The 71,798-nt window shown below is 42.6% G+C and overlaps 4 protein-coding genes across 12 annotated transcripts; 2 read left to right on the top strand and 2 right to left on the bottom strand.

Annotated features, from left to right (window-relative positions):
• Positions 1-27,921: 27,921 nt before the first annotated feature.
• LOC129828610 (catechol O-methyltransferase domain-containing protein 1-like) lies at positions 27,922-41,721 on the top strand. 4 transcript variants are annotated; one of them, XM_055889678.1, is made up of 9 exons: positions 30,591-30,677; positions 31,045-31,108; positions 31,182-31,249; positions 31,450-31,577; positions 36,380-36,485; positions 36,698-36,816; positions 39,064-39,118; positions 39,204-39,337; positions 40,878-41,721. In XM_055889678.1, the coding sequence occupies exons 4-9, from the start codon at positions 31,473-31,475 to the stop codon at positions 41,028-41,030; spliced, it is 672 nt and encodes a 223-aa protein (XP_055745653.1). In that variant the 5' UTR covers positions 30,591-30,677; positions 31,045-31,108; positions 31,182-31,249; positions 31,450-31,472; the 3' UTR covers positions 41,031-41,721. The 4 variants fall into 4 exon arrangements, with proteins under 4 accessions (XP_055745654.1, XP_055745652.1, XP_055745653.1 ...); XM_055889679.1 differs by lacking the exons at positions 30,591-30,677; positions 31,045-31,108; positions 31,182-31,249 and adding an exon at positions 27,922-28,018; XM_055889677.1 differs by lacking the exons at positions 31,045-31,108; positions 31,182-31,249 and having other exon boundaries at positions 30,571-30,677.
• Positions 41,722-41,786: 65 nt separating this feature from the next.
• On the bottom strand, positions 41,787-46,014 carry LOC129828609 (voltage-dependent anion-selective channel protein 2). The gene is made up of 9 exons (XM_055889675.1): positions 45,888-46,014; positions 44,960-45,031; positions 44,514-44,563; positions 44,265-44,417; positions 44,134-44,186; positions 43,684-43,911; positions 43,276-43,426; positions 42,998-43,055; positions 41,787-42,903 (listed from the first exon to the last, which is right to left on the bottom strand). The coding sequence occupies exons 2-9, from the start codon at positions 45,024-45,026 to the stop codon at positions 42,812-42,814; spliced, it is 852 nt and encodes a 283-aa protein (XP_055745650.1). The 5' UTR covers positions 45,027-45,031; positions 45,888-46,014; the 3' UTR covers positions 41,787-42,811.
• A 2,638-nt stretch (positions 46,015-48,652) lies between these two features.
• Positions 48,653-58,950, bottom strand: LOC129828611 (sphingomyelin synthase-related protein 1-like). 6 transcript variants are annotated; one of them, XM_055889680.1, is made up of 6 exons: positions 58,718-58,950; positions 56,482-57,063; positions 55,322-55,417; positions 54,806-54,923; positions 52,538-52,688; positions 48,653-52,284 (listed from the first exon to the last, which is right to left on the bottom strand). In XM_055889680.1, the coding sequence occupies exons 2-6, from the start codon at positions 57,042-57,044 to the stop codon at positions 51,977-51,979; spliced, it is 1,236 nt and encodes a 411-aa protein (XP_055745655.1). In that variant the 5' UTR covers positions 57,045-57,063; positions 58,718-58,950; the 3' UTR covers positions 48,653-51,976. The 6 variants fall into 6 exon arrangements, with proteins under 6 accessions (XP_055745655.1, XP_055745657.1, XP_055745656.1 ...); XM_055889682.1 differs by lacking the exon at positions 58,718-58,950 and adding an exon at positions 58,268-58,516; XM_055889681.1 differs by lacking the exon at positions 58,718-58,950 and adding an exon at positions 58,027-58,209.
• Positions 58,951-64,227: 5,277 nt separating this feature from the next.
• LOC129828614 (dual specificity protein phosphatase 13-like) lies at positions 64,228-67,168 on the top strand. The gene is made up of 3 exons (XM_055889696.1): positions 64,228-64,552; positions 64,863-65,080; positions 66,660-67,168. Exons 1-3 carry the CDS (start codon positions 64,416-64,418, stop codon positions 66,878-66,880), a joined length of 576 nt encoding a protein of 191 aa, XP_055745671.1. The 5' UTR covers positions 64,228-64,415; the 3' UTR covers positions 66,881-67,168.
• The last annotated feature ends 4,630 nt before the right edge of the window (positions 67,169-71,798 follow it).

Genomic DNA, 71,798 nt, shown 5'->3' on the forward strand with positions numbered 1-71,798 from the left:
TGTACGTTGCTATGGTTTACTGTATGACAGTGTGTTGCTTTACATATGAATGGGTTATCAGAATGACACATTTGACAAGTCATTAGACATCAGAGTGATGTACATTGTGAAACCGTTCTACAGCTAAGCTACAATGAACAAAAATATAAACGCAACATGTAACAATTTCAAAGATTTTACTTCAGTTACAGTTCATATAAGGAAATCAGTCAATTGAAATAAATAAATTAAGCCCTAATCTATGGATTTCACATGACTGAGAATACGGATATGCAAAAAAGTAGGAGTGTGGATTAGAAAACCAGTCTGTATCTTGTGTGACCACTTGCCTCATGCAGCTCCACACATCTCCTTCTTATAGAGGTGATCAGGCTGTTGATTGTGGCCTGTGGAATGTTGTCTCACTCCTTTTCAATGGCTGTGCAAAGTTACTGGACATTGGCAGGAATTGGAACACGCTGTCGCACACGTCGATCCAGAGCATCCCAAACATGCTCAATGGGTGACATGTCTGGTGAGTATGCAGGCCATGGAAGACCTGGGACATTTTCAGCTTCTAGGAATTGTGTACAGATCCTTGTGAAATGGGGCCATGTGTTATCATGCTGAAACATGAGGTGATGGCGGCAGATGAATGGCACGATGATGGGCCTCAGAATCTTGTCACGGTTCCCTCTGTTCACAGCATTGACATCAGTAAACCGCTATCTGCCCGGGAACAGTTGAAACCGGGATTTCATATGTGAAGAGCACACTTCTCCAGCGTGCCAGTGGCCATTGAAGGTGAGCATTTGCCCACTCAAGTCAGTTACGAAGTCAAACTGCAGTCAGGTCAAGACCGTGGTGAGGACGACGAGCACGCAGATGAGCTTCCCTGAGAAGGTAACTGACTGTTTTTGCAGAAATTATTTTGTTTGTAAAAAAAAACATAGTTCCATCAGCTGTCTAGGTGGCTAGTCTCAGACGATCCTGCAGGTGAAGAAGCTGGATGTGGAGGTCCTGGGCTGGCGTGGTTACACGTGGTCTGCAGCAGTGCTTAATTTGTAAATCGGGAGGCACCGGAAAACAGCGAGAGGGAGGTGACCAGGAAGCTCTGAGATACCGGAAAATCCCCTTTATAATAAATCACTGCATGCATATTATCCCATGTGCGTAGCAGTCTAGACTAGAGCAGAAGAGTAGAGGCGATTGTAGCCTAGGGTCCGGGAAAAACTGAGCCTTTCATAAACGCATTTCATGCAATTCTATGTCATTTTACATGACTGGAGACTTTCACAGAATTTTTTTTAATACCACACAAGTTATTTAAATGTCAAGCTACTTTGACACTGACAAACTAAGAATGTGAGATCACTTAAAAACGACCTGGTCTTGAATCCATCACTAGCCTGGACCAGGTGTGTGGAGACGCACATTGTACAATATGAGGAGGATATTATAGTCCTAAAAATGCTCTCCAGTTTCACCGACTCACCCAATGATTTGCAGCTCACTCACCAGCGATGGCCGATGTGCCAAAAGCCTCTTTCATTTTAGTTTGTAAAAACAATGTTGTTTGCTCCATCTATTTGGAAGTTAGGCCTATTTGGAAGTTAAGCCTATTTGGAAGTTAGGCCTATTTGGAATTTAGGCCTATTTGGAAGTTAGGCCTATTTGGAAGTTAGGCCTATTTGGAAGTTAGGCCTATTTGGAAGTTAGGCCTATTTGGAAGTTAGGCCTATTTGGAAGTTAGGCCTATTTGGAATTTGATCAACTAGCTTACAGACCCACAATTGTGTTTGAAATATTGCGAAAGGTCTGTTTTGGCAGCATGCTGTTCGCTGACAGCATTCTACCCGTGGCTATGATTCTATAAGGAAATAAATGATCAAGTGGAACGCAGGAGAGATGAGAGTTGCAGGCTCATGTCTATCAGACTAGAGAGAGGGAGAGAGATCCTAGAAGGTGAATCACATTCTGGTTCTGTGAGAGATACAGGCAAGCTTCTCTCTCACACCACAGCAACTGCCACGAGTTGGTCTCTAGGCTACAATGTTGTGTAAATCATAAACCGGGGCTGAATCAATTCTTAGAATATCAGGCTTGGGTTGAAAATCAACGTTTTCACATTAGGCCATGTTTTTAAAACTACTCATTTTAGAGTGGCCTTTTATTGTCCCCAGCACAAGGTGCACCTGTGTAATGATCATGCCCTTTAATCAGCTTCTTGATATATGACATATGTCAGGTGGATGGATTATCTTGGCGAAGGAGAAATTCTCACTAACAGAGATGTAAACACATTTGTGCACAACATTTTAGAGAAATAATTTTTTTGTGCAAATTTCTGAGATCTTTAATTTCAGCTCATGAAACATGGGACCAACATTTTACATGTTGCGCTATTATTCCAGACATTACGGTAAAATTGAATCTGTTTTCTGTGTTTACTTTGTTATCACAGACTAATAATACACACACACACACACACACACACACACACACACACACACACACACACACACACACACACACACACACACACACACACACACACACACACACACACACACACACACACACACACACACACACACACACACACACACACACTCCAGAAAATCTCTGACATCTTCTCCTCACATCTCACATGCACTCCATCATCACCAGCCCACAACAAAGAGAGATGCCCCAAGTCATCGTCCATCAAACCAAGCCTTTTATGGCTCATCAAAAGACAATGTACTGTCAAAGCCAGAGGAGTGTTTCAGACATGATATGACAGCAAATACTCCAGACGGAGATGAAACCGTCTGCTGTAAATGAAAGGGCTACATGATGTTTGGGTAATTTGAAAGAATTAGTCAATATTATCCGTCTTTATGAAGGAACAGGAGTGTGGGAAAGTTCTCTCCCTTGTTCCCGATTGCAGTTTGATCCTTTGCCTTGAAGATTATGCTTGGCTTCGGATCCACCATTTTGATGGGTTTAAGTGTTGAGTGTTTCATTGTTGACATATGTCAGCAGTGTTCTTTAGTTCTGAGGTGCATGCTGGGAATAAAAGCAGCATTCTCAAACAACATATCATTCAATGAACTCAAACGTTATTGTATTCAAACAAAACGTAGTGTAACACAGGGCAAGAAATGGTTGGAAAGATATATCAAGAGAACTATCGTTGGCTACTGGCATTGAAGAAGGCATATCAGTGTACAGTGAAGACTGGACGGAAGACTAGCACCCCTTAAGGAAAAACCACATGAATTTCACATGTGATCACGTGTTTCATGATTTATGTAACAGCAACATGTGATAACATGAAACTACACGTGACAACATTTGAAAGATTTTCACATGTGAAAGTGCCAATTCGAATTTCACATGTGGAAGTTAGATTTTTACATGTGGAAGTAAAACTGCAATTTTCACGTGACAGTTTTTCACATATAGAAATGCAATTCCATCAGTAGCGGCTCCTCAGAGGAGGAAGGGGAGGACCATTTTACTCAGTGAATTTCATACAAATCTAAATTGTGAAACACTAAAAAAGTTATATTTTTTGATAAACTATACTAAATATATTCACGTTACCAAATACCTGATTAAAACACACTGTTTTGCAATGAAGGTCTACAGTAGCCTCAGCAGCACTCTGTAGGGTAGCACCGTGGTGTAGCAGGAGGACGGCTAGCCTCAGCAGCACTCTGTAGGGTAGCACCGTGGTGTAGCAGGAGGACGGCTAGCCTCAGCAGCACTCTGTAGGGTAGCACCGTGCTGTAGAAGGAGGACGGCTAGCCTCAGCAGCACTCTGTAGGGTAGCACCGTGGTGTAGCAGGAGGACGGCTAGCCTCAGCAGCACTCTGTAGGGTAGCACCGTGGTGTAGCAGGAGGACGGCTAGCCTCAGCAGCACTCTGTAGGGTAGCACCGTGGTGTAGCAGGAGGACGGCTAGCCTCAGCAGCACTCTGTAGGGTAGCACCGTGGTGTAGCAGGAGGACGGCTAGCCTCAGCAGCACTCTGTAGGGTAGCACCGTGGTGTAGCAGGAGGACGGCTAGCCTCAGCAGCACTCTGTAGGGTAGCACCGTGGTGTAGCAGGAGGACGGCTAGCCTCAGCAGCACTCTGTAGGGTAGCACCGTGGTGTAGCAGGAGGACGGCTAGCCTCAGCAGCACTCTGTAGGGTAGCACAGTGGTGTAGCAGGAGGACGGCTAGCCTCAGCAGCACTCTGTAGGGTAGCACCGTGGTGTAGCAGGAGGACGGCTAGCCTCAGCAGCACTCTGTAGGGTAGCACCGTGGTGTAGCAGGAGGACGGCTAGCCTCAGCAGCACTCTGTAGGGTAGCACCGTGGTGTAGCAGGAGGACGGCTAGCCTCAGCAGCACTCTGTAGGGTAGCACCGTGGTGTAGCAGGAGGACGGCTAGCCTCAGCAGCACTCTGTAGGGTAGCACCGTGGTGTAGCAGGAGGACGGCTAGCCTCAGCAGCACTCTGTAGGGTAGCACCGTGGTGTAGCAGGAGGACGGCTAGCCTCAGCAGCACTCTGTAGGGTAGCACCGTGGTGTAGCAGGAGGACGGCTAGCCTCAGCAGCACTCTGTAGGGTAGCACCGTGGTGTAGCAGGAGGACGGCTAGCCTCAGCAGCACTCTGTAGGGTAGCACCGTGGTGTAGCAGGAGGACGGCTAGCCTCAGCAGCACTCTGTAGGGTAGCACCGTGGTGTAGCAGGAGGACGGCTAGCCTCAGCAGCACTCTGTAGGGTAGCACCGTGGTGTAGCAGGAGGACGGCTAGCCTCAGCAGCACTCTGTAGGGTAGCACCGTGGTGTAGCAGGAGGACGGCTAGCCTCAGCAGCACTCTGTAGGGTAGCACCGTGGTGTAGCAGGAGGACGGCTAGCCTCAGCAGCACTCTGTAGGGTAGCACCGTGGTGTAGCAGGAGGACGGCTAGCCTCAGCAGCACTCTGTAGGGTAGCACCGTGGTGTAGCAGGAGGACGGCTAGCCTCAGCAGCACTCTGTAGGGTAGCACCGTGGTGTAGCAGGAGGACGGCTAGCCTCAGCAGCACTCTGTAGGGTAGCACCGTGGTGTAGCAGGAGGACGGCTAGCCTCAGCAGCACTCTGTAGGGTAGCACCGTGGTGTAGCAGGAGGACGGCTAGCCTCAGCAGCACTCTGTAGGGTAGCACCGTGGTGTAGCAGGAGGACGGCTAGCCTCAGCAGCACTCTGTAGGGTAGCACCGTGGTGTAGCAGGAGGACGGCTAGCCTCAGCAGCACTCTGTAGTGTAGCACCGTGGTGTAGCAGGAGGACGGCTAGCCTCAGCAGCACTCTGTAGGGTAGCACCGTGGTGTAGCAGGAGGACGGCTAGCCTCAGCAGCACTCTGTAGGGTAGCACCGTGGTGTAGCAGGAGGACGGCTAGCCTCAGCAGCACTCTGTAGGGTAGCACCGTGGTGTAGCAGGAGGACGGCTAGCCTCAGCAGCACTCTGTAGGGTAGCACCGTGGTGTAGCAGGAGGACGGCTAGCCTCAGCAGCACTCTGTAGGGTAGCACCGTGGTGTAGCAGGAGGACGGCTAGCCTCAGCAGCACTCTGTAGGGTAGCACCGTGGTGTAGCAGGAGGACGGCTAGCCTCAGCAGCACTCTGTAGGGTAGCACCGTGGTGTAGCAGGAGGACGGCTAGCCTCAGCAGCACTCTGTAGGGTAGCACCGTGGTGTAGCAGGAGGACGGCTAGCCTATCCTCATCTGATTGCATCGACTTCCATACAAGACTTCTCATCCCCTTCCATGATGACTTCCCGGAGGATGTCTTCCAACCTATCAGAGCTCTTACAGCATGAACTGATGTGTTGTCCACCCAATCAAAGGATGAGAGAATGAATCTAGTACTGAAAGCATAAGCTACAGCTAGCTAGCACTGCAGTGTATAAAATGTGGACAAATTGAACAAATTAAACAAATTGAACAAATTAATTTCTTTAAAAATTAAGGAGAAGCAGGAAAGAGAGAGAGAAACAGATATATTTTGTTGTATTTATTTCACTTACTTGTTGCAGCTAGATAGTTTATCCTACTCAAACACCCGGCTCAAACAGAGAGGAATGCTATATATGTTAACTAGATGGCCAAGACTATCCAACACTGGAACTCTTCGCAAGTCAAGGTAAGCCTTTGGTTTTATTAATTTATTGTCACCGGGGCCCGCCGGTGTAACTGTTAAACCTTCATGCTGACTGTACACTGTACTGCATGATTGTAGCGGGTTTACTAACGAGTTAGATCTAGTAGCTATGTTGACTCTGATGTTAGCTAAAATGGTGACAATGATGTAGGCTGTTTGTAGTGGTTAGCGGTTATGGCATGAAGGTTTGGCTTGGAAAGGATTTTTCGCCTGGTCGCAGACAGCTGTTATGTTGTGCATTGAAGTGAGACAACAACATCAAACAACATTATGATGCTGTTTACATGTGGCTGCTATGAAAGTGGCTATGAAAAGCCAACTGACATGTACTCTTGAGGCACTGACCTGTTGCACCCTCTATAACAACTGTGATTATTATTTGACCCTGCTGGTCATCTATGAACGTTTGAAAATCTTGAAGAACAATCTGGCCTTAATGGCCATGTACTCTTATAATCTCCACCCTGCACAGCCAGAAGAGGACTGGCCAACCCTCAGAGCCAGGTTCCTCTCTAGGTTTCTTTAAAGGTTCCGGCCTTTCTAGGGAGTTTTTCCTAGTCACTTCTACATCTGTTATTGCTTGTTGTTTGGGGTTTTAGGCTGGGTTTCTGTATAGCACTTTGTGACATCTGCTGATGTAAAAAGGGCTTTATTAATACATTTAATTGAATTAAATACATTTGATTGATTGATGAAAGTGAACTGTGTTTGTGGGTGATCAGGGGTGTATTCATTCCAACGATTCTGTTGAAAAACTTTTCTTAAACGGAAGCAAACGGAATGGAGATAAACCTACCTGAATTTGTCCAATACAAACTCTTGTTTGCAACTGTTGGACTAATGATTACACCCTAGATCAGCTAGATTCAGGCAAGAGTGTGCAAGGTGGTATTGAATGTGTCACTGTCTGCCACCTTGATCACTCAAATTTCTCCAATTTGTCTCTCGACCTGTGCACGCATCTACGCTGTAAACTGTCATTCATAGGCTAGGTTGTAGCAAGCTCATGATGGGTATTACATTTACATTTTAGTCATTTAGCAGACGCTCTTATCCAGAGCGACTTACAGTAGAGTGCATACATTTTATTACATTTTACATACTGAGACAAGGATATCCCTACCGGCCAAACGCTCCCTAACCCGGACGACGCTATGCCAATTGTGCGTCGCCCCACGGACCTCCCGGTTGCGGCCGGCTGCGACAGAGCCTGGGCGCGAACCCAGCCCAGCCCAGCCTGGGCGCGAACCCAGAGACTCTGGTGGCGCAGCTAGCACTGCGATGCAGTGCCCTTGACCACTGCGCCACCCGGGAGGCGTATCATGTAGTAGCCTAAACCTATCCATGTTACATTGAACTTGGTGAATGGAATATGAATGACAGTCATCCAATATACCATACTAGAAACAAGGCCATGCTCATAAAAAACTAACTCGTCCTCCATAATCTTTATCAGCACCGACCGCCACTGAATTCCACATCTGAGAGTTTGTCACGGTGATACCGCAAATTCTGCAATTCACATGTGAGTTGAAAACATGTTATTCTCCTCACGTGTGAAGAGGTGGCGTAAACACGTGAACTCTAGATTGAACACATTGTGAACAACTGACCTCACACGTGTCTCTTCTTTCTACATGTGAAATGTTCAACTCAACATGTGAAATGTTCAACTCAACATGTGAAATGTTCAACTCAACATGTGAAATGTTCAACTCAACATGTGAAATGTTCAACTCAACATGTGAAATGTTCAACTCAACATGTGAAATGTTCAACTCAACATGTGAAAACAGTTATTTCAATTTTCCCAACTGCAAATTTAACATGTTTTTTAGGGGGTAAGAGAAGTAATGAAATTGTATGGGTGTTTTAAGGTAAATTGTTCGTTATTCAGCTAAAATAGTGTAAAAATCTTTAAATCAACAACAACATGATAACTTGTATTTTCAATATGACCACACCTGTGATTTGAACTCACGATCTCTGGATTCGGGGGTACGCCGATCATTCTGCTGCCAACACACTACCATCTCAGCAGTTTGAGGGTTTTCTCTATAGTTGTCTAATGTTGATGGGGCATATTATTCCCTTTTAATGTTACTCCTCAATCACTATGATAAATATAATAGTTGTCCTTGATTATACAAAGCTGAGATTGACGTTGAAGTCCAAAGTGTACGAATACAGGTGAAATCAGTTATTGACAGACATGTTGGTGTAGCAAGAAGACTGGACTGCCCGTGAATCAAGAGGTGTGCGACACAAATCCCTGGTGAGGACATGTTGAATAATAATTCAGGATCTCTGTATGATGACACTGTGTTGACTGTGTTATTGTAACAGCAGAAACTCCCTGCAGAACTCAGTCATCAGCTATTACTATGACTAGTGCCAGACCAGGGTTCAAATAGTATTTATTTTCTTTCAAACGCTTTTTTTTATCTGCGTTTGATTGAGCTTGCCTGGGGCAACTGAATCAATGCAATTGTCCAAAAAGTACAAACCCTACTCATCTGGAACTCTAGGCGGGCAGACACAATCAAATGCTCAAAGTATTTTGAAAGAAAACGAATATTATTTGAACCCAGTTCTGACTAATGTTCATTAGTGTATTAGGGTTCATGGTTTCAGTCCTGACTCTTCGGGGGGCCATATCCCTACGAGACGTTCTACTGAGGAAAACATAAACGCTTAATATCTAAATGTACAGTACAGCCACATGCATTCAGCTAGCATGATTGGGAAGCAAGGCCATCCCATCTGTAATCATTACTGTAACAGCTACTAATCTTGTGTTATGCTTTGTATATTACAACACAGTTGTTAGTACTTTTTTCACAAAACTATGCCCATGTCAGTAAAGACTTTAGGAGTATTGAGTACTATGTGTCAAACAGGGCTATTCCTATCTGTGTGTTTTGGATTACAGTACTATGTGTCAAACAGAGCTATTTCTCTCTGTATGTTTTGGATTACAGTACTATGTGTCAAACAGAGCTATTTCTCTCTGTGTGTTTTGGATTACAGTACTATGTGTCAAACAGGGCTATTCCTCTCTGTATGTTTTGGATTACAGTACTATGTCAAACAGGGCTATTCCTCTCTGTGTGTTTTGGATTACAGTACTATGTGTCAAACAGAGCTATTCCTCTCTGTGTGTTTTGGATTACAGTACTATGTGTCAAACAGAGCTATTCCTCTCTGTGTGTTTTGGATTACAGTACTATGTCAAACAGGGCTATTCCTCTCTGTGTGTTTTGGATTACAGTACTATGTGTCAAACAGGGCTATTCCTCTCCGTGTGTTTTGGATTACAGTACTATGTCAAACAGGGCTATTCCTATCTGTGTGTTTTGGATTACAGTACTATGTCAAACAGGGCTATTCCTCTCTGTGTGTTTTGGATTACAGTACTATGTGTCAAACAGAGCTATTCCTCTCTGTGTGTTTTGGATTACAGTACTATGTGTCAAACAGAGCTATTCCTCTCTGTGTGTTTTGGATTACAGTACTATGTCAAACAGGGCTATTCCTCTCTGTGTGTTTTGGATTACAGTACTATGTGTCAAACAGGGCTATTCCTCTCCGTGTGTTTTGGATTACAGTACTATGTCAAACAGGGCTATTCCTATCTGTGTGTTTTGGATTACAGTACTAACGCAAACAGAGCTATTCCTCTCTGTGTGTTTTGGATTACAGTACTATGTGTCAAACAGAGCTATTCCTCTCTGTGTGTTTTGGATTACAGTACTATGTGTCAAACAGGGCTATTCCTCTCTGTGTGTTTTGGATTACAGTACTATGTGTCAAACAGAGCTATTCCTCTCTGTGTGTTTTGGATTACAGTACTATGTGTCAAACAGAGCTATTCCTCTCTGTGTGTTTTGGATTACAGTACTATGTGTCAAACAGAGCTATTCCTCTCTGTGTGTTTTGGATTACAGTACTATGTGTCAAACAGAGCTATTCCTCTCTGTGTGTTTTGGATTACAGTACTATGTGTCAAACAGAGCTATTTCTCTCTGTATGTTTTGGCCTCAGTCCTCCAGTAAACTCTACAACACAATTAATCACTGAGCTGAGCTCAGTGTCAACATCGTTTGTCATCAGTGGTCCGTAGCCGTCACTCTTAAGTCGGGAGTGCAAGGATGTCGCTGACAGAACCACCTTAAAAAAATCTGCCAGAACTTTCCCGGCTGTAAACGAACACATTTTGACACTCCCTATCACTATCAGTGAGCTCAGGACTCAGTCAGTAGCTTCTTCCTGGGTGACTAGACAGGGGAAGATAATCCACAAGGCCCTGCCTGCCGCTCTGGCATTCCTGCCTGGTTCTCAGGACCCTTGGCAACAACCCAGAGGAGCAGATGCTCCGGCTGTCAGAGCCACTTCAAGAGGACTGGAAAGAAGGGATTTGTCCCACATGGCACCCTATTCCCTATTTAGTACACTACTTTAGCCCAGAACACTAAATAGGTAACAGGGTGCCGTTTTGGACGCAGAAGTATAAAGGGCTGAGGCTCGGCAGCCTTTGCATGTGATTAGTGATGTCAGCCGTGTGTATTACAATGGAAAACTTCATCACCACTTATCGTTTTCATGTCCCGTAGGCTCATGACGTTATGCACCACTACGACACCATCTTGGCGATGACTTCACGTGTAGAGGTTGTGGTGTTGTAAAATTAACCACCATTTTTTTTTTTTATGGAACTACTGTTTGTATATAAGGCGTCGTTGTAAATAAGAATATGTTCTTAACTGACTTGCCTAGTTAAATAAAGGTTCAATTAAAAAATTAAAAATAAATGTTTGTACTTTTCCTAAACAAGATCATAGAATTGAAACTGTACCAACGCACATTGATTTAAAAGTGTCCATAATATATAGATGAAAATGTACACAATTAAGTGTCCTACACCATGTTCAATGAATGGTACAAAGAAAATCAACTGTATTTATAAAGCCCTTCTTACATCAGCTGATGTCTCAAAGTGCTGTACAGAAACCCAGCCTAAAACCCCAAACAGCAAGCAATGCAGGTGTAGAAGCACTGGTTGGATGTGATCCACAGTGGGAGAGGCAACCCGCTTTCTAAGGTGGCTCTCCATTTAGTCGTGTTGACTACATTATCGCTAGAACATTATTCAGAATAAATGCATTATCAGGAAGTGGACACAAACGACTAAATACAAAATGTTAAGCAGACAACCCAATGGTCCCCAACAAGATTAACAGCAGGCATTCCTCCTTCGGGATTGGATTTATTTTCTATTTTTATTTCTCCGTTAATAACTTGCCGTGAACACCACTGTTAATATATCCACAATGTCTCCAGATTGGCAGTGAAACCCCAATGACTAAATTAGAATTCAAAATGGCCATTATCTACATTAATGTCTGTTCATTTAGAGAGTCAATACAGTGTCTGAGTTGGTGCGTGAGAGAGAAATGACGGAGAGCAATCTGGAGTAAAGTAATCCGTTATCAACGATCTCATTTAAAGTGTGTTTTTTTAAACACGTCATGTGAAGGTATTCTGGCTTCTATGTGGGTGTAGCTGGTACATTTGTATTAATGCATTTCCAGGGCTTGTTCGTATTACTCTTTTAGATAAGTGCAACATTTTCCAATCACATTTATCATCCACTAGGCCCAATTTAACTTTCATCAGTGTATGTATTATCACACCAACCAGATAAAAAATATTGAAAGCTTAATGATGTAAACTGATGTAGAGAATCTGTTGTAAGCTATTTTTTTTCCCACCGAGAATCAATGTTTTACATTAGTGGGATGAATGAAGTAACACCTTGCTGCCTTCAATGTATGTGTTTTCTCTCTGTAGGATGTACAGTGTATTCTACCAGACGTATGAGGTAAAGAAGGAGATATTAATCACAGGAGAGTCTAATGAAAGAGTCAAGCTTAGTAATGACTCCTCCTGTGATTCATAATGAAAGAGTCAAGCTTAGTAATGACTCCTCCTGTGATTCATAATGAAAGAGTCTATCTTAGTAATGACTCCTCCTGTGATTCATAATGAAAGAGTCTATCTTAGTAATGACTCCTCCTGTGATTCATAATGAAAGAGTCTATCTTAGTAATGACTCCTCCTGTGATTCATAATGAAAGAGTCTATCTTAGTAATGACTCCTCCTGTGATTCATAATGAAAGAGTCTATCTTAGTAATGACTCATCCTGTGATTCATAATGAAAGAGTCTATCTTAGTAATGACTCCTCCTGTGATTCATAATGAAAGAGTCTATCTTAGTAATGACTCCTCCTGTGATTCATAATGAAAGAGTATATCTTAGTAATGACTCCTCCTGTGATTCATAATGAAAGAGTCTAGCTTAGTAATGACTCCTCCTGTGATTCATACAGTAAAGGAAATCGACTTCACATTAGCCAACATGGGAAACGGGCATCTTTCAAAGCCCTTTAAATCCAAGCATTAGGGAAGATTCACTGCCACATGAAATTACATTAAAACCTACTGTTTCTCATCGACATACAGAATAAAGACAGATTGATATAATATACTGTGTATTCGGGTAAAATATAGCCTACAATAACTTGTTCTTAGCATGTTGTGCAATTCAAATGCGTAGGCCTTAGTCTTGACTGTTGTTTCGTTCATCTGTGATTTAGCATAGGGGGGGGGGGGGGGGGGGGGGGGGGTGACACTCCTAAGAGGATGTGATTGTCATGCATGCTCTTTCACACATGTCTAGGTGGTCATAAACGCAGAGGAATTATTAAAGAAACTGTTTATCCGCCTCCTGTATGGAGAAGCACGGCAATAGTCTTGATTAATGACAAACGGAACTCTTTGAAAAGACGCCACTGAGGATTTTGCAGTATCATCTGTTTTGTTATCCTACATCCAAACATAATATGTCTCTTATTTAATTGTTATTATTGAACTAGGCAAGTCAGTTCATTTCAAATTCTTATTTACAATGATAGCCTACCCCACACAACACTGGGCCAATTGTGCGCCGCCCAAACACAGCTGGTTGTAAGACAGCTTAGATTTGAACAAGGGTGTCTGTAGTGATGCCTCAAGCACAGTAGATGCAGTGCCTTAGACCACTGCGCCACTCGGGAGCCCAAGTAGACATGAATCTTCTGTTGAGAGACCACAGAGCTGGTTCAGAGAGCTGACCTAACCATATCCTGTAATCTAGCCAGGATCGTGAGGAGTTCACATTACTACCGCCTTGTGAGACGAAGAAGGCAGGAACCACATGGAAAGACACGTACACACGGCGCCCACATTTGTAAAGTGAAATAACAAAGAGTCATACAGGGGTAGCAGGTAGCCTAGTAGTAAAGAGTGTTGGGCCAGTAACTGAAAGGTTACTAGTTTGAATCCCCAAGCTGACTAGGTGAAAGATCTGTCAATGTGCCCCTGACCAAGGCTCTTAACCCTTGTGTTGTCTTAAGGGTCAGAAATGACACACCACTATGTTTAAATGACATGTTGGGGAAAAAAAGCCAACTCGGTTTCCATCGTTCATTGAATCAGATGGCTCATTCATCACAAAACCCACTGATCTTGCCAACTACTTTAATGACTTTTTCATTAGCAAGATAAGCAAACTTAGGGATGACATGACAACAACAAACGCTGACACTACACATCCAAGTATATCGGACCAAATTATGAAAGACAAGAATTGTACTTTTGAATTCCATAAAGTCAGTGTGGAAGAGATGAAAAAAAGTATTGTTGTTTATCAACAATGACAAGCCACCGGAGTCTGACAATCTGGATGGAAAATTACTGAGGACAATAGCAGACGATATTGCCACTCCTATTTGTTAATTTAAGCCTACTAGAGAGCGTGTGTCCTCAGGCCTGGAGGGAAGCTAAAGTCATTCCGCTACCCAAGGATAGTAAAGCCCCCTTTACTGGCTCAAACAGCCAACCAATCAGCCTGTTACGAACCCGTAGTAAACTTCAGGAAAAAATTGTGTTTGATCAGATGCAATGCTATTTTACAGACTTTCAGCACGCTTATAGGGAAGGATACTCAACAAGCACAGCACTTACACAAATGACTGATGATTGGCTGAGAGAAATTTATTATAAAATGACTGTGGAGTGGCAATATCGTCTTCTTAGACTTCATTGCAGCTTTTGACATTATTGATCATAGTCTGCTGCTGGAAAAAATGTATGTGTTATGGCTTTACACCCCCTGCTATAATGTGGACCAAGAGTTATTTGTCTGACAGAACACAGAGGGTGTTCTTTAATGGAAGCCTCTCAAATATAATCCAGTTAGAATCAGGAATTTCCCAGGGTAGCTGTCTAGGCCCCTTTTCTCAATTTTACTAACAACATGCCACTGACTTTGTGTAAAGCCAGAGTGTCTATGTATGCGGATGACTCAACACTATACATGTCAGCTACTTCAGCAACTGAAATGACTGCAACACTCAACAAAGAGCTGCAGTTAGTTTCAGAATGGGTAGCAGGGAATAGCAAGGAATAACTTTGTCCTAAATATTTCTAAAACTAAAAGCATTGTATTTGGAACAAAACACTCACTAAACCCTAAACCTCAACTAAATCTTCTAATAAATAATGTGGAAATTGAGCAAGTTGAGATGACTAAACTGCTTGGAGTAACCCTAGATTGTAAACTGTCACCGTCAAAACATATTGATGCAGTAGTAGCTAAGATGGGGAAATAATAATAATATAATAAATAATAAAGCGATGCTCTACCTTCTTAAAAACACTATCAACAAGGCAGGTCCTACAGGCCCTAAATTTGTCGCACCTTGACTACTGTTCAGTTGTGTGGTCATGTGCCACAAAAATGGACTTAGGAAAATTGCAATTGGCTCAGAACAGGGCAGTACGGCTGGCCCTTGAATGTACACAGAGAGCTAATATTAATAATATGCATGTCAATCTCTCCTGGCTGAAAGTGGAGGAGAGATTGACTTCACTACTTTTATTTACGAGGTATTGACATGTTGAATGTACCAAACTGTCTGTCTAAACTACTGCACACAGCTCGGACACCCATGCATACCCCACAAGACATGCCACAAGAGGTCTCTTCATAATCCCCAAGTCCCCCAGAACAGACTATGGGAGGCACACAGTACTACATAGAGCCATGACTACATGGAACTCTATTCCACATCAAGTAACTGACGTAAGCAGTAAAATTAGATTTAAAAAACAGATAATAAAACACCTTATGGAACAGCAGGGAATGTGAAGCAACACAAACATTGGCACAGACACACACACACGCACAATAAATACACATGGATTTAGTACTGTAGATACAGTGGCTTGCGAAAGTATTCACCCCCTTGGCATTTGTCCTATTTTGTTGCCTTACAACCTGGAATTAAAAAATATTTTTGAAGGGTTTGTATAATTTGATTTACACAACATGCCTACCACTTTGAAGAGGCAAAATATTTTTTCTTGTGAAACAAACAAGAAATAAGACAAAGAAACAGAACTTGAGCGTGCATAACTATTCACCCCCCCAAAGTCAATATTTTGTAGATCCACCTTTTGCAGCAATTACAGTTGCAAGTCTTTTGGGGTATGTCTCTATAAGCTTGGTACATCTAACCCCAGAGATTTTTGCCCATTCTTCAAGGCAAAATTGCTTCAGCTCATTCAAGTTGGATGGGTTCCGCTGGTGTACAGCAATGTGTAAGTCATACCACAGATTCTCAATTGGATTGAGGTCTGGGCTTTGACTAGGCCATTCCAAGACATTTAAATGTCCCCCTTAAACCACTCAAGTGTTGCTTTAGCAGTATGCTTAGGGTCATTGTCCTGCTGGAAGGTGAACCTCTGTCCCAGTCTCAAATCTCTGGAAGACTGAAACAGGTTTCCCCTCAAGAATTTACCTGTATTTAGCGCCATTCATCATTCCTTAAATTCTGACCAGTTTCCCAGTGCCTGCCGATGAAAATATCCCCACACCATGATGCTGCCTCCACCATGCTTCACTGTGGGGATGGGATTCTCGGGGTGATGAGAGGTGCTGGGTTTTCGCCAGACATAGCGTTTTCCTTGATGGCCAAAAAGCTCAATTTTAGTCTCATCTGAACAGAGTACCTTCTTCCATATGTTTGGGGAGTCTCCCACATGCCTTTTGGCGAACACCAAATATGTTTGCTTATTTATTTATTTCTTTAAGAAATGCCTTTTATCTGGCCAATCTTCCGTAAAGCCCAGCTCTGTGGAGTGTACGACTTAAAGTGTTCCTATGGACAGATACTTCGATCTCCATTGTGGAGCATTGCAGCTCCTCCAGGGTTATCTTTGGTCTCTTTGTTGCCTCTCTGATTAATGCCCTCCTTGCCTGGTCCATGAGTTTTGGTGGGCGGCCCTCTCTTGGCAGGTTTGTTGCGGTGCCATATTCTTTCAATTTTTAATAATGTATTTTTTGGTGCTCCGTGGGATGTTCAAAGTTTCGTTAATTTTTTTATAACACAACACCGATCTGTACTTCTCCACAACTTTGTCCCTGACCTGTTTGGAGAGCAGGTCAGGGACAAACTAGGCCTTCGCATTATACGTCTACCCATCCACACCAACCAACCGCCCTCCTTTCACTTTTGCCTTAAGTAACCATCTGTCTTATGTAACTATACCAAATGTAACATATACTAAATGAAGTGTCTCAGATTTACGTACAGAATAATATAAAATGCCCTGAGACCAGGTTGCGTCTTGACCTGGCTTAGTTCAGAGTGGCTACAATGGAAGGAATGCAACCGATGGGTGGTAAAGATGATAGTTGAAAATAACTAATGCTAACAACAACTTGACTTGAGCTTTGTCTATTCTGAGGTTTATACAAATGTGACCTAAGATGCTGTTTTAAAAAGTATTTTGGAAATAACAATTCTGAAATCAAATCTGGGGTCAATTGCTAGATCAAGACATTGCGTATTTGTGTACATAAAATTCTGTCTGAATCAAAGAACTAGCAGAGTACGGGGTAAACTGTAAGCCAATAGGGTACTCAATAAAAACACTGCTGCCCGTGGGGCTTCTCTGTTCGAAACATCAATATCCAGAGAGCAAAGAACCTATAGTCATCACTTAATTACCCTATCACTGTGATTTAGGGGACAAGGTGAATGTTAAATAGCTGTAAATTCTTATCTTTGACTTTGTGGGTGGTTTATGGCAGTTTCAACAGCAGCTCGGAGACAAAACGTCTATACCTGCAGCAGGATACACGATTTATAGCTTTATTACTCTTTGTCTAAAAGAGCAGAGAAACATATAATTGAAAGGAAGAGATAGAGGCTAGCTAGCGGCTCTGGGAGCTAGGGGGGACTGGAGGGGGAAAGGGGATTGAGTATCATCATTGGTAGAGACATATCTCGGTGACAGGTTAATAGCAGAAGGGGCTAGCTCTTTATTTTTGGAGCCGCTACTCTTTATGAAATGAGCAAGATCCAATTTTCTGATTCATCTGCAAACATTCCTAAGTTAGACACCACCCACCAGAAACACACACACACACACACCAGACACACACACCAGACACACACACACACACACCAGACACACACTCACACACCAGACACACACACACACACACACACACACACACACACACACACAAACACACACACACACACACACACACACACACACACACACACTCACTCACCAGACACACACACCAAACACACACACACACACACACCAGACACACACTCACACACCAGACACACACACACACACACTCACACACCAAACACACACCAGACACACACACACACACACACCAGACACACACACACACACACACCAGACACACACACACAATAGACACGCACACACAGACACACACACATACACTCACACACACACACGGACGTACACGTGCACACATGCACACAAGCATGCACCAACTCAACCTCATGTTTTCCCTCTTCACACACTATCCACCCATAGTTCCACCCTGAGTGACACAAGGCATATTGCTCTCACGGATAAGACCACAATGTACACGGTAATGGGAATTAGGGGAGGAGTAAGTCACACAGAAAGTGGGTGACACCGGACCAATAGATAGTCACGGCTTCCTCACCCTGAGGGGCCATTAGTGGAGAGGACTTCTTTGTTTGTCTAATGGTGAAAGGCCAGCCCATCCCAAATGGTACCCTATTCCCTATATAGTGCACTACTTCTGTCAAAAGTTTACTATAAAGGGAATAAGGTACCATAAGTTATGCAACCTGAGATTCTCTCTTCACCTGTGGACAAAGACATTTCTACTTTAGAAGTTGACCTGAAAGTCAAGTCAAGCTAAATTCTAAATAACATTTTTGTGAATTACTCTGAAAATTACATGACACTAAGACACTTTTTGCCGCCACTGCTTATCTTTATGAACCAACGGCCGTAGACATTTCCATCAGGAAATAGATTCTTAATGTGTTCGGTGGACTGTAGGAAAGGCCTCCGAACCCCATCAGAGCAGCCGTATAGGCCTGTAGCTCTGGCTGCGCGCTGCAGTCTAGCCGGAGGACGGAAAGGAATTATCTCTAATCTTCAACAGTGTTCAAACTGATTACCCCGAGCATATGACAAGTTCAATAGAAGAGATTCCACATTAAAGTACTTAAGGCAAATGCATATTGTAGCCATCACTGTGATGTGAGCCCCCCCCCCCCCCACCCCCCCATATCCCATCTAAACGTACAGATCAATTGTTGTTAGTCCTACCCCATAACTAAACCTAGCAGCTCCGACTACAGCTGAGCGAGCAATGTGCCAATCAAAACCAAATATATTAATTTGTGTATTATGATGGTGGCACATGCATTTTCAGAATTAATAAATTCCACCCCATCGAGTTGCGATTTAATTAGGAATTATGTAAATGGTATATGGCATGAATCATTTATGCTTTTTATTAGCTAAATGGGGGAACGGAATGTAAGCACATCACAATGATTTGAATTAACCCTCTCCAAATGTAGACAGCAGAAGTAACAAAATAATCAGAACGGCACACAGAACGGCGTTGCTAATGGCAAAACACATTTCAGATTACAGATTAATAATTGAGAAATAAAACTTGAATGGCTTTTAAAGGGCCAGATGTACTACACATTATATTTATCTGGTCTTCGAACCTGTTGCTGGATCCCAGGAAGAGTTTTTAGTTAGTTTTTATTTTATTTCACCTTTATTTAACCAGGTAGGCAAATTGAGAACACGTTCTCATTTACAATTGCGACCTGGCCAAGATAAAGCAAAGCAGTTCGACACATACAACAACACATAGTTACACATGGAGTAAAACAAACATACAGTCAATAATACAGTGAAAAATAAGTCTATATACAATATGAGCAAGTGAGGTGAGATAAGGGAGGTGAAGGCAAACAAAATATATATATAAATAAATAAAAATATAAAAAGGCCATGGTGGCGAAGTAAATACAATATAGCAAGTAAAAAAAGAAAAAAGTAGAGATAGTAGAGATAGAAAAAAAGTAGAGATAGAAATAATGGGGTGCAAAGGAGCAAAATGAATAAATAAATAAATACAGTAGGTAAAGAGGTAGTTGTTTGGGCTAAATTATAGATGGGCTATGTAAAGGTGCAGTAATCTATGAGCTGCTCTGACAGCTGGTGCTTAAAGCTAGTGAGGGAGATAAGTGTTTCCAGTTTCAGAGATTTTTGTAGTTCGTTCCAGTCATTGGCAGCAGAGAACTGGAAGGAGAGGCGGCCAAAGGAAGAATTGGTTTTGGGGGTGACCAGAGAGATATACCTGCTGGAGCGCGTGCTACAGGTAGGTGCTGCTATGGTGACCAGCGAGCTGAGATAAGGGGGGACTTTACCTAGCAGGGTCTTGTAGATGACCTGGAGCCAGTGGGTTTGGCGACGAGTATGAAGCGAGGGCCAGCCAACGAGAGTGCACAGGTCGCAGTGGTGGGTAGTATATGGGGCTTTGGTGACAAAACGGATGGCACTGTGATAGACTGCATCCAATTTATTGAGTAAGGTTTTGGAGGCTATTTTGTAAATGACATCACCGAAAAGAGTAGCTGCTGCCTTGGCAGGAACTAACGGGGATCCATAATAAACTCCAGGAAGAGTAGCTGCTGCCTCGACAGGAACTAATGGGGATCCATAATAAACTCCAGGAAGAGTAGCTGCTGCCTCGGCTGGAACTAATGGGGATCCATAGTTAACCCCAGGAAGAGTAGCTGCTGCCTTGACAGGAACTAATGGGGATCCATAATAAACCCCAGGAAGAGTAGCTGCTGCCTTGACAGGAACTAATGGAGATCCATAATAAACCCCAGGAAGAGTAGCTGCTGCCTCGACAGGAACTAATGGGGATCCATAATAAACCCCAGGAAGAGTAGCTGCTGCCTTGACAGGAACTAACGGGGATCCATAATAAACCCCAGGAAGAGTAGCTGCTGCCTTGACAGGAACTAATGGGGATCCATAATAGATACAAATAAAACAGTAATATTACATTTGATGCTATGGAATATATCATATAATATGTATGGATTTGACCGGCTAAAAAGAATGAAGCAGAATACTAGACTATCAACCTCCTCAACACTAGGTTTTGTCTCTCACTTCACTCTGTTGTCAAGATGATGCAATATGAGTATATTTAGCTTGAAGAGGGTTGTCAAATCGAACAGTCAAGACTGCACTTCTGGATGAAGCGTTATTGCTCGCTCATCTGTCAATCAAAAGAGAAAGACTCCTGTCAAAGGCAAATTGAAGAGTTGAGAGAAACGAAGTTGTCTGACAAGCTAACATTTCACAGTGAGAGCCGGGTGATAGGGAGGTATTTGAAGGGTATTTTTATATATTTAACGGATCCTCAGGAAAAGGGTTGTTTCTCAAATGGCACCCTATTCCCTACATAGTGCACTACGTTTGACCAGAGACCACTATGTAGAGAATAGGGTGCCGTTTTGGTAGCCGATGATAGGATATAACCTCTCTGGTATGAATGAGGAAGTATTACCACACCACACACATACTATAGATACATAGCATTTCAACAAAAGCACACTTGACTTGTAGGTTATGATTTACGCATGCCGTAGCAACTCAGCTAAACTACATACCGTACTGGTCAATATAGTCTTCCTGAATTTATTTGTATCGTTCATAACATATTGCGGTAAACCGTGGGGCGTTAGGTTGAGCGTGCAGTGATTAACACAGAGACCAGGAGGTTTTAGTCAGCAAACATGACTTTCCTAGGCCATAAAATAAACATAACAAAGAAAATCACATACGTTTGGCTCTCTGTCAGTCTCTCCCACGGTGTGCCACAGTGCTCCTTTTATGTGGCCTCCACAGCTGGTTGGCACTTTCCCCTAATTACCTCTACTTGGAGCCCTCCGTGTCAGGGTGCTCAGCTCGTGTACTGCCAGCAGAGGGAGCCAATGTCGCAGCACGTACCTCCCCTCTATTACCACCCCCCAGGGTAGATCTCCCGGGATACCACAATATCAACACATTAAGTTAGCTGGACATACACTATTTTACTTTTTTTTTTTTTTTTTTTACCTTTATTTAACTAGGCAAGTCAGTTAAAAACAAATAGTTATTTACAATGACAGCCTAGGAACAGTGGGTTAACTGTCTTGTTCAGGGGCAGAACAACAGATTTTTACCTTGTCAGCTCGGGGATTCAATCTAGCAACCTTTCGGTTACTGGCCCAACGTTCTAACCACTAGGCTACCTGCCGCCCCAAAGGCTGTTGAGGCCCTTCACTCCGCTAGGAGCTGAAAGGAATAAGTCAAGTCCAGTAAGTCAAAACAGCATCAGGCGGTATTCATGATGTTATCCTTCACAGTAGCCTAAGACTGTAGAGATCAGAGAAATAGAATGGTATTCATGATAATATCCTTCACAGTAGCCTAAGACTGTAGAGATCAGAGAAATAGAATGGTATTCATGATAATATCCTTCACAGTAGCCTAAGACTGTAGAGATCAGAGAAATAGAATGGTATTCATGATGATATCCTTCACAGTAGTCTAAGACTGTAGAGATCAGAGAAATAGAATGGTATTCATGATAATATCCTTCACAGTAGCCTAAGACTGTAGAGATCAGAGAAATAGAATGGTATTCATGATAATATCCTTCACAGTAGCCTAAGACTGTAGAGATCAGAGAAATAGAATGGTATTCATGATGATATCCTTTTCAGGGCCTTCCTCTGACACCGCCTGGTATAGAGGTCCTGGATGGCAGAAAGCTTGACCCCATTCCCGCTACCCTCTGTAGTGCCTTGCGGTTGGAGGTCGAGCAGTTGCCATACCAGGCAGTGATGCAACCAGTCAGGATGCTCTCGATGGTGCAGTTGTAGAACCTTTTGAGGATCTGAGGACCCATGTCAAATCTTTTTAGTCTCCTGAGGGGGAATAGGTTTTGTCGTGCCGCTTCACGACTGTCATGGTGTGCTTGGACCATGTTAGTTTGTTGGTGATGTGGACACCAAGGACCTTGAAGCTCTCAACCTGCTCCACTGTAGCCTGGCGATGAGAATGGGGGCCTGCTTGGTCCTCTTTTTCCTGTAGTCCACAAACATCTCCTTTGTCTTCATCACGTTGAGGGAGAGGCTGTTGCCCTGGCACCACACGGCCAGGTCTCTGACCTCCTCCCTATAGACTGTCTCGTTGTTGTCGGTGATCAGGCCTAACACTGTTGTGTCACCGGCAAATTTAATGATGGTGTTGGAGTCGTGCCTGGCCGTGCAGTCATGAGTGAACAGGGAGTACAGGAGGGGGCTGAGCACGAACCCCTGAGGGGCCCCTGTGTTGAGGATCAGTGTGGCGGATGTGTTGTTACCTACCCTTACCACCTGGGGCCGGCCAGTCAGGAAGTCCAGCATCCAGTTGCAGAGGGAGGTGTTTAGTCCCAGGGTCCTTAGCTTATTGATGAGCTTTGAGGGCACTATGGTGTTAAACGCTGAACTGTAGTCAATGAATAGCATTCTCACATAGGTGTTCCTTTTGTCCAGGTGGGAAAGGGCGGTGTGGAGTGCAATAGAGACTGCATCATCTGTGGATCTGTTGGGGCGATATGCAAATTGGAGTGGGTCTAGGGTTTCTGGGATGATGGTGTTGATGTGAACCATGACCAGCCTTTCAAAGCACTTCATGGCTTCAGACGCGAGTGCTACGGGTCAGTAGTCATTTAGGCAGGTTACCTTAGTGTTCTTGGGCACAGGCACTGTGGTGGTCTGCTTAAAACATGTTGGTATTACAGACTTGGACAGGGAGAGGTTGAATGACACTTGCTAGTTGGTCAGCGCATGCTCGCAGTATACGTCCTGGTAATCTGTCTGGCCCTGCGGCCTTGTGAATGTTGACCTGTCTAAAGGTCTTACATCGGCTGCGGAGAGCGTGATTACACAGTCTTCCGGAGGAGCCGGTGCTCTCATGCATGTTTCAGTGTTATTTGCCTCAAAGCCAGCATAGAAGTAGTTTAGCTCTTCCGGTAGTCTCGTGTCACTGGGCGGCTCTCGGCTGTGCTTCCCTTTTGTAGTCTTTAATGGTTTGCAGACCCTACCATATCCAACGAGCGTCAGAGCCGGTATAGTACGACTCGATCTTAGTCCTGTATTGATGCATTGCCTGTTTGATGGTTCGTCGGAGGGCATAGCACAATTTTTTATAAACTTTCGGGTTAGAGTCCCGCTCCTTGAAAGCGGCAGCTCTAGCCTTTAGCTCAGTGCGGATGCTGCCTGTAATCCATGGTTTCTGCTTGGGGTATGTACGTACAGTCACTGTGGGGACGACGTCATTGTTGCACTTATTGATGAAGCCAATGACAGATGTGGTGTACTCCTCAATGCCATTGGAGGAATCCCGGAACATATTCAAGTCCTGTAGCTTAGCATCTGCTTCATCTGACCACCTTTTTATTGATCTAGTCACTGGTGCTTCCTGCTTTCATTTTTGCTTGGAAGGAGGAATCAGGAGGATAGAATTATGGTCACATTTCCCAAATGGAGGGCGAGGGAGAGCTTTGTATGCATCTCTGTGAGTGGAGTAGAGGTGGTCCAGAGTTCTTTTCCCCTCTGGTTGCACATTTAACATGCTGATAGAAATTAGGTAAAACTGATTTAAGTTTCCCAGTATTAAAGTCCCCGGCTACTAGGAGCACCGTCTCTGGGTGAACGTTTTCTTGTTTGCTTATGGCGGAATACAACTCATTCAATGCTGTCTTAGTGCCAGGCTCTGACTGTGGTGGTATGTAAACAGCTACAAAGAATATAGCTGAAAACCCTCTCGGTAGGTAATGTTGTCTGCAGCTTATCATGAGAAACTCTACCTCAGGCGAGCAATGGCTCTAGACTTCCTTAGATATCATGCACCAGTTGTTGTTTACAAAAATACATAGACCGCCGCCCCTTGTCTTACCAGATGCCTCTGTTCTATTCTGCCGCTACATCGTATAACCAGTCAGCTGTATGTTGATATCGTAGTCGTTCAGCCAGGACTCCGTGGAGCATAAGATGTTACAGTTTTTAATGTCCCGTTGGTAGTTTAATCTTCCCAATAACTTGTCCGTTTATTGTCCAAAGATTGCATGTTTGCGAGCAGAATTAAGGGAGAGGGGGTTTATTCGATCGCCTCCTACACCTCAGAAGGCAGCCGCCCTCCGACCTCTCTTTCTCTGCCTCCTCTTCACGCAGATCCCGGGGTCGGGGCCTGTTCCCGAGAGAGCCGAAGATCCTCCGCCTCCGGCTCGTCAGAGTTGTGAAAGAAGAAAAATGATTCTGCTAGTCCGTGGTGAGTAATCGCAGTCCTGATGTCTAGAAGTTGTTTTCCGTCATAAGAGACGGTAGCGGCAACATTATGTACAAAAATGTATTCGTGATAATATCCTTCACAGTAGCCTAAGACTGTAGAGCTCAGAGAAATAGAATGGTATTCATGATGATATCCTTCACAGTAGCCCAAGACTGTAGAAGTCAGAGAAATACAATGGTATTCATGATGATATCCTTCACAGTAGCCTAAGACTGTAGAGCTCAGAGAAATAGAATGGTATTCATGATGATATCCTTCACAGTAGCCTAAGACTGTAGAGATCAGAGAAATAGAATGGCATTCATAATGATATCCTTTACAGTAGGCTAAGACTGTAGAGACCAGAGAAATAGAATGGTATTCATGATGATATCCTTCACAGTAGCCTAAAACTGTAGAGATCAGAGAAATAGAATGGCATTCATAATGATATCCTTTACAGTAGGCTAAGACTGTAGAGACCAGAGAAATAGAATGGTATTCATGATGATATCCTTCACAGTAGCCTAAGACTGTAGAGACCAGAGAAATAGAATGGTATTCATAATGATATCCTTCACAGTAGCCCAAGACTGTAGAGATCAGAGAAATATAATGGTATTCATGATGATATCCTTCACAGTAGCCTAAGACTGTAGAGGTCAGAGAAATAGAATGGTATTCATAATGATATCCTTCACAGTAGTCTAAGACTGTAGAGATCAGAGAAATAGAATGGTATTCATAATGATATCCTTCACAGTAGCCCAAGACTGTAGAGATCAGAGAAATAGAATGGTATTCATAATGATATCCTTTACAGTAGGCTAAGACTGTAGAGATCAGAGAAATAGAATGGTATTCATAATGATATCCTTCACACCACAGAAATTTCCCAGACATACGGAGGAGTAATGCACCCCATCTGGATTTGTTGTGTGATAGTGTGATATTGCCTTTACCTCCCTTATCAGGGGTGAGGGGTGCCCCTTGGCAGACTCCTCCAGTCTTTTCCTCACCTCAAGGGGCCAGCTGTGGCTGTGAGCTCCCATGTCTGGTCCCCATGGGGAAATACTCTCTCAGAGAGACAGATTCTGCATTCACAGTTCAACTGGACAGGATGGAACCTGCAGATACTCAGACAGACAGATTCTGTATTCACAGTTCAATTGAACATGATGGACACTCATAGAGACAGATTCTGTATGCACAGTTCAACTGGACAGGATGGAACCTGCAGATACTCAGACAGACAGATTCTGTATTCACAGTTCAATTGAACAGGATGGACACTCAGACAGACAGATTCTGTATGCACAGTTCAACTGGACAGGATGGAACCTGTAGACACTCAGACAGACAGATTCTGTATGCACGGTTCAACTGGACAGGATGGAACCTGTAGACACTCAGACAGACAGATTCTGTATGCACGGTTCAACTGGACAGGATGGAACCTGTAGACACTCAGACAGACAGATTCTGTATTCACAGTTCAATTGAACAGGATGGAACCTGGAGACACTCAGACAGACAGATTCTGGAACTGTGTATCACTTCACGTGATTTGTTTTTTATATTGGGAACTTTGTTACTCACCAGGTCTCTGAGATAATACTCTGCTATTCACAATCTATGCCGCTGAGGTCACAAAGTAGTATACTCTCTCTCTCTCTCTGTCAGTAAATTAATTGGTGCTATTTGCACCCCTCTAGTGGCACACCTGGCAGCTGCTTGCCCTGACCTTTCTCCTGGGGACGAGAAATAATAATATAATTGGTTAGTCACTGTGTTATCCTGTGTTTATTCTGCCCTATGCTTGTCAAAACTGAGGCATATCATCACCCAAAGCTCTTAAAACTGAGGCATATCATGAACTAATGCAGTCAATAATGAGTTTAGATTATGTAATGACATAGTCATGGAAGCACTGACATTTTCAGTGTCTCCTCTCTCTCTTCCTCTCTCCCCTCCTCTCTCATTCCCTTTCCCCCTCTCTCATCCCCTCTCGCCCCTCCTCCCCCTCTCTCCCCTCCTCTCGCCCCTCCTCTCTCATCCCCTCTCCCCTCCTCACTCCCATCCTCTCTCATCCCCCTCTTTCCCCTGAAGTTAATTATCTACACCATTTGTCTCTGACATAACGCCAGCTGCTCTTGACCTTGTGCTCATGTGTCTCAGAGCAGCAGATGAAAGGGAGTCGTCCCCTCATGACTGGATGAACCACTGATATGGGATGTGTGCATTCCAAATAGCACCCTATTCCCTACATAGTGCACTACTTTTGACCAGATCGAGCCCTATGGGCCCTGGTCAAAAGTGGTGCACTAAATAGGGAATAGGATGCCATTTGGGATGTAGCTATGGCGTGTGTCTGGCACTATTAGGATCCTACACAGGGCCCTGTGATGACGCCCCCCCGTCCTCCAGCCGTCTCTCCATGCAGAGCCTCTCGGTGGGAGCATGCTGTCCCCACACTATCACACGGCATGGTTGTGGAACTAAAAGGCCCTGAGGAGAAGACTTCAGCTACAGATCAGAGATATCAGCTCCCACTGGCCTGCTGATCACCACACCAACACATACTGTATGTAACTGGGTGTAAATACCACAGAGGCAGAGAGTTAGTCTATGTTACATTGTTCACATGGACTTCATTGTGTAGCCTCGTGAAAAATCATACTGCTTTTTAATATGATAGAAAATAACTCAACCAGCCGACATGCAAGAGCATATTGTAGATGCAATAACATGACATTTTTGTTAGGTGAAAGTAGCGGACCAATGGCCCAGTGGATATATATCTCCAACAATACAGTATACTGAACATTGAACATGACAACAGCGCCCCTCTCTGTACGAAAGTATGCATCACATGTTGATCACGTTACATGCGTCGCGGCTGCTCTAAAGAGGTATTTCAGACAGTCACAAACAGGCCAGATGAACAAGGGGTTGAGGTAGGTAGGGTTGACCTGGATTTTCTGTGATACAAAATCAACTGGAGGGTGACCGTGTCATTACCCTCGTAAGGTATCTGAAATTACATCAAAAGGTAAATAATAGTCCACGGTTACCATGGTTACCGACTGTGCTGTGGTAGAAAAGTAAATACTACATACGTGGGACACTGACTGTAGTCATTAAGACTATAGAATTTGCAATTCAACAATGACATTGCAAAATTATAGTAGTCTAGAATTATATGATTTTTTGGGACATGGACTTGCAAATATGCTATAGGCTAATGTTTTGGACATGGCCTATTCACATATTCCTGTTGGAACTATTGTCAGAGGAGTTTAACATTGAGTTCAAAATTAACACACTGCTCAACAAACTGACTGTCCTTGTTGGCCTCTGTGTTGTGATGACAACCAATGATCCACATTCTCTAAGTGTTCTAGGATACTCTGTTATTGTTTCTGTAACAGCAGAGTCCATGGAACTGTATGTTCCACAAACCAGTAATGGAATAGGATAGGGGGAACTGTCGTAATAGAATACAAAACTTTACAGCGACACAGAAGCCTCACAACGTTGGCAACTATTACAGTGTGTCTGGTGACGCTCCTACACAGCTAGGTCTTTGTGTAAAACTACCATGTGTCTGGTGACGCTCCTACACGCTAGGTCTTTGTGTAAAACTACCATGTGTCTGGTGACGCTCCTACACAGTTAGGTCTTTGGGTAAAACTTCCATGTGTCTGGTGACGCTCCTACACAGCTAGGTCTTTGTGTAAAACTACCATGTGTCTGGTGACCTCCTACACAGCTAGGTCTTTGTGTAAAACTACCATGTGTCTGGTGACGCTCCTACACAGCTAGGTCTTTGTGTAAAACTACCATGTGTCTGGTGACGCTCCTACACAGCTAGGTCTTTGTGTAAAACTACCATGTGTCTGGTGACGCTCCTACACAGCTAGGTCTTTGTGTAAAACTACCGTGTGTCTGGTGACGCTCCTACACAGCTAGGTCTTTGTGTAAAACTACCATGTGTCTGGTGACGCTCCTACACAGCTAGGTCTTTGTGTAAAACTACCATGTGTCTGGTGACGCTCCTACACAGCTAGGTCTTTGTGTAAAACTACCATGTGTCTGGTGACGCTCCTACACAGCTAGGTCTTTGTGTAAAACTACCATGTGTCTGGTGACGCTCCTACACAGCTAGGTCTTTGTGTAAAACTACCATGTGTCTGGTGACGCTCCTACACAGCTAGGTCTTTGTGTAAAACTACCGTGTGTCTGGTGACGCTCCTACACAGCTAGGTCTTTGTGTAAAACTACCATGTGTCTGGTGACGCTCCTACACAGCTAGTTCTTTGTGTAAAACTACCATGTGTCTGGTGACCTCCTACACAGCTAGGTCTTTGGGTAAAACTACCATGTGTCTGGTGACCTCCTACACAGCTAGGTCTTTGGGTAAAACTACCATGTGTCTGGTGACGCTCCTACACAGGTAGGTCTTTGTGTAAAACTACCATGTGTCTGGTGACGCTCCTACACAGCTAGGTCTTTGGGTAAAACTACCATGTGTCTGGTGACCTACACAGCTAGGTCTTTGTGTAAAACTACCATGTGTCTGGTGACGCTCCAACACAGCTAGGTCTTTGTGCAAAACTACCATGTGTCTGGTGACGCTCCTACACGGCTAGGTCTTTGTGTAAAACTACCATGTGTCTGGTGACGCTCCTACACGGCTAGGTCTTTGTGTAAAACTACCATGTGTCTGGTGACGCTCCTACACAGCTAGGTCTTTGTGTAAAACTACCATGTGTCTGGTGACGCTCCAACACAGCTAGGTCTTTGTGTAAAACTACCATGTGTCTGGTGACCTCCTACACAGCTAGGTCTTTGTGTAAAACTACCATGTGTCTGGTGACGCTCCTACACGGCTAGGTCTTTGTGTAAAACTACCATGTGTCTGGTGACGCTCCTACACAGCTAGGTCTTTGTGTAAAACTACCATGTGTCTGGTGACGCTCCTACACAGCTAGGTCTTTGTGTAAAACTACCATGTGTCTGGTGACGCTCCTACACGGCTAGGTCTTTGTGTAAAACTACCATGTGTCTGGTGACGCTCCTACACAGCTAGGTCTTTGTGTAAAACTACCATGTGTCTGGTGACGCTCCTACACAGCTAGGTCTTTGGGTAAAACTACCATGTGTCTGGTGACGCTCCTACACAGCTAGGTCTTTGTGTAAAACTACCATGTGTCTGGTGACGCTCCTACACAGCTAGGTCTTTGTGTAAAACTACCATGTGTCTGGTGACGCTCCTACACAGCTAGGTCTTTGTGTAAAACTACCATGTGTCTGGTGACGCTCCTACACAGCTAGGTCTTTGTGTAAAACTACCATGTGTCTGGTGACGCTCCAACACAGCTAGGTCTTTGTGTAAAACTACCATGTGTCTGGTGACGCTGCTACACAGCTAGGTCTTTGTGTAAAACTACCATGTGTCTGGTGACGCTCCTACACAGCTAGGTATTTGTGTAAAACTACCGTGGTTATGAGCACATGATAAAGCAATACCATTATCTAGATTTGGTGAAGCAAGTGTTAACTGGATTATTCATGAATCGGGGATCAGAGACCCTCCCTCCATCCCTCCCTGTTCTCAGAGGCCATTTTATACAGTGAATCACCTAACCGTACAACATAACTGGCACCACGCAGATTCATAGTTCGTCGAATTCATCTCTTTATACCCGGTAAGTAGGTTACTGTATGCATTACTATCGGTGCGTGCTCCATCGTTTGAAGATCAGGTTATTTGTTCATGTTGATGAGGAACTTTGTACAAATATTTCGGATAATTTTGCAGCCATAAGATATAATGGTACAAAATGTCAGTGTCTGAATGGAGTTGGATGACAAGTGAACAAGTCAACAGTATCTTGCTCAAAGTAAAATGGTGTTAAAATGCAGACCACTTGTGGCTATGGACGTTACAGCCGTTGGGGTGGTTTTAGCACATGAGCGGTCACGTGCACGCGTTTATTATTAATTTAACATAAAACATTGTAATAAAAGCGCAATATAATATATTGTCCGTTCATGTGTATGCATTATATTTAGGGTGCGCCACTATATTACAGCTCTGCGGTTACGTATAGCAAACGAGGAAACAGCTTGTTACACGGTAAGAAGTCATTGATATGTCAAACGGTCAATGAATAAGCGAGGAGAAACATTGTTACAATGTCTTTTCACAGTGTATCCAGAGAAGCATTGATCGGGTCCGCTACACTTGGAGTTGTCTTTGTGGCTGGTTATTACATTGGTAAGGGGGGGTAGAATCAACGTGGCCGCCTTATCAATTTCATCACATGTCAAGATGACGTTCAACAGTCAAATAAGACCGCTAGAGTCATCGTGTATTGTTTCCCATTATTGTTAAATGATTAAACACTTAAACCACAGTATCTGTACCATATAGCCATCTTGAGATTACTCATCAGTTGACATGATTGCTCCCTCCAGGCAAAAGAAGATCCACATTTTCCATGGACATCTTCAAGAGTCACTCTGGGGCGAAAGATAACCCCTTGATGCAGTATGTCCTCAATCATTCAATGAGGGAGCATCCGGCCCTGAAAAAACTCCGACTGGTAAGAAGGTCCGGATTTACTCATGTCTTCATTATCAAATATGTTCAGATATTTGCCTAGCAGTAGAAACTGTCCAAAGTCCATAGTGTCTGTCCAGTCCATAGTGTCTGTCTTTTGCCACAAGGGGGAACCATTTATTATGTTGTACAAATCACATCAAATCTAATTTTATTTGTCACATGCGCCGAATACAACAGGTGTAGGTAGACCTTACAGTGAAATGCTCACTATTAAGTCCTTAACCAACAATGCCGTTTTAAGAAAAATAAGTGTTAAGAAAGTATTTACAAAAATAAACTGAAGTTAAAAAAATAACAAAGACAAATAACAAATCATTAAAGAGTAACAATAAAATAACAGTAGTGAGGCTATATATTTTTATTTTTATTTTATTTCACATTTATTTAACCAGGTAGGCAAGTTGAGAACAAGTTCTCATTTACAATTGCGATCTGGCCAAGATAAAGCAAAGCAGTTCGACACATACAACAACACAGAGTTACACATGGAGTAAAACAAACATACAGTCAATAATACAGTAGGAAAATAAGTCGATATACAATATGAGCAAATGAGGTGAGATAAGGGAGGTGAAGGCAAATAAAGGCCACGGTGGCGAGGTAAATACAATATAGCAAGTAAAACACTGGAATGGTAGATTTGCAATGGAAGAATGTGCAAAGTAGAAATAATGGGGTGCAAAGGAGCAAAATAAATAAATACAGTAGGGGAAGAGGTAGTTGTTTGTGCTAAATTATAGATGGGCTATGTACAGGTGCAGTAATCTGTGAGCTGCTCTGACAGCTGGTGCTTAAAGCTAGTGAGGGAGATAAGTGTTTCCAATTTCAGAGATTTTTGTAGTTCGTTCCTGTCATTGGCAGCAGAGAACTGGGAGGAGAGGCGGCCAAAGGAGGAATTGGCTTTGGGGGTGACCAGAGAGATATACCTGCTGGAGCGCGTGCTACAGTTTACAGTCTAACCAGAGTTTAGAGTTTACAGTCTAACCAGACACCTAGGTATTTGTAGTTGTCCACATATTCTAAGTCAGAACCGTCCAGAGTAGTGATGCTGGACGGGCGGGCAGGTACAGGCAGCGATTGGTTGAAGAGCATGCAATTTAATTTTACTTGTATTTAAGAGCAGTTGGAGGCCACGGAAGGAGAGTTGTATGGCATTGAAGCTCGCCTGGAGGGTTGTTAACACAGTGTCCAAAGAAGGACCAGAAGTATACAGAATGGTGTCGTCTGCATAGAGGTGGGTCAGAGAATCACCAGCAGCAAGAGCGACATCATTGATGTATACAGAGAAAAGAGTCGGCCCAAGAATTGAACACCCTGTGGCACCTCCATAGAGACTGTCAGAGGCCCGGACAACATGCCCTCCGATTTGACACACTGAACTCTATCTGAGAAGTGTTGGCGAGGCAGTCATTTGAGAAGCCAAGGCTATTGAGTCTGCCGATGAAGATGTGGTGATTGACAGAGTCGAAAGCCTTGGCCAGGTCGATGAATACGGCTGCACAGTATTGTTTCTTATCGATGGCGGTTATGATATCGTTTAGGACCTTGAGCGTGGCTGAGGTGCACCCATGACCAGCTCTGAAACCAGATTGCATAGCGGAGAAGGTGCGGTGGGATTCGAAATGGTCGGTAATCTGTTTGTTAACTTGGCTTTCGAAGACCTTAGAAAGGCAGGGTAGGATAGATATAGGTCTGTAGCAGTTTGGGTCAAGAGTGTCCCCCCCCCCTTTGAAGGGGGGGATGACCGCAGCTGCTTTCCAATCTTTGGGAATCTCAGACGACACGAAAGAGAGGTTGAACAGGCTAGTAATAGGGGTTGCAACAATTTCGGCAGATCATTTTAGAAAGAAAGGGTCCAGATTGTCTAGCCCGGCTGATTTGTAGGGGTCCAGATTTTGCAGCTCTTTCAGAACATCAGCTGACTGGATTTGGGAGAAGGAGAAATGGTGGGGGCTTGGGTGAGTTGCTGTGGGGGGTGCAGTGCTGTTGACCGGGGTAGGGGTAGCCAGGTGGAAAGCATGGCCAGCCGTAGAAAAATGCTTATTGAAATTCTCAATTATAGTGGATTTATCGGTGGTGACAATTTCCTATCCTCAGTGCAGTGGGCAGGAGGAGTCGCCATGGACTTGACACTGTCCCAGAACTTTTTTGAGTTTGTGTTGCAGGAAGCAATTTTCTGCTTGAAAAAGCTAGCCTTGGCTTTTCTAACTGCCTGTGTATATTAGTTTCTAACTTCCCTGAAAAGTTGCATATCACGGGGGCTGTTCGATGCTAATGCAGAACGCCACAGGATGTTTTTGTGCTGGTCAAGGGCAGACAGGTCTGGAGAGAACCAAGGGCTATATCTGTTCCTGGTTCTACATTTCTTGAATGGGGCAAGCTTATTTAAGATGGTGAGTAAGGCATTTTTTTAAAATAACCAGGCATCCTCTACTGACAGGATGAGGTCAATATCCTTCCAGGATACCCGGGCCAGGTCGATTAGAAAGGCCTGCTCGCTGAAGTGTTTCACGGAGCGTTTGACAGTGATGGGTGGAGGTCGTTTGACCGCTAACCCATTACGGATGCAGGAAATAAGGCAGTGATCGCTGAGATCTTGGTTGAAGACAGCAGAGGTGTATTTAGAGGGCAAGTTGGTTAGGATGATATCTATGAGGGTGCCCGTGTTTACAGCTTGGGGTGGTACCTGGTAGGTTCATTGATAATTTGTGTGAGATTGCATCAAGCTTAGATTGTAGGATGGCTGGGGTGTTAAGCATGTCCCAGTTTAGGTCACCTAGCAGCACGAGCTCTAGATATATAGGGAGTACCAGTACAGAGTCAATGTGTGGGGGCACAGATTAGTCACAGGTTAGTTGATGCAATATGACAGTACCAGTGAAATATTTGTAGTTTTTCTTACTATTTTCTACATTGTAGAATAATAGTGAAGACATAAACTATGAAATAACACATGGAATCATGTAGTAACCAAAAAAAGTGTTAAACAAATCAAAATATATTTGAGATTTGAGATTCTTCAAAGTCGCCACCCTTTTCCTTTGCACACGCTTGGCATTCTCTAAACCAGCTTCACCTGGAATGCAGTCTTGAAGGAGTTCCCACATATGCTGAACACTTGTTGGCTGCTTTTCCTTCACTCTGCAGTCCAACTCATCTCAAACCATCTCAATTGGGTTGAGGTCAGGTGATTGTGGAGGTCAGGTCATCTGATGCAGCATTCCATCCTTCTTGGTCAAAAAGCCCTTCCACAGTCTGGAGGTGTGTTGGGTCATTGTCCTGTTGAAAAACAAATGATAGTCCCTCTAAGCCCAAACCAGATGGGATGGTGTATCGGTGTAGAATGCTGTTGTAGCCATGCTGGTTAAGTGTTCCTTGAATTCTACATAAATCACAGACAGTGTCACCAGCAAAGCACCCCCACACCATCACACCTCCCACTCCATGCTTCACGTTGGGAACCACACATGCATAGATCTTCCGTTCACCCACACCGCATCTCACAAAGACACATCGGTTGGAACCAAAATTCTCAAATTTGGACTCATCAGACCAAATTACAGATTTCCACTGGTCTAATGTCCATTGCTTGTGTTTCTTGGCCCACTCAAGTCTCTTCTTATTATTGGTGTCCTTTAGTAGTTGTTTCTTTGCAGCAATTCGACCAGGAAGGCCTGATTCACGCAGTCTCCTCTAAACAGTTTATGTTGAGATGTGTCTGTTACTTGAACTCTACGAAGCATTTATTTGGGCTGCAATTTCTGAGGCTGATAACTCTAATGAACATTTCCTCTGCAGCAGAGTTAACTCTGGGTCTTCCTTTCCTGTGGCGGTCCTCATGAAATCCAGTTTCATCATAGCGCTTGATGGTTTTTACGACTGCACAATGCAAATAGTCTGGGTAGCTATTTGATTAGCTGTTCATGAGTCTTATGGCTTAGGGGTAGAAGCTGTTAAGAAGCCTTTTGGACCTAGACTTGGCACTCCGGTATCGCGCTGTAGCAGAGAGAACAGTCTATGACTAGGGTGACTGGAGTCTGACAATTTTTAGAACCTTCCTCTGACACCGCCTGGTATAGAGGTCCTCGATGACAGGAAGCTTGGCCCCAGTGATGTACTGGGCTGTACACACTACCCTCTGTAGTGCCTTGCGGTCGAATGCCAAGCAGTTGCCATGCCAGGCAGTGATGCAACCAGTCAGCATGCTCTTGATGTTGCAGCTGTAGAACTTTTTGAGGATAGGAGGACCAATGCCACATTTTTTCAGTCTCCTGAGGGGGAATAGGCATTGTCGTGCCCTCTTCACGACTGTCGTGGTGTGTTTGGACCATGATAGTTTGTTGGTGGACACCAAGGTACTTAAAGCTCTCAACCTGCTCCACTACTGACCTGTGGATGAGAGTGGGGGTGGCGTACTCAGTCATCGTTTTCTTGTAGTCCACAATCATCTCCTTTGTGTTGAACACATTGCGGGAGAGGTTGTTGTCCTGGCACCACACGGCCAGGTCTCTGATAGCCTATAGGGAGGAGATCTCATTGTTGTCGGCCTACCACATCGCCAAACTTAATGATGGTGTTGGAGTCGTGCTTGGCCATGCAGTCGTAGGTGAACAGGGAGTACAGGAGGGGACTGAGCACACACTCTCTGTTCACAAGTGTCTGGGTCTGGGACTTGTAAATATAAATGTACACTTAGTAAACAGGCTGTTTATCATGTTAACTTTTCTATTTTTGGAGAAAATCAAAACATGAACATCTCCTTTCTTCTGTTTTATCTTCCAGAGGACGATGGATGATTCCTGGAACTTCATCATGGTTGCCGCTGAGCAGTCTCAGCTGATGGCTAACCTGGCAAGACTCATCAAAACCAAGAAGGCTATAGAAATCGGTAAACATTATTCACATTATACTCTTTATCACATGTAATAATCTCTTCTCACTAGTTTCTGTAGCCTAGGGTTTTATTTAATGTTGCTATCACCACCAATAACGTAGTGTAATTCTAGTCTATATTGGCTCGCAAAAATAAATACTGTTTTTATGTAAAACATTTATTGTATACGAGTCTCATAATACTTGTTTTATTTGTCTTCCCTGTAGGAGTATACACAGGGTACAACACTCTGAGCATAGCGCTGGTTCTGCCAGACGACGGGAAGATGGTGGCCTGTGACATCAAAGACGAATACCCCAACATCGGCAAACCCTTCTGGAAAGAGGTGATATGTGGATTTGTGTTTGATTTCTCTGACACACCAGTGCTACGCGACCTACTGTTGATGTAACTCTTTTAGACAGGAATTTCAGCTGGCAGAATCATTTGATTGACTATATGTCATCTCACACCATTGTAGTGATTCTGGTGTGTACAGGCCAGACATGGGTGTATTTGTAAGGGATAGCACCACTAGCCTTGTCAAGCTCCCCAGGTAACAAGTTATATTCTGAAACTATTTTATTCACATTAGCCTCGTCCCAGATCTGTTGTCTCCTTCTATAGCCTGGTCCCAGATCTGTTGTCTCCTTCTATAGCCTGGTCCCAGATCTGTTTGTGCTCTTGCCAACTCCTTTGCTGTAATTTTTGGCATGATGGCATGATGAAACAAACAGACTGGCACTCAAGCTACATTTTCAAGTAAAACTAAATGTATGCTCTTCAACCGATCGCTGCCTGTAAAATCCAAAATTAAATCTAGAATCGGCTTCCTATTTCGCAACAAAGCTTCCTTAACTCATGCTGCCAAACATGCCCTCGTAAAAGACTATCCTACCGATCCTTGACTTTGGCGATGTCGTTTACAAAATAGCCTCTAACACTCTACTCAACAAATTGGATGTAGTCTATCACAGTGCCATATACTAACCACCACTGCGACCTGTATGCTCTCGCTGGCTGGCCCTCGCTTCATATTCGGCCTCAAACCCACTGGCTCCAGGTCATCTATAAGTCTTTGCTAGGTAAAGCCCCGCCTTATCTCAGTTCACTGGTCACCACAGCAGCACCCACCCGTAGCACGCGCTCCAGCAGATATATCTCACTGGTCACCCCCAAAGCCAATTCCTCTTTTGGCTGCCTTTCCTTCCAGTTCTCTGCTGCCAATGACTGGAACGAACTGCAAAAATCACTGAAGCTGGAGACTCATATCTTCCTCACTAACTTTAAGCACAGCTGTTAGAGCAGCTCACAGATCACTGCACCTGTACATAGCCCATCTGTAAATAGCCCATCTAACTACCTCATCCCCATATTGTTATTTATTTTGCTCCTTTGCACCCCAGTATCTCTACTTGCACATTCATCTTCTGCACATCTATCACTCCAGTGTTCAATTGCTATATTGTAATTATTTCGCCTCTATGGCCTATTTATTGCCTCACCTCCCTAATCTTACCTCATTTGCACACACTGTATATATATTTTGTCTACTGTATTATTGGTATGTTTGTTTATTCCATGTGTAACTCTGTGTTGTTGTATGTGTCGAACTGCTTTGCTTTATCTTGGCCAGGTCGCAGTTGTAAATAAGAACTTGTTCTCAACTAGCCTACCTGGTTAAATAAAGGTGAAATAAAAAATAAAACAATTTTTAAAAACATTTGCATGGCATCAGAAAAGCTGTCTCACTGGGCTAAGAACTAGCTGCGACTCGATGGGTGAGCGCCTCGACGGGTGAGCGCCTCGACGGGTGAGCGCCTCGAAGGGTGAGCGCCTCGAAGGGTGAGCGCCTCGATGGGTGAGCGCCTCGATGGGTGAGCGGCTCGATGGGTGAGCGGCTCGATGGGTGAGCGCCTCGATGGGTGAGCGCCTCGATGGGTGTGCGGCTCGATGGGTGAGCGGCTCGATGGGTGTGCGCCTCGATGGGTGTGCGCCTCGATGGGTGAGCGGCTCGATGGGTGAGCGGCTCGATGGGTGAGCGGCTCGATGGGTGAGCGGCTCGATGGGTGAGCGCCTCGATGGGTGAGCGCCTCGATGGGTGTGCGCCTCGATGGGTGTGCGCCTCGATGGGTGTGCAGCTTGTTATGGTTGTTGCTTTTATGGAGCTAAGATACCAAGCACAAAACACTGTTATGAAAAGAAGACCTTTAAGTTCATCATTATTCCCATAGCTGTGAACCTGTAGATGTGCAGTACACTGCTGATATTCTGGACTTTACAAAAATATATATAAACTCAGACATGCTTTTTCACAGTCCCTCCTCAAAATCAATTCAAGCTTTTGAGAGACTGGCTGTGGTTGTATGATAGATTGATGGGAATGTGAAAGTAATCTGATCCATCATAGAGAGTCTGTCAGAGCATCCATTACTAATGGACTCACCTTATAACAGACGTTTTTCTCACCTACCACCTTCAAGAAAAGCCCTTATTGTCGACATTGTAAGCAGAGCACAAAATTGGTGTCAGAAAGTCATGTGTAACCATGCATAACTCAACCACTAGGTCTACTTCTGTGCTTTCTTTGCAGGCTGGAGTGGAACATAAAATAGATCTACGCATCCAGCCGGCATTGAAAACTCTAGGTATAGTAATAACATGTTTATAACAGATCCATTACAAACAAGACCATGAACAAATGTATTCACACTCACTCCTCTTCCTCCTCAGATGACCTCCTGGCCAATGGCGAGGCCGAGACATTTGACTTCGTCTTCATCGATGCAGACAAAGCAAACTATGACAACTACTATGAAAAATCCCTCCAGCTAGTGAGGAAAGGAGGCATTATTGCCATTGATAACGTAAGTGTTTCAATATGAGGACTGTAGTCTCAAATCACATGGACAGCCGTAAGCAACTAAAAGATATCGCTTAGAAATGTCCTTGTTTTTTAAAGAAAATCCCATTTTTTTTGTCTAGTAAAATAACATCCAATTGATCAGAAATACAGTGTAGACATTGTTAATGTTGTAAATGACTATTGTAGCTGGAAACGGCTGATTTTTAATGGAATATCTACATAGGCGTACAGAGGCCCATTATCAGCAACCATCACTCCTGTGTTTCAATGCCACGTTGTGTTAGCTAATCCAAGTTTATCATTTTAAAAGGCTAATTGATCATTAGAAAACCCTTTTGCAATTATGTTAGGACAGCTGAAAACTGTTGTCCTGATTTAAAGAAGCAATAAAACTGGCCTTTAGAATAGTTGAGTATTTGGAGCATCAGCGTTTGTGCGTTCGATTACAGGCTCAAAATGGCCAGAAACAAAGACCTTTCTTCTGAAACTCGTCAGTCTATTCTCGTTCTGAGAAATTAAGGCTATTCCATGCGAGAAAATGCCAAGAAACTGAAGATCTCGTACAACGCTGTATACTACTCCCTTTAAAGAACAGCGCAAACTGGCTCTAACCAGAATAGAAAAAAGAGTGCGAGGCCCCGGTGCACAATTGAGCAAGAGGACAAGTACATGAGTGTCTAGTTTGAGAAACGGACGCCTCACAAGTCCTCAACTGGCAGCTTCATTAAATAGTACCCGCAAAACACCAGTCTCAACGTCAACAGTGAAGAGGCGACTCTGGGATGCTGGCCTTCTAGACAGAGTTCCTCTGTCCAGTGTCTGTGTTCTTTTGCCCATCTTAATCTTTTATTTTTATTGGCCAGCCTAAGATATGGCTTTTTGTTTGCAACTCTGCCTAGAAGACCAGCATCCCGGAGTCATCTCTTCTCTGTTGAGACTGGTGTTTTGTGGTTACTTTTTAATGAAGCTGCCAGTTGAGGACTTGTGAGGCGTCTGTTAATCAAACTAGACGCTCTAATGTACCTCTTTCTCAGTTGTGTACCGGGGCCTCCCACTCTTTCTATTCTGGTTAGAGATCATTTCTAAGTTTTGTTTCTGGCCATTTTGAGCCTGTAATCGAACCCACAAATGTTGATGCTCCAAATACTCAACTAGTCTAAAGAAGGCCAGTTTTATTGCTTCTTTAATCAGAACAGTTTTCAGCTGTGCTAACATAATTGTAAAAGGGTTTTCTAAGGATCAATTAGCCTTTTTAAAATTATAAACTTGGATTAGCTAACACAACGTGGCATTGGAACACAAGAGTGATGGTTGCTGATAATGGGCCTCTGTACATATTCCATTCAAAATCAGCCGTTTCCAGCTACAATAGTCATTTACAACATTAACACTGTATTTCTGATCAATTTGATGTTATTTTAACTGCAATGTTTTTTTTTTTGCTTTTCTTTCAAAAACAAGGACATTTAAGTCACCCCAAACTTTTGAATGGTAATATACGTATACACACATTATAATGATGCTGCTGCTCTGTGCTTTAGGTTCTGTGGAGTGGGAAGGTGGTAAACCCTGCAGCTGATGACATTGACACCCAGGCCATTGACAAGCTGAACAAGAAGTTGTACCGGGATGTCAGGATCAACATCAGCATGCTCACTGTGGGAGACGGCGTGACACTGGCCTTCAAACTCTAACACTATGTAGGAGACAGGTCTTAAAACTATAGTACTAAATGGGAGATTGGCCAACACTGGTCTGTACTGTAGTATCAAATACCTTTGGGTTATGATTGACCAACACTGGCCTTTACTGTGGTAAACTGTAGTACCCAATTACTGAGAAGTAGCTTTACGTTATGATAATCAGATAGTACTTGCCATCTTTTTGGTACAAGTGCTGACTTTAAGTTGTTTGTCATTAAATCCATGTGTGTAATGCTGCCCTTGAATATATGTGACCTGAAAAGGATTAAATGAAAGAACTAGGACTGTCAGAATCAGGTAACTTTGTAATTTTAGTGCCCGTTTTTTTTTATCATGATTAATATCATTGTCTGAAAGCTTTCAAAAATATACTGAAAACAAGTCGGGTGTCTGCTTTCTCAATTTACATAATTTTGCCAACTGTTACTTTAGATCAAATTAAGATGTCAATATTCTTGTTTTTTTATGAAGAATCTTAAATCACACCTTAATTTTAGCAAATTCTGAAGTTGCGATAATTCACAGCAAACCCTGAGATTAAATAAAACTTGATGGTCCTAGAAAGGACCAAAGTAATGTTTACAGTTCTACACATACTGTACTCAGGTGAGTCATACTTTCACTGTTACGGTTGTTTTAACTGTTCATTATGGTTGAGCTGTACATTAAATTGTAAAACAAGTGACTTGTCATGTACAGTTTCATGTTGTGAAGCCGCCATGACTTATCCAAGAACAAAGGACTGACTTGTTTAAAGACTTTATTGTAAAGGTAGACAGACAAGTGGACTTGGTTTCTGGTTTCCCAGTCATATCATTTATACACAGCTAGGGGAAGGGGAGGTGGAGGATTCGCTCAGTTATAGTTTCCCCGTTTCCTTTCTAATGACACCCAGAAAATCCCATTTGGCAATGTCGTGCAATTTATATTACCATGTTCAACTAGGAAACAGGTTAGGTAATCAAGATCGTATGGGTCTGCCAAAGACCGCAGAATGGGTGGCGAAGCAGTAAGCATAATTAATTAACATGTCCTCAAGAATATTAGCTAAGTAGATCACCCAATAGAATAGAGGTTTAAGGTCTCTAGAATACGTGATGAACATTCTGAGTAGGAGCCGTCCTGACAACAGGCAAAGCGTTGCTAACCGAAGGCTACTACATGTGCAAATGAAACAGGGAAAGAAAGGATATAAATTAAGGTATAATATAATACGCTAGTGTGAAAAACAACAGTTCAGGATTGTCACACAATGACAACATAATAACATTGTTATTATATATAGAACTAAATGAAAGTATACATCTTAATATAACCCTCCTCGGATTGTCCGAGCCAAACCAAGAAAACAAACGTCAAACATGCAGAATGAACGCGCTCTTTGAGAAGGAGGATGTATTTCACTAGTGGTACAGGAATACATGACTGAATACATAACAGGCTTAGTGGTACTGGGCTACTGTTCATAGGACACACAGGATGACTGACTACAAACCAATACATAACAGGCTTAGTGGTACTGGGCTACTGTTCATAGGACACACAGGATGACTGACTACAAACCAACTGAAAGGAAATGACAGTGGCTGATAGGTCAGGGATCCATCTAACTGACAGAACCGAGGGCTATGTTGTTGATGTTTTAGATTCATCACTTTCCTTTGAGACATCCCTTACTGGTTGTTGGGTTGGAAATAAATAAGGCCAAATTCTTCTGATATTCCCTCAAATATTAAAATATGAAGACTTCACTAGAAAGGATAGCTAGATACTTATGCCTCTAGCTCCAAGCCCAGTCCCAGTTTGTGGCCACCGGCGTTGATGCTCTTACCATCGACCAGTGCAGACAGGACAAGTTTCATACCTGCAGAACGGGAAAAATAAATAACTTAGCTACAACAACGCACTTTGGTGATGGCTGGCAGTGCTATTGCAAAGTAGTGAGAGACAGTTCTTACCTGGTCGCAGCGTCTGGGTATAGCCCACTCCCACTAAGCTGGCATTGTTAACTTTAGCCTGGAAAATATAACACATACAATTAAACAAAAGAATACAACGGGTTATGATAAGTATTGGCATTGCGTAAGAACGTCACTATTGTCCAGTTACTTCCTAAAATATCTCATTTGACACAACCTATTCCCATTTAATAAACTGCTAATCCTGCAGAACGAGTCCATGAATAGTAAACAGCCGTCAGGCTGATAAACAAGACAAGCAAAAGAGCAGCACTCACAGATATGGAGGCACTGGAGTCCAGCTGATACTTGGCAGCGATGCCAAAGCGCGTGCTGTTGCTGCCTGCTGTCCAGGCCAGGTTCACAGCAGTCTCCAGCTTGTCATTTACCTTCTGGTAAATGGACCCTCCAAACTCTGTGCCATCATTACTGGGATTTAGGACATAAACATACATTGTGTTATCCTTGTCTGACGAAGAGCTCTTTTTGTTTAATAATAACTCAATAAAAGATGAACTGAAACACTCAAATCAACCTACAACTTATTCAAAATCGATGTAACTTGGTAAGACCATAGTTACCAAATAAGCACAAAAGGAGACCATCTTTCTAGTAGAAACAGTCATACTTTTCACTTCACTGCTGAGACATAAGTCCTCCAAAAATACAATCGATATGAAGCTTACACATTGGTGTGCAGCTGGAAATCTCCCGTCTTGTAGCCAACGGCGAAGTTGCTCTGGGTCATTTTGGACTTGGCCGTGTCGAAGGTCATCTGGTAGCCAGCCAGCCATCCCTCATATCCGGCCACCGCTGCCCCATGGATGGCCGGGCCGGCAAAGTCAAAGTCTACATCCACGCCCAAGTTGACATATTCACGCTTATACGCAGTCTTCACCTTCCCACTCTTCTTGCTGTTTGAAGGAGAATAGAGGAGGAAGATAGAATGAATAAACATCAGTCTGATATTTCTGTTGTTCTAGTTCAGTCGTCACTGATTATTTTCAATAAAGGAAGATTGGTGGTGGATTATGCAGTGCTGAACATGCACAATAAATGTTATCCACATCAGGGTTTCAAAAGACTGGTGAGAAACATTTAGTTGTGCTTGAAATTAAAAAAGCCACAAACCTTACCCAGAATTTGGTGAGAACTGGGTGTCGAACGTAAGTTTCAGTCCTTTGGTGATCTATGGAAGAAAAAAAATATAAGCATAACTGAATAGAATGCTCACAGATTACAGTATAGACTGGTTTCTCCTCTCTACCTGGTCTTCAACGGTGATCTCAGTCCCCAGAGTGTTGTCTGTGGTCCACTTCTCTGTAAACGTCAGACCGTATTCAGCCCATTTGTACTTGGTCTCCAGGTTCCCGTTGACTTTGCTGGTGTCAGTGTTGGATGAGCCAGAGGTTTTGAATTCCTAAATAACAATAATGACAGACTTAGCACACCTATATCTTGCTATGGAGAACCAGAATGTACAGTAATCCTGGCAGGATTGAAAAGCCAAACTCACCACTCCACTTGAAGACTTGGTCTTGACATCAAGTTTCACCAATCCAAAACCTAATAAAAGAACAAACCAATACATTCAGAACACCACGTTCCATTACATATTAAGGTAGTGGCATTAACCTTGTTTTGATTGGCGTCTCATGAACATTTAAATACTTGCCAAATGGACTTCTACATGGAGAATACTGATCCATTCGGCCCAATTGTGACATGTCTTGAACAAATTGCATGCCCGGGTGTTATGTTAACTTCCTTGTAAAATGTCATGTCAGTGTGAAATGTGTTCTGTGCATTGATGGAAACATTCCCTTACGGGCTCAAGAGAGGACAAACGAAAGTGATATGAACGTTTAAGTTGTCAGAAGAGGCCCCTGTTACATTAAGGTCAATGCGTGTCCTGCTCATCATTCCTACAGGGGTAAACCAACCCGTTTCAAAGACATTTACCATATCCTTTGTTGAAGATGTCCTTTGCAGATTTACCAAGGTCACCATATGATGGAGGGACAGCCATTCTACCTGTGACAAGAAGGAAAATGGCAGATGACAAATTAATGCTGTCGTAGTACTACTGACCGAGTTCAGCATGGAGCCTATTACAGCAAATGTAGGACAAAGATGGTATTGCCACAAAGGGATAGTCCTAACATGCATGTTGTTCGCCATTTATTCACTAGTAACAGTGTACTCCACCTCCAAGTAACTGATCAGATAATAGGGAATGTACGGATCATCTCCTCGTAGGACTGTGAACACGTTTTAAGGGATATAGCCAGGCCTACACAACCATTTCTACGCACGTAAAGCTTTGAAGAACAAGGTTATCTGCAAGCAGCCATCTTGACGTCGATATTAGCACGTCAAAGCCCCTGCCAAGTCTCAGGTTGTTTGCTTGCCTAGCTAGCTACAGTAGATCGTTACAACATGCAATATCAATGTGACCGGCGGCTGGTTCAATGAAAGTCAAGTTAACTAGCTAGTAGCCGTTAACAAAATAGCTAGCCGGCGAGCAAGTTAACAAGCCATTACATCACAGACAGGGATTTGCTCACAACAGCAATCTGTTCTCTCAACTTGAACTAGACAATAAGAAGACGTAACTAACTAACTAGGCAATGGCACATATTTCCACCTCGAATAAAAGTCCAAATGTAATTAGTTATACTGTAGTTAATGTCAAAGATCGGGACATGTATTTACCCTTGACAATGAACTAACGTTAGCTATCCATGTAACGTTAGCTAACTAGCTATCTGGCTACAGATTTCTCAGCGCTGGATCCCGGCCATGTCCCCTACCTAGCTAACATTTAGCTAGTTAGCTGGCAAGCAAGGTACCTAATTAGATAGCAAACAAAACTATGGCAATTACTTACTGGAAGTTTTGCGTTGGTGCAGATAGTTGGTTCGTTGTTCAAGCAGTTTCCAACACCGCGTCGCGACAGTCCTATCCAGCTGGAGGGCGATGAAGGAGAAACAGCAAAAGCAAAACAACCTCTCATGACCCCATGATCGCAGGACCCTATAAATATAGGTGTTCGTTTCTTTGCCTGTCTAAATCAAAGTAGGATGACTGAGTTCTGGGTTTATTTGAGTATTTCTATGCCCATATTTAATAATTTTGTTAATACAAGACTGTTAAACTTTAACATTTGTGTATTAATTAACTTAATACAATTGTCTTTACAAATAATATACCTGGCAACTGGAAGACGTCTTTATCACCATAGAAACCACGGTGCTTTACCTAACACGATAGGTCTAGCAGTCAGCTAATGTCAAATCGTATTTGTCACATGCGTCGAATACAACAGGTGTAGGTAGACCTTACAGTGAAATGCTCACTATCAAGCCCTTAACCAACAATGCCGTTTTAAGAAAAAATAAGTGTTAAGTAAAAAAAATGTTTTTTTAATTTAAGAGCAGCAGTAAAAATAACAGTAGAGAGGGTCAATATGCGGGGGCATAGGTTAGTCGAGATAATTGAGGTAATATGTACATGTAGGTAGAGTTAAAGTGACTATGCATAGATAATAAACAGAGAGTAGTAGCAGCAGCGTAAAGTGGGGGGGGGGGGGGGCAATGCAAATTGTCTGGGTAGCAATTTGATTAGCTGTTCATGAGTCTTTTGTCTTGGGGGTAGAAGCTGTTAAGAAGCCTTTTGGACCTAGACTTGGCGCTCCGGTACCGCTTGCCGTGCGGTAGCAGAGGGAACAGTCTAAGACTAGGGTGGCTGGAGTCGAACAATTTTTAGAGCCTTCCTCTGACACTGCCTGGTATAGAGGTCCTGGATGGCAGGAAGCTTGGCCCCAGTGATGTACTGGGCTGTACGCCCTACCCTCTGTAGTGCCTTGTGGTCGGAAGCTGAGCAGTTCCATACCAGTCAGGATGCTCTCGATAGTGCAGCTGTATAACTTTTTGAGGATCTGAGGACCCACGCCAAATCTTTTCAGTCTCCTGAGGGGGAATAGGCGTTTGTCGCGCCCTCTTCACGACTGTCTTGGTTTGTTTGAACCATGATAGTTTGTTTGTGATGTGGACACCAAGGAACTTGAAGCACTCAACCTGCTCCATCGATGAGAATTGGGGTGTGCTCGGTCCTCTTTTTCCTGTAGTCCACAATCATCTCCTTTGTCTTGATCACGTTGAGGAAGAGCTTGTCATCCTGGCACCACATGGCCAGGTCTCTGACCTCCCTATAGGCTCTCGCATCGTTGTCGGTGATCAGGCCTAACACTTGTATCATCGGAAAACTTGGTGTTGGAGTTGTGCCTGGCCGTGCAGTCATGAGTAAACAGGGAGTACAGGAGGGGACTGAGCACACACCCCTGAGGGGCCCCCGTGTTGAGGATCAGCGTGGTGAATGTGTTGTTACCTCCCCTTTACACCTCAGGGTGGCCCATCAGGAAGTCCAGGACCCAGTTGCAGAGGGAGGTGTTTAGTCCCAGGGTCCTTAGCTTAGTGATGAGCTTTGAGGGTACTATCGTGTTGAATGCAGAGCTGTAGTCAATAAATAGCATTCTCACATAAGTGTTCCTTTTATCCAGGTGGTAAAGGGCAGTGTAGAGTGCAATAGAGATTGCATCACCTGTGGATCTGTTGGGGCGGTATGCAAATTGGAGTGTGTCTAGGTTTTCTGCGATAATGATGTTGATATGATCCATGACCAGCCTTTCATGGCTACAGACGTGAGTGCTACAGGTCAGTAGTCATTTAGGGAGGTTACCTTAGTATTCTTGGGCACAGGGACTATGGTGGTCTGCTTGAAACATGTTGGTATTACACACTCAGTCAGGGACAGGTTGAAAATGTCAGTTAAGACACTTGCCAGTTGGTCAGCACATGCTCAGAGTACACATCCTGGTAATATGTTGAGCAGTCATATTTTCTCTGCACAGTTTCAGGAGGTTTGCATTTTGTTGACAGCTGGATTAGCAACTATAACAGGCTGTCAGAAACACTTCAAGAAACCTTAACTGGAAGAATTCTGCATGGTAAGGAATTACACTAACTGAGCTGTGATTAAATAAACATTTGCTGGAGCTGATCACTGTGCTGCTAGCAGAGGGCTGCAGTGTGGTTGAAGAAAGCTTTTGATGGTCAAAACAGAAACCGGTGGTCTAGCTAACTAAAAACAGTAAACACTGAATCAGCATCGTCAGAGGTCTTGACCTAAAGTGGGACTAACTAAGCTAACAAGATCAGGCTGAACAGACATGCTGGTTTTCCATAGCAGACAGACCTGGCATGTAAACTCAGTAGTAGGTTAAATCCATGATTAGACACTGGACCTCAGACACAGTGGGAACCATGGCCATCAACTGGATGGGATTTCAAAAATGTCAACTGCTCAGGATAGCTCTGAGCCGATTCCCAGAATCCGCTTAAATCCACTGCACTCTGGCTCTATCCCGTGCAGATGTGTCACCATGTCCTCTAACCGTGTAGCTAACTGAATTACAGTCTTGCCCACAGTGCTCCAGGGTGACTTTTCACTAGGTAAAGATTTAGGATCCACTTCCCCTCCCCAATACTAACTTTAACGACTTGTAGGGAACCTGCAACAAGATCAGCATATCGGGACAATGTCACACTACACTCAAACCCTTCTCTTCTGAAGAATCACATCCAAGTCACAGCATTGATGTCAACTGTTTAATGATGGTAAAGACATGTCATTTGCAGGACATTAATCAATTAACCCAATACAACCACACTGTGTGATCGCTACATTTCAAAATGGTAGCCAATTACTGCATCTTGGAGGTATGTAACATACCATTATAACCACACCAGTGATAAGGATTAGTAACAATTTATTAGAGGGGGTTAAAAGTGACAAGAACAAATACATGAAGTCATAATTCTCCTGTATATATCAAAAAAATAAAAATCATCTTAGCAGTAAATGATAGATTTGCAGTTAGCACGAGCTGGCATTAGTCAGAAGTTCGTCATTACTTTATTAGGGAGGGGGGGGGAAATAAGACTCATAGCATGTAAGGGATCTAGTAACTATTCCACAGCTGAAATTCCAAATAAAACATGGGATGGAGATGAGACTTGACACAAACCGGTAGAATCAACATAAAAAAATCTATGACGTAGAAACAAATTTGATTAAGATGAATCAAGGTGGATAACTGATTAGATTCAAGAAGTCATCAACATAAGATGAATTTGGAAAATGTGTCCTTTTTTCACCCGACTTAAATCCAATGACATAGTTCAAATCTATATTTTCTTACATTGAGTTGCCAACTTGCGTGAATTCAAATCAATTGTAGGATACATTTAAAAACTAGACGTTGAATTGACGTCTCTGCCCAGTAAAGTAACCCTTAATTGTCTTACAAAAGTGGGTTGTAACCAATACCATTAATGGCCATTTCAGATCTGATTTGAGTGACGGGGGTTTGTGTTGGTCCGAATTTGTTTTTAATGATTTGGGTGAGAGGATGATTCTGAAAAATCAATCTATACATAAAAGCACATTGTGTTTTAAACAAATATATTTCCCCACAACTGTAAACATATTCCTGTTCAAGTGTATATTGCAATATCCTTTCTGTACATCAAATATTGAATTAAATAAAACAATTCTATTGACATATACAAAATTAAATAAATTAAGACAGTCCAAGGGATCTGTGGAAGTAGTAAAACTATTTTTGTAAGAATTTATATCCTTGTATGTTAATCGCGAAGCCTGGGCATTTACTAAATTACAAGCGAGTACGCAACATCTGAGATATACAGTTCTTATAAAAAAGACAATGTTACTATAAACACCTAAAGTTATTGGCAAATGGAATGATATTTAAAAACGATTGTTCACCATTTTCCATTCCATAGTTTTGGCTGCTTTTTGCGATCTCCTTGGGGGTAACATCCCCGTTTACGGCAAGGTATAGTTCGGAAAAAGGTAGGATTAACTGAACAATACAAATATTATAAAAGGAAACCAAATATATTATATACACGTATGTGGACACCTCTTCAAATTAGTGGATTCGGCGTTTTCAGCCACACTCGTTGCTGACAGGTGTATAAAAAAAGACCACCGCCACGCAAGCTCCATAGACAAACATTGGCAGTGGAATGGCCTTATTGAGGAGCTCAGATGCCACCTTCCCAACAAGCCAGTTCGTTACATTTCTGTCCTGCTAGAGCTGCCATGGTCAACTGTAAGTGTGGTTATTATGAAGTGGAAACATCTAGGAGCAACAACGGCTCAGCCGCAAAGTGGTAGGCCACACAAGCTCACAGAACGGGACCGCCGAGTGCTGAAGCGCATACATTATAATTATTATTATTATTTTTTTTAAATGTCTGTCCTCGGTTGCAACACTCACTACTGAGGTCTGGGGCTGTTTTTCATGGTTTGGGCTAGGCCGCTTAGTTCCAGTGAAGGGAAATCTTAACGCTACAGCATACAATGACATTCTACACAATTCTGTTCTTCCAACTTTGTGGAAGGCCCTTCCCTGTTTCAGCATGACACTGCCCCCGCCCACAAAGCGACGTCCATACAGAAATGGTTTGTCGAGATCGGTGTGGAAGAGCTTGACTGGCCTACACAGAGACATTGACCGCAACCCCATCGAACAGCTTTGTGATGAATTGAAATACCAACGGCGAGCCCAGCTTAATTGCCTAACATCAATGCCCGACCTCTAATGCTTGTGGCTGAAAGGAATTAAGTCCCAGCAGCAATGTTCCAACATCTAGTGGAAAGACTTCCCAGAAGAGTAGAGGCTGTTATTGCAGCAAGAGGGCAGGGACCAACTCCATATTAACACCCATGATTTTGGAATGAGATGTTCGACAAGCAGATGTCCACATACTTTTGGTCATGTAGTTCATGTCAACATGACTAATTCAGCATTCTAGTAAAACAGCCAAAACCCACAGTAGTGTCTTAAGGAATGCAGAAGCTTTTCACACTACCCAAATTAATAAAGATAAACAAGTAACAAGACCGGTCACAACATCTGGAACTTAGATATTGTTATACAGAAATTCAGGAACAGTATCATTTGACATTTTGAAAATTTATTTAAAAAAAAAAAAAGAAGTGGGCCATACCTGTATTAGAGCCAGATAAAACCACAATAATATTATACCCTAATTTCTCAGGATATATAAATGAAGATTTTTTAAATATAATACTGTTGAATTTTAGATTAACAAATTCTATTGGACTTAAAAAATATTTTTTTTTGGTTACAATAGGCTGCCTGAGAATTCCGCTTTCATGTTTTTCCCCAAACCTCTAGCTTGCTTATTACCTTCAACGTTCCCTCAGACTGCAAGTTAAGAGCTGTTAAGCGTGGAAATGCAAGCCTGGCAGTAGCAGGTCAGTTTGTGCTTTAGCCAACTCGTCTGTTGAGTTCGCTGTCATGCCTTACACCGTAAGGCATAACAAGAGATGAGTTGACTAAAGCACTTACATCATATCTGTTACCTGGTTATTGATCATGGCAAAAGGTGTGGGAAATATCTTCAAAAATCTCAATCCCTTTTCAAATTAAGATAATTAGTCTTTAGCATGTATCCAAAACGGCACCCTATTCCCTACGTAGTGCATTATTTTTGACGAGAGGCCATAGGGCTCTGGTCTAAAGTAGTGCATTATAAAATGAGTTGTGTGTCATTTTGGACACATAGTTTAATCCCTTTCAACAGGCTGCCGTGGGACAAACGCCAGCCGACCACTAAGTCACAGAATATGAGTAGTCAAGTCTCCCGTACCCTGTCGCACCGTGGCACCGATAGGATCCTACAAGCATTCTCAGCTTGCAGTCTCTGCAGACATTGGAATATAAAGTCAATATCACACAACCACAGTTGGCAACTCCTTGAAGGCAGCGGCAGCAGCAAAAGAACACAACGGGTCTCAGAGTAAACAGTGTTAGAAGAGATCAACGTCGCGGTGGCTGCATCGCAGACCAGTGTACTCCACCTAGTACCCAATCATGCTCCTGATCATGGTGGGTTTAGAGAAGGGCCACCCGTACTCGTTGGGCACGGGGCCGTTGACGTTGCATTCGAAGAAGGAGAACATGGGGAACCAAATGCGGGCCCTGCGACTCTGCTGGTAGGCCCTGGTGTTAGCCAGCGTGTGGTAGTACAGGAACAGCCTGGTCGTGATGTAGAAGGCGATGAAGACGTCGATGGAATAGTGTTCATGGGCCGCCAGGATAAAGAAGATGCCAAACAAGTTCAGGACCCAGGACAAGGTGTGGATGAAGTTCCATCCCCGCGGGGTGTCTGTTAGTGAATACATACAAGCAGAACATTGAACAATGTGTTAGGATGGTTGAGTTTCAGTTATGTTCTGTTCCAAATCAGGAATTGAATGACAACTTCAAGTGATCCTGTAGATTGAGACAACAGTTTAAAGCTGTCAGTGGTCAGGTCTTCATGTAGTTATAGCTGATTGACACACTATGTACAGAAGTTCTTCCCACTACAGTCAATTACATCTTATAGTCTGCACCAATAAATGATATGGAACACTTACATTCTGTCACAAAGAAGTTGAGCATGGTGATGACCACCGTGTGACCACTGAACATGTAGTCCCCACACGTATGGACCCCTGTGAGGGACATTCCAAATCCACTCCATATGGCCAGAGCTCGATGCAGTTTGGCCCACATATCACCATACACCTCGGGGAAAGAGAAGGGAGTGTCACGTTTGATATTCTAGCCTGTTGAGAGACGTGTAAATTGCCATCCATAGCCTGTGTACAGCAAAGGGGGGGGGGGGGGGGGGGGGTCAGAATGTACAGCAGAGGGGGGGTCTCAGAATGTACAGCAGAGGGGGGTCTCAGAATGTACAGCAGAGGGGGGGGTCAGAGAATGTACAGCAGGGGGGGGGGTCAGAGAATGTACAGCAGGGGGGGGGTCAGAGAATGTACAGCAGGGGGGGGGTCAGAGAATGTACAGCAGGGGGGGGGGGTCAGAGAATGTACAGCAGGGGGGGGGGGGTCATAGAATGTACAGTGTTAGGAATTTTGTTAATAAATAGTTAAAACAAATTCTAGCTTTAGATAAAACTATAACAAATTGAACTCTGCATGCCTGGTGAAAAGAGATTTGTGTTGTGGGTCATAAAATAAGCAGAAAGGGTCGTTAAACTATGGTTGAACTGACCCAACTTAGCCCTGAGGTGTTTAGATAAGGCTGTGGGTAACTTTTTAGGTCTTCCATTATCTTGAGTTGTCTGCTAAAGTGGTAATAAATTATAGTGAGCCTTCAGGATAATTGATTATATGTGTCATGTGTGTGCGCTGTGAAGTTGGAATGAACTTTTGAACCTGTTTTCTATTTGTCAGGACAATGAGACTTATTCTGTAACCTATGACGTCATATCTTGTATATAATCCTGTGTTTATGATCAAATGGCAGCGTGCTCCGAGAATAAACACTAATATCTAATTTTAAAAAGACTGTATCCTGTCTATTTTATGTTAATAAGTATCTTACAAATTCTTATAAATAGACAGATTGAATTTAATTAATGAGTATATTGGAGGAATTATTTAATTCCACTAACAACAGCAGGGGGGGGTCATGTACACTAGGGGGGGTCATATAATGTACACTAGGGGGGGTCATATAATGTACACTAGGGGGGGTCATATAATGTACACTAGGGGGGGTCATATAATGTACACTAGGGGGGGTCATATAATGTACACTAGGGGGGGTCATATAATGTACACTAGGGGGGGTCATATAATGTACACTAGGGGGGGTCATATAATGTACACTAGGGGGGGTCATATAATGTACACTAGGGGGGGGTCATATAATGTACACTAGGGGGGGGTCATATAATGTACTCTATTGGGGGGTCATATAATGTACACTAGTGGGGGGTCATATAATGTACACTAGGGGGGGGGGTCATATAATGTACACTAGGGGGGGGGGTCATATAATGTACACTAGGGGGGGGTCATATAATGTACACTAGGGGGGGGTCATATAATGTACACTAGGGGGGGGTCATATAATGTACACTAGGGGGGGGTCATATAATGTACACTAGGGGGGGGTCATATAATGTACACTAGGGGGGGGTCATATAATGTACACTAGGGGGGGGTCATATAATGTACACGAGGGGGGGGTCATATAATGTACACTAGGGGGGGGTCATATAATGTACACTAGGGGGGGTCATATAATGTACACTAGGGGGGGTCATATAATGTACAGCAGCGGGGGGGGGGGTCATAGAATTTACAGCAGGGGGGGGGTCATAGAATGTACAGCAGGGGGGGGGGTCATAGAATGTACAGCAGGGGGGGGGTCATAGAATGTACAGCAGGGGGGGGGTCATAGAATGTACAGCAGGGGGGGGTCATAGAATGTACAGCAGGGGGGGGGTCATAGAATGTACAGCAGGGGGGGGGGGTCATAGAATGTACAGCAGGGGGGGGTCATAGAATGTACAGTAGGGGGGGTCATAGAATGTACAGTGGGGGGGGGGTCAACTATCCCCCCTGCGGATCGCATTCAGTTTTAACCGAGGTCCAGAGGGACACATTTAAAATTGGTTACATTTGACCGACGTCAAAATTTGCAAAAATGAATGATACGACCATCACTTTTGGAATTTGCGATGCTCTCCGACCGTCTAGCTTTCGTTTACTGTTAGCAAGCTGGACAGAGTGAAAAGACTATAGATGACTTATCAAGCTGGACAGAGTGAAGACTATAAAATGTAGGTTCATCATATCTACACAGTGTTGATTTAGTCAGTGGAGAGGTGGTACCTTTCCTGAGCACTGCAGGTGCTGTCCTGGCACTGACAGGGAGGTCACGAACATGGTGATGCAACGCAGCATAAACACTGTCCCCATGAGGCTGCACAGCCGCCGCAGCAGGATGGACCTTAAGCAGAGCAAACATTACACACATTAACATAGCACTTACCACAACTTCAATAACTAGGCCAATGGTTTTCAAACCTCTCCTCAGTGACCCTTAGAAGTTTCACAATTTTGTTGTAGCCTTAACTAGCTCACCTGATTCATGTAGTCAAAAGCCTAATGATTAGTTGACAAGTTGAATCAGGTGTGATAGTTCTGGAATAGATTGAAAACATGAAACCGTTTCCCTGGATGAGAAGCTTGAAAACTCCTGGACAATAAACTTCTATTCTACACGAATCCTCTATTCTAGTCAGGTAGACATCCTAGACACTAGCTTTCAAAAAATAAATAATAATAATGTCTAGGCTGTGTGATGAACATGTTTCCCTATGGACCAGTCAGTAGCCAGTACTCTACCTGTGCTTGTGCAGCAGCAGAACTAGCAGCCAGATATTACACAGGATGACTCCACATGCCTCTGCCATGGCAAAGGCCCATGGTATTCTAGGTACACTGTTAAAGAAAGAAAAATGGTTATAGGCTGATCTTTAAGCTGTCTGCTACAGAGCACTGTGGGTTATTCTCCCAGGCTTAGCCAACTTTATTTAAAAAAAAGGGTCACTGAAGCCTAATCGCTAATAACCTGATGAAAAGTATTAACCTATATTCAACATTACTTAACTGGAACAAACTAAAATTGCCTAGAAGATTTCTTTCCCAATTAAAGGATGCGAAGGGACACGCAGTGCAAGCGGGATAACACCTGACAAACCGGAATTAGATTCTCACAAAAGGCTAACCCTTTTACTATTTCACTACGCTGCGTCTCGACCTCAACCTCTAGTCCTGCTAGACCCTAAACATAGGGAGCTACATTTAGCCCAGTTACTGCTTAGTCATTTCGCCAACAATAATCTGCCACATTATCACACCATGAGTAAGTGGGAACTCAGCACTCGGTAAGAACAAGCCGGACATTTAAGCGCCGCCCAATGGAATTCATTGTGAACAGAAGATTAGACAATCCAAGAACACTTGATGGCACCCCATTCCTATATAGTGTACAACTTTCAACCAGGGCCTATAGAGTAGTACACTTCTTGTGAGCAATTTGGGACACACCCCGTGTCAAGCTTATAATAGACTGTTGCTATCAGAAAGTAGGGCAAGTATCACAATGTCCATCCAACAGCTTGATTGCTTGTTTTAACAGGTCACAAGATGCTGCAGGTGCACCATCATGTTTAATTTCACTATCGAGACAAACTTTCACTGTTGCTCTGAGAGCCTAATCAGGGCTGTATTCATTAAAATCGGACACTGACTAATGAATATATTTTACAACGGAAGCCATTTACACCAAACGGAAAACATTTTGCTACAAAAAATAGTTTATATTAATGAAATTCAGATTAGTTCCTCCCTGTTTGCTTGTATTTGGTTCCTTGTAACGTGTCGTCAAAGCATCAGTTATGTTGACAATCGGAAAGAGGTACTTGCTGGAAAGTCACAAGATCAAGTCGGTCTAAATGTACATACATTGCTTAGGTTGTAGGGGAACAGCATGAGCAACCCACCTGTCTAAGAAAATGTCTGGCAAGGGAGGGTAAGTGCGCATGTCCGGCACCCTCTCGTGCACGATCACCATAACGAAAGAGGTAAATCCGAACACAAACACCACATAGATGGCACTAAGCGCCGTCTTCCAGTACTCAGGGTCCAGCCTCCCGCTCCCTCCATGCTTGTACTTCCCATTCCTATACTCAAGATACTGCTCTCCAACCGGTGCTGTGTCTGTGTTAGAGTTATCGCACTCTCTACTGGAGTCTCCGTTGCAGTGCCAGTCCCCACCCGGAGGCGAGTGTCCGTCGAATGGGACCCCCAGCTCCTCCAGGATATCCAGGTTTTGTTTCTGCAGCTTGCGGAGGGACACCATCAGCCTCTTGATGTCCCCCAGCACCTTGAGTTCCAGTGGGGGAGAGCGGAGGTCGTATTCACTTAGGGTGAGTAAGGACATGCCATCCAGACGGTGCTTGTTGCACAGTAGGTCTACATAGTGGCAGAAGCCCTCGTCCTTCAGCCACTTGGCAACGTGCTTGGTGGTCCAATGCCGGATGCTCAGCTGGGTACTACTAGACATCTCCCCTTCACTCTGTAAACTGTAGAAGACAAAAAGGACAAGATTAATCTCGACTCCAAAACCAAACCTGCTCTTAAAAAGGGCGACTGCATTCCCGATTTGACCTCGTTTTAGATTTGATTCATTTAAGAAATTCTAGTGGCCGTGACTGAATTCAAACATGAGTTTGTGTCTGGGGTGTGGTTTGATGTGAGTCTCTCGCAGGTGGGAAGAGTTAGCCAAATTATTTCACCAATTAGCTTCAGCAGGCTGGTGTTTGACCGTGGCAAAGTTGGTTACCTCATTTCTGGGGATAGTCCGGGACCGTCAAATTACACAAGAAAATATTTTCATGCCGCACATCTTTTAGTTGTCTCATTAAATGCTTTCAATATTTGTATTTCTACAATTTATAATTGGTTAAGTCATTACATTTGGAGCTATTGAACTTCTAAAATATTGTCCCATGTGCATTGTGCAATTTACTGATGGTCTCTAACTAGCAGGGTTCGGTTGTTCAGCGACAAAACCGAATTGATGATTACTTGGGTGCTGCCAGCTGGATTGAAAGAAACACAAGGATAACTTACTGTACCCTTCATCCGTGACGTAACATTTTATTCCCCATCTTGCAAATCTCTGTTTTGGACGAGACTGACTTTACACTTTGTAGTCAATCTTGACACTAGAATAAATGTGTCTAACTCATGACGATGCCACATAGGCCATTTTCAAAATCAGAAACTTTTTAAAGGGTAGTCGCTCTTTAAGTTTGTCACAGGAAACATGCATATCACATTAAAAGATATGCACTGTGTGGAATAGACAAAAAGTTCCCATATCGATTGGAGGAGCCAGTACCATTTCAAAAGAGAAAACACTGCAACACTGTCATTACACAAGCCACAGAGAACTAGGCATTCACCATTTCACTGAATCAGCATTTCAGCAATACTGTCTGGTTCACTGTCTAGCATACAATATTTCTACATCAGGCACTGACTTTCCAATGCTTCAAGACAATCTTCTCCATTTCTTCCAGTCTGGTTAAATTGAAGAAAAAAGAAAAAAGCATTTTTCCGCTGAAACTTCTAAGCACTAACGTTAAGTCTAGCCTACAGTACACTGTCAGACAAACCTCTGTATATACCGAGTAATTGTGTAATACAGCCTAGTTAAAGCAAACTACTTAGAGGTCAGTGTCCCTGGCAAAACAAACTGTCCCATGTCATGTCCCCACTCACCTCTTGCAACCAGTAAAACGCAATACAGAGAACTAGTGTTGGGTGCTAATAGCACAGTCACTCATTATACTAAACAAGACAGACAGAGAAGGGTGGTGACATCTCTGGCATTAGCCAAGGAACGCTGAACTCCGTTCTCGTATATCCGCTACTCTGGCAAAAGCCTACTGTCTCCAGTAGGCCAGACAGGGGTTAGCTAGCTAGTTAGCCATACACATCTGAGAGCTTTGGCTTTAACTACATAACTAGCTAAGTGCACGAGTGACTGATATACCACCAAGCCCAGTTAGCTAGCTATCCACACAGCAAGCTATGCAAAACACATTTCAATGCTCAGAATACATTAGCTATCAGCAACGTGTACATTCCGGCATAACGTCACCAGCTTCCTGGTATGCAAACGTTAGCCTGATATGTTAGCTAGTTAGCAATCTAGCAGTAAATACTCACCGGAATTCAGACTCAACTGTTAGTTAGCTGCCGCGGAGAGTAAATTGACTATATGGCATCTCACATGAGTCTGACGAAGCTATATTTACGTTTAGTGTGATAAAACTATTGAAGCAAATCATTTCGTCCGCTGCTGGTTAGCATCTGCTTTGCTGTTGACAATACTGAAGGAGCTCCGTAAACACTGGAAGAGCCGCGCACCAGGTAGTTTTCTCGTACTGAGTCGAACGTTGCTCATAGCTGAATTTATAGCCAATACACTGACCTCTACTGGTGAAATGACAGTATCGGTATGCAGAGACAGCACAGTATGTACTCTGAAACAATGTATTGTTCATGACCAGTAAAGGAACCTAACGTCATGTCAGCCTGGTCTCAGAAACTAGACGTAACATAGTAAATGTAAATCCAGGATACTTATATTAATGTGGTATGTTATGTTTAATATGGATACATAAGACAGAAAGATATGTCGAGCAACCAAAAGGTTGTGTGTTTGAATCTCATCACGGACAACTTTAGCATTTTAGCTAATTAGCAACTAGTTACTACTTTTTTTTACTCCTAACCCTTTAACCCAACTCCTAACCTTAACTTTACCCCTAGCCTAGCTAACGTTAGCCAACTAGCTAACATTAGCCACAACAAATTGGAATTTGCTATTTTGTAACTATTTGTAAGAATTACAATTCATAATATATTGAACGAATTGCAATTTGTAACATATACTAATTGTTATTTGTAACATATACAAAATGGTTGATGACACCCACAAATTAATACATACCATACCAGACGTAACATTTTATACCATTTGGTGGATTTACGTTTACTTTGTTACATCTAACCCTGAGTCCAGGTTGCATAACGGAGCCTATATTTAAATTAGGTGAGTCACTGTTGCCAACATTAGCTCTATGTAAAGTTGCAAGACACATGTAAGATTTAAGACATAGGTCTAAGTTCAATTACACAAACAGACATCAATCAGGTCATTTTTAATTTTAGACTGAGGCGAAGGAACAACACCTGTTCCTGCCACTATACATAAGCCTAAAGCCTCAACTAGGCTAATTACCATCCTACAACATCAGAAAATGAAAAGGAAAGATAGCTGATGTCTCATGAGAGCCATTTATACCACACTGTATGTGTGTTCTTGTCTTTATCAATGTATTCTATTGAATATCATGTACAGCTGTTGCATTGTTTGACAGAAGAGCTTGCAAGTAAGCATTTATTTGTACTGTATATTATACTACACTGTATCCTGTGCATATGACAAATACACTTTTATTTGATTTGTATGTTGGAAGTACACTTTAAAAAGTTATAGTTGTTAAATAGTTCTTTCTCAGGTCTTATGGTTCCTTGGAGAACTCTTGCCTGATAAAGAACCTTTGAGTTAAACATGTGGGTTCTTGAAAGGTTCTGGAAGCCTGCAGATGTGTCCCTTTCATAGCACACAGCAAATTGGCCAGTGTTAACTAGTGTTGATTTTTTTTTTTCAGTGTAAAATTTCTAGTGGTTATTCAATAGGTAAATTAACACTGTAAAATGTTAAATTAACACTCAGTGTTTTAAAAGAACCCCAGTGTTTGGGGTTAATAACCAGAGTTGAACCATTATCATATTTCCCAGCATGCTATATTGCAGGTTGATTTTATATAATTGTTTGTTTCAATATCAATGTTTTTTCATGTACATTGATTGATTAATTAATCTAATGCTACTTAAATATAAATAACATACATTTTTCTAAACTATTCCAATCTGTTACTTGGACTTATTGCACCCGGGACGGTCCCATATTTCAGCCCCGTTTCAGGTGTCTTGACTTTTCTTTTTACAAAAAGGTCAATTTGTCAGCAAGACGCACCATTTAATTCGGGCAACAAGAGTGTAGGCCTAATGACAATGGCTGAATGTCATTTTTTTGTGTTTTTCCATTCATCAAATGGATTGGATTTGGATACTAGAATTACTTTGGAGTGGACAAACTTGTGCAGATAGCCTACTTTTTGAAGTGATTTGTTTGACAATCAGATGAAAACAAAATGACTGGTTGTGTTTATGCCACATTAAATGGCAATTACATTTTTACCATTAAATGACATGTCTTTACAATTAGGCTCATTAAAAAAATTCCCAAGAAAAAAATTGAGAACCCCCGAATGTCACGGTATAATTCGTACTCTGCTCACGTATGGCCTTGTGTCACCTGAGAACAGTTGACTAAATCAGCGGTTCTTAATTCCCTCTTCAGGGTCCCCCAGCCATAGCACACCTGAATCAACTTCTCAATGAACACAATAACAATGCCTTAGGAATTGTAACAATATAATATGGCTAACCAGAATAAAATAACCTAAAATAACCTTCAAAAGGATCTTTCTTGACCCATTTTCCATATAGGTTCTATAAAGAGCTATAAAAATAGTTTTATATATATAGCCCCAGAAAGGGTTGTAACCATAGCGGAACCATTTTTTTTGGTGCTACAGTATATAGAACCTTTTCTAATGGTTCTTTATAGAACCTTAGGAAAGGGTTCTTTGTGCTGTAGCACCATACAGGTTCCATTTAGAACCTTATGAGCATGGTTCTTCATAGAATCTTCAAAAAAAGGTTCCATATAGCACCAGAAAGGGTTCTGCTATGGCTACAAGCCAAATAACCCTAATTTAAGCCTTAGGAAGGTATTCATACTCTTTGACTTATTCCACATTTTGTTGTGTTACAGTGTAAATTCAAAATTGATTCAATTGATTTTTTTCTCTCTCACCCATCTACACACCATATCTTATAATGACAAAAATACTTAGAAAAAATAATTGAACATTTATTGAAAATGAAATACAGAAATATGTCATTTACATAAGTATTCACACCCCTGAGTCAATACTTTGTAAAAACAACTTTGGCAGCAATTACAGCTGTGAGTCTTTCTGGGTAAGTCTCTAAGAGCTTTCCACACCTGGATTGTGCAACATTTGCCCATTATTCTTTTCAAAAGTCTTTAAGCTCTGTCAAATTGGTTGTTTATCATTGCTAGACAACCATTTTCAGGTGGACTGCTAGACAATCATAGATTATCAAGTAGATTTAAGTAAAAACTGTAATTCGGCAACTCAGGAACATTCACTGTCTTCTTGGAAATCAACTCCAGTGTAGAGTTGGTCTTGTGTTTTTAGGTTATTGTCCTGCTGAAAGGTGAATTCATCTCCCAGTGTCTGGTGGAAAGCAGACTGGACCAGGTTTTGCAGCCATCACCATGTTTGAAAATATGGTACTGGTTAGTATTGTGGAGCAACTACAATATTGTTGATCCATTCTCAGTTTTCTCCTATCACTGCCATTAAACTCTGTAACTGTTTTAAAGTCACAATTGGCCTCATGGTGAAAAACCTGAGTGGTTTCCTTGCTCTCCAGCAACTGAGTTAGGAAGGACGCCTGTATCTTTGTAGTGACTGGGTGTACTGATACACCATCCAAAGTGTAATTAATAACTTCACCTTGCTCAAAGGGATATTCAATATCTGCTTTTAAGTTGTTTTACCCATCTACCGATAAGTGCTCTTCTTTTTGAGATTGGAAAACCTCCCTGGTCTTTGTGGTTGAATCTGTATTTGAAATTCACTGCTCGGCAGAGGGACCTTACAGATAATTGTGTGTGTGGGGTACAGAGATGAGGTAGTCATTTAAAAATCATGTTAAAGACAAATATTGCACACAGATTGAGCCATGCAACTTATTATGTGACTTGTTAAGTGACATTTTTACTCCCGAACTTATTTAGGCTTGCTGTAACAAAGAGGTTGAGTAATTATTGACCCATTATATTTCAGCTTTCTATTTTTAATTAATTGGTAAAAATGTCTAAAAAAACAGAATTCCACTTTGACATTACGGGATATTGTGTGTTGGCCAGTGACAAAAAAAGGCACATTTAATCAATTCTAAATTCAGGCTGTAACAAAACAAAATGTGGAAAAAGTCAATGGGTGTGAATACTTTCTGAAGGCTCTGTACAAATGTCTAAAAAACAGAATTCCACTTTGACATTACGGGGTATTGTGTGTTGGCCAGTGACAAAAAAAAGGCACATTTAATCAATTTTAAATTCAGGCTGTAACAAAACAAAATGTGGAAAAAGTCAATGGGTGTGAATACTTTCTGAAGGCTCTGTACAGAACCTTTTTGTTTTTAGCGTGTACTTCATTGGACGTGTACATAAAACACAATGCCATTACAGATTTGAAAATAACCCGTTTGTTTTCGACATAATAGGCTGCTGGCCTAGCTGCTGTTACTGTCTAACATACTATGTACGGTGTTAGCATACTCCGGGGATTGAGGATAACATTGTAGCGAATTAGACGTGCATCATGACAGCAACTACTTACCACTATATTAATATGGTTATTATATGCTAAAAAAAAAAGCATGAATTTCTTTGCTACTAAAGCCAATTCTAAAGTATAATGTCACCAGGTCATCCGACCCAGGCATTTCAAAGGTGGCACACCCAGCAACAGGGAGCCAGGGAGGCATGTAATTAATAACCATATCCCCTACTTTAATCTTTAAATATAACTGCAACTTTATTCTCAAGAAGTCTATTTTATTCTCAACATTTTGACTTTATTCTCCCAATTTTTTTGTTGAGTTGATTCTGAAAATATTTTGACTATATTCTTGAAGTTGAATATTCTCAGAATATTGCAAATTTATTCACAAAGTTCAATTTTGACTTCATTGTCAAAGTATTGCGAGTTTTTGAAGAACCATCCCCATCAAATAAACATTTTTATCTCTTCATTTGGCCCTAATGCTCTTCCGTATGATGCACTTTTCACTGGGAATATATCTTTTTTGCTTCTTTCTGTATTATATTTGACCCATTTACAATAAATAGTCAGCACTGTGTTACAGCTTTGTCTTTCTGTTCCTGAAATACTATCCCAGCTCAGTAGAATGGCAGTAGGTAGTCTAGTGGATAAGGAGGTGAGCCAGCAAATGGAGAGTTGCCATTTCGAATCCTGGATCTTACGGGAAAAAATCTGGTTGGATGCAAGCTGCAACCCGGAGGGTGGGTGGCATCAAAATCCATAGCCATTTCAACCCCCACAACCACTGCTCCACAGGCACCCAGTGTGGCTGCTCCAACCTCTCTCATATGTGTGTGTCTGTCGGAGGTTGGGATCAAGTGGAACTCAAAGTTCAGGCTGGACATGAAAGTGGACGAATAAAATGATTTTAAATCTACTCTACAGTATACTAAAGAAACACATCTTTAACCTGTCCATCATGCAAAATCACCCGTGCTCGTCAGGTGCTTCCTCTCTGTTTGTGGTTTATTGAATTAAGAGTCTTTGGCTACGTCCCAAACGGCACCCTATTCCCTGTATACTGCTTTACTTCTGACCAAGGGCCCATAGGGTTCTGATCACAAGTAGTCATAGGCAATAGGGTGCCATTCGGGACACACGCCCGGGGTGGTGTGAAAGGACACAGTCACAGCCGTCAGTTTGTGATCCTGCCCTCTGCCTGACTTACTGAGGGTAAACAAACGCCAGCCCACACATATCAGCTGAAGTGGGAGTGTAGAGTGTGCTGCTGCTTTGACACATTGGAAACATTGACTAGTAGCCTAGTCATTGATTTGTAATTTGAGGGGGATTTGTAAATTGGAATAATGGCAGCCCTGAAGACCAAAAAAGAACCCAGGAAAGAATACCTATCTGTGAAGGACTTGGAAAAGATTTTGGATTCTTGCACGCTGCGGTTGACCCAGATAAATGAGGTTTGGCCGAACATATTCATAGGAAATGTGTAAGTATTCATTTGAATAATTATTCATCTTAACTGCATTACACGTAGTTCATTGTTTAAGCATTTGTAAATCAAAATACTCAAGCAGTTATGATCAATTCTATGTCGATGTCACAGTAAACAGATCAACTATAACCCAAGGTCATATCATAGGCTACTGCAAACATCTAATGTAATTAAACAGAAGTATTATTTATCGTTTGTACAGTTTCTGACGAGATGAAAACTATTTGACAAACTAATGTAGCTAGTGCTGCACTACATTCACATTAGTTCAGTCTCAACACCTTCTCTCTCTTTGTCTTACCAGGGCAATAGCCCAAAACAGGAGTTCCTTGCAGAAGTTAGGCGTCACTCATGTTTTAAACGCTGCTCATTCCAAGCGAGGCAGCATAGGGGATCACAGATTTTATGGCAACAGCTTTGTTTATTATGGTATTCCAGCAGAGGACTCGACTCACTTTGATCTGGATGTGTACTTCAAGCCCGCAGCGGATTTCATTCACAAAGCGTTGAAACAACCAGATGGTAAGACTCCTATTCTAAGTCAAGTAGGGCCAATCAGCAGTTGAAACTATAACAAAGTGCTTTGCCTGGCCCTGTTTCGAAACAAGAATGGAATCACTCTCAAATTCATAGACAGAGCTATGGATGCAAACACTGACCATCCAAGATATCTACATGATCGTTTGAACCATGTTTTGAGGCTGTACAGTGTTTGTTTACATTTCCAAATGTTTACAAACATTGGTGTAAAACAAGCTTATATTTTGGGTTCTGATGGGCTACGACAGTTCAACTAAGCATTTATAAGTTATATTCTTCAAGAATAAGGTCAAAAATGGATGTAGCAACTGCTGATTTTCCCTATAATTTTACATAGAATATCTTTACAAGCAGAGCTATGAACACCAAAAAAAGATAATTTGAAGTTGACACATTTCATCTGTTAGGCTTACATTTGGTCTTTACAAAAGCACCAACCTCAACTCATTCCCACAGTACACCACTCTGTCTCTGTATAGTACCGACCTCAACCCATTCCCACAGTACCCCACTCTGTCACAGTATAGCACCGAACTCAACCCATTCCCACAGTACTCAAGCCTGTCCCTGTATAGTACCGACCTCAACCCATTCCCACAGTACACCACTCTGTCACAGTATAGCACCGACCTCAACCCATTCCCACAATACACCACTCTGTCCCTGTATAGCACCGACCTCAACTCATTCCCACAATACACCACTCTGTCCCTGTATAGCACCGACCTCAACTCATTCCCACAATACACCACTCTGTCACAGTATAGCACCGACCTCAACTCATTCCCACAATACACCACTCTGTCCCTGTATAGTACCGACCTCAACTCATTCCCACAGTACCCCACTCTGTCACAATATAGCACCGACCTCAACCCATTCCCACAATACACCACTCTGTCCCTGTATAGTACCGACCTCAACTCATTCCCACAGTACCCCACTCTGTCACAGTATAGCACCGACCTCAACCCATTCCCACAGTACACCACTCTGTCCCTATATAGTACCGACCTCAACCCATTCCCACAGTACACCACTCTGTCCCTATATAGTACCGACCTCAACTCATTCCCACAGTACCCCACTCTGTCCCTGTAACGCACATTGAATAGTTAGTTATACAGTAACTACTTCCAATCCACACAAACAAGAATAAAAAATCATACCTTACAGTACTTCATAAAGTCTAACCATGGATCCTCTCAGAGAGCCCCACCACCAGAGGACAGGCAACATTGGATTTATGTGACAGCCAAGCAGCCTAGGCCTCTCTCTCTCTCTGCAAAGGAAACTTAAATGATCAAAGGCAATGAATTATGGAAACTATTTTTAGATCTCTGAGGGGAACAGAAAGGCCACAGTTTGAGGCGGGCAGTCATGTATGATATTAATAACATGGTGGCCTCTCACTAATCCCTCTCCATCACTTTCATTTTCTCTTTTCATCTTTTCTCGCCACTTCTCTGGCCGTCATTCTAAATAACAATTAGTTCTTAATTGACTCGCTTGGATATAAAGTTAAATAATTAAACAAACAATTCTCTTCTCTCCTCTCCAGGGAAGATTCTCGTCCATTGCATTATGGGTATGAGCAGATCGTCTACCTTGGTGTTGGCGTACCTCATGTTGTATTGTCACATCCCCCTCCATTGTGCTCTTCAGAAAGTCATCCAGAAAAGAGCCATTTACCCTAACAGGAACTTCCTGGCTCTGCTGCTGGACCTAGATCTTCAGCTGAAGAGAAAACAGAAAACATGGAAAACCTGTCTGATTCTGTAGAGATCAGAACACAGCAAAACAGACCAAATGCCACAAGTTAATATTTGTATCAGTGAACAACGAAGAAGATTAAAAAGAGGAAGTTGATTTTCAAATCAAGTGGGAATGAATCTATGTCAAATCCCTTTCTAGTGCACAAACTACCTAAAACAAACAAGTATACCTCACCTACATACGGTATGTTGAATAAAATATGTTGCACATTTTTTGGGGGGATTTATAATTCATTTGAAAGAGCAGACTGTTATTAGCATTATAAATGTATATGGATGTTGTATAAATGTTTTAAAAAAACAGACTTCCTCTATTTTCAGCAGTGCCATCAAACGAGGTCATTGGTAAACAGAGCTCAGACAATGGCTGTGTCCACACAGTGAAGGAACATTATTTTAAATAAATATCAACACAGAAGACACGAGCAGTATCTCTAAAGCTATTTTGTCGCTGCCGACAAAACCAAACAGTGTGTCCACTCCCACTCTCCATACCTACTGGTAGCTCACATAACCCTGGGGGTATGGTATGCAGAAGAGATGCCAGAATTATTTTGAGCCGAGGTCATTCAGGTGTAAAAATAGAACGAGTTAAGGCTGATGTCTACTACCTACAGCCAGTTGTGCTGCTAGAATACATGTTGGAAGAATAACTCATCTCTGCACAATATCAATTTGGATATACACTGAGTGTACAAAACATTAGGAACACCTTCCTAATATTGAGTTTGCACCTCATTTTGCCCTTAGAACAGCCTCCGTTCGTCGGGGCATGGACTCTACAAAGTGTCCAAAGCGTTCCGCAGGGCTGCTGGCCCATGTTGACTCCAATGCTTCCCACAGTTGTGTCATGTTGGCTGGATGTCCTTTGGGTGGTGGACCTTTATTGATACACACGGGAAACTGTTGAGCGTGAAAAAACCCAGCAGCGTTGCAGTTCTTGACACAATCAAATCAAATGTATTTATATAGCCCTTCGTACATCAGCTGATATCTCAAAGTGCTGTACAGAAACCCAGCCTAAAACCCCAAACAGCAAGCAATGCAGGTGTAGAAGCACAATCACACCGGTGCACCTGGCACTTATTACCAAATAAAATAAAATTACATTTTATTGGTCACATACACATATTTAGCAGATTTTATTACGGGTGTAGCAAAATGCTTGTGTTCCTAGCTCAAACAGTGCACTACTATCTAACATTACACACAAATCTAAAAGTAAAATAATGGAATTAATAAATATATAAATATTAGATTGAGCAATGTCGGAGTGGCATTGACTAAAATACAGTAATATCGAATACAGTATTTACACTACCAGTCAAAAGTTTTAGAACACCTACTCATTCAAGAGTTTTTCTTTATTTTTACTATTTTCTACATTGTAGAATAATAATGAAGACATCAAAACTATGAATTAACACATATGGAATCATGTAGTAACCAAAAAAGTGTTAAACAAATCAAAATATATTTTGTATTTGAGATTCTTCAAATAGCCACCCTTTGCCTTGATGACAGCTTTGCACACTCTTGGCATTCTCTCAACCAGCTTCACCTGGAATGCTTTTCCAACAGTCTCAAGGAGTTCACACACATATGCTGAGCACTTGTTGGCTGCTTTTCCTTCACTCTGCGGTCCAACTCATCCCAAACCATCTCAATTGGGTTGAGGTCGGGTGATTGTGGAGGCCAGGTCATCTGATGCAGCACTCCATCACTCTCCTTCTTGGTCAAATAGCCCCTACACAGCCTGGAGGTGTGTTGGGTCATTGTCCTGTTGAAAAACAAATGACAGTCCCACTAAGCCCAAACCAGACGGGATGGCGTATCGCTGCAGAATGCTGTGGTAGCCATGCTGGTTAAGTGTGCCTTGAATTCTAAATAAATCACAGACAGTGTCACAACTCCTCCGTGCTTTACGGTGGGAAATACACATGCGAAGATCATCCGTTCACTCACATCACGTCTCACAAAGAAATTGTCCTCAGCACAAGGTACACCTGTGTAATGATCATGCTGTTTAAATCAGCTTCTTGATACGCCACACCTGTCAGGTGGATGGATTATCTTGGCAAAGGAAAAATGCTCACTAACAGGGATGTAAACAAATATGTTCACAAAATTGGAGAGAAATAAGCTATTTGTGCGTATAGAGAATTTCTGGGATCTTTCCTTTTCAGCTCATGAAACATGGGACCAACACTTTACATGTTGCGTTTATATTTTTGTTCAGTGTAGAGCAGAGCTGCAGTTCAACATGAATACCATGGAAATCAGCTTTTTGCCCCTGACTTGAGAAGAGAGGAGGATATGAACTTATAGATAAATAAAGAAGAAGATACTTAGTATAAAGCACATTGTTTTGTACTTGTACAGAGACACACTTTAGCTACACCGTAAAAGCTTTCCTGTTGTTTTTACTGTAATTTACAAACAACTAAGGGGAGAAGAGATTTGTTTTTTTTACAGTATTTTACCATAATTTTAGGAGGTATAAAAGACCAAATGTATCTGTTTAATATCACTTTCCCTTCAAGAGGCCTTAACAAAGGCTCCCACACTGGCAGTGAATACCAGATACAACAGGCCAAAGGACATGGGAAATAGTGAGACTTGTCACCTCTCCAATCTGTCCCCTATACACATTTCAGTGTAGGAACACTACTATGACAAATCAGTTCAATTGGCACAGGACTCTGACTCACAGGTGGTACAAATTTAGCCTCTTATAAGGCACGCCTCAAAATATGTTAATGAGCCAGAAACACAATACCATGCAACCTCTAGTGGTCAAAAGGTTTTTGGCACTCTAAAAATACGATACAGTACTGTATTCTGTGTGTGTGTGTGTGTGTGGGGGGGGGGGGGGGGGGGGGGGGTTACAGTACCATTATAAATACAGCAATTATTTTCCTGTCCACATTTTCCCACAATGCACCATCATTTACAGTGTGCAGAAGTTCAATGCTTTATAGTGTTTTACTGTTGATAAATGTACAAATTTACTGTATAAGTCACCGTTTGCCACAATGTGCATTTTAGGCATTACTTAAATCCCTAACATGCATTGGCAAATGACAGAAATAGAATTCTGGTCAAAGAATAAAAAATTAAAAAGTATTTTATTTAACTAGGCAAGTCAGTTAAGAACACATTCTTATTTACAATGACGGCCTCCCCTGACCAAACCCGGACGACGCTGGGCCAATTGTGCGCCGCCCTATGGGACTCCCAATCATGGCTCGATGTGATACAGCCTGGATTCGAACCAAGGACTGTAGTGACATCTCTTGCACTGAGACGCAGTGCCACTAGGGAGGCCCAAATGCTGTGCGGTAACAGTAAAGTACTGTTAAACCAAAGTTTATTTGGAATTTACAGTATAATTTACTGTTTATGCTTAAAATCACCAAGAGTGCATTGCCATTTACTGCAATTTACTGTAAATAATTAATACAGTACTTTACTTGAATGTTTTATGGTATAATACTGTCAAAACAACATTCCACAGTGTACCTCTCTCTCACACACGTGCTAATATCACGTGTGTGTGTGTGTGTGTGTGTGTGTGTGTGTGTGTGTGTGTGTGTGTCTGTGTGTGACATATAGAGAGATGGATAAAGCTATCAAAATGTCGCAGTGTACTTCCATATGCTACACCAGGCCGCTTTTACGAAAGGTCACAGAAACAGATTTGGTCTCAATGACTCGTCCCCACGGACATGACAATAATTCTCCAAAGCCCACCACTGAGCATCACATTAAATCTCTACACCCCTGGAACTGGAATAAAAGAATAAGCCACAGCTGCGTTGCTAATGGTTTATTTACAATGACAATGAATAGGATAAAAAAGTATGAATAGGATAAATAAGTATGATCTCTAGCCAATGCCTAGAGCAGAATCTGTCCTAGCTAAACGAACGCAAATATATACAGTATGAATAATATATGAGGCTTTTCGCATTCCCAGTGTGTAAATGTTGCTCTCGTTTGAAAGAAAAAAGGGATATATTTTATATATTATACAGTATTAGTTATACTGTATAACACTGTATATATAGAATACTGATTCTGAGGAAAGAAATTTGTTTTATTTGAGAGTTACTGTATTAAAGACAAGTTATTGTAAACTGTATGGCACTTTTATCTGGACTACCTGATTAGTTTTACATACAATGAATACATATACTACCTCGGACCAAAGGAATTGAAGTGCTAATCTCAAAATATATGTTTTTGTGTTGTTTATGAATGGGGTCGAGGGCAGAGCAAATGGTGCATTTCGGATGTAACAGGTGGACAAATATAGTTGTGTTTTATTGAATAGTACTGTGCCGTATTCTATCAGTCAGGATGCTCTCGATGGTGCAGATGTGGAATCTTTTGAGGATCTGAGGACCCCATGCCAACTCTTTTCAGTCTCCTGAGGGAGAGGAGGTTTTGTCGTGCTGCTTCACAACTGTCTTGGTGTGCTTGGACCAAGTTAGTTTGTTGTTGACGTGGACGCCAAGGAACTTGAAGCTCTCAACCTGCTCCACTGCAGCCCCGTCGATGAGAATGGGGGCGTGCTCGGTCCTCTTTTTCCTGTAGTCTACAATCATCTTGTTAGAGGAATTTGATTCCTATGTGTTCGTTAACCAATTCAATTATAACAAAGCAAACACTCTGTCCGTTTCTAAGAATTCGTAAGGTCCTCATTTGCATAAAATAGACAAAGACCAGTCTCCAAATTAATCAATAGCTTTATTCTCGAGAGAGCTCTCACGTGCATATACAAAACAGTTATTTTTTTATCCCTTCTCTTAAACTAACGCACATACATTACACACTATATTTGGATTATTTCCTGAAGTCTCACCACAGTTTATTACCACTCAGCTGACAGTTCCAGTCCCCCCCAGATACGGGAAACCTGG

This window comes from Salvelinus fontinalis, chromosome 30 (genome assembly GCF_029448725.1).
Source record: "Salvelinus fontinalis isolate EN_2023a chromosome 30, ASM2944872v1, whole genome shotgun sequence".
In the NCBI taxonomy this organism is placed as follows: Eukaryota; Metazoa; Chordata; class Actinopteri; order Salmoniformes; family Salmonidae; genus Salvelinus; species Salvelinus fontinalis.

Coding starts and splice junctions, on each gene's coding strand:
- LOC129828614 (XM_055889696.1), top strand. CDS start 64,416: ATGGCAGCCCTGAAGACCAAAAAAGAACCCAGGAAAGAATACCTATCT. Junction 64,553..64,862: donor AACATATTCATAGGAAATGT/GTAAGTATTCAT, acceptor TTGTCTTACCAG/GGCAATAGCCCAAAACAGGA. Junction 65,081..66,659: donor AGCGTTGAAACAACCAGATG/GTAAGACTCCTA, acceptor TCTCCTCTCCAG/GGAAGATTCTCGTCCATTGC.
- LOC129828609 (XM_055889675.1), bottom strand. CDS start 45,026: ATGGCTGTCCCTCCATCATATGGTGACCTTGGTAAATCTGCAAAGGAC. Junction 44,418..44,513: donor CCAAGTCTTCAAGTGGAGTG/GTGAGTTTGGCT, acceptor ATTGTTATTTAG/GAATTCAAAACCTCTGGCTC. Junction 43,912..44,133: donor CAGTTCTCACCAAATTCTGG/GTAAGGTTTGTG, acceptor TCCTTCAAACAG/CAAGAAGAGTGGGAAGGTGA.
- LOC129828610 (XM_055889676.1), top strand. CDS start 31,168: ATGTCTTTTCACAGTGTATCCAGAGAAGCATTGATCGGGTCCGCTACA. Junction 31,250..31,449: donor TGTGGCTGGTTATTACATTG/GTAAGGGGGGGT, acceptor TGCTCCCTCCAG/GCAAAAGAAGATCCACATTT. Junction 36,817..39,063: donor GCAAACCCTTCTGGAAAGAG/GTGATATGTGGA, acceptor CTTTCTTTGCAG/GCTGGAGTGGAACATAAAAT.
- LOC129828611 (XM_055889680.1), bottom strand. CDS start 57,044: ATGTCTAGTAGTACCCAGCTGAGCATCCGGCATTGGACCACCAAGCAC. Junction 55,418..56,481: donor CCAGACATTTTCTTAGACAG/GTGGGTTGCTCA, acceptor TTTCTTTAACAG/TGTACCTAGAATACCATGGG. Junction 52,689..54,805: donor ACCTGCAGTGCTCAGGAAAG/GTACCACCTCTC, acceptor TCTTTCCCCGAG/GTGTATGGTGATATGTGGGC.